The sequence below is a fragment of the Suncus etruscus genome, chromosome 9 (assembly GCF_024139225.1).
Source record: "Suncus etruscus isolate mSunEtr1 chromosome 9, mSunEtr1.pri.cur, whole genome shotgun sequence".
Lineage (NCBI taxonomy): Eukaryota > Metazoa > Chordata > Mammalia > Eulipotyphla > Soricidae > Suncus > Suncus etruscus.
In genome coordinates, this window is record NC_064856.1 from 103,194,062 (window position 1) to 103,266,150 (window position 72,089).

The window sequence follows — 72,089 nt, forward strand, 5'->3', positions numbered from 1 at the left end:
TAAAAGAGATGATTATAGAGAAATTGAGAAAAAGAAAAAACAAATTTATAATATAGAGAAAATAGAGATTTAGACACAGAAGCAAAGAGAAATGAACAAAAAGAAGACTTATTGCATAAATAGAAAAAGGAGACTTAAACTTAGACATACAAAGAAAAATTTAAATAGAGAATATTCACCCTTTAGATAGAAATAGAAAGTGAAGGGAAAGGAGTGATAGCACAGCCATAGGGTATTGTCTTGCTAGATGGACCCAGCTGGATGGACCCAGGTTCAATTTTCAGCATCCTATGTGGTTCTGTGAGCCTTCCAGGAGCGATTTCTCTTCATAGAGCCAGTAGTAACCCCTGAGTGCTGCTGGATATGCTCCCCTCCCCCAAATAAAAGTGAAAAATTCTGATAACCCCACAATTGTCTCCTATCAGCAGGAAGAAACTAGAAAGAATTCATCATCTCTGTACCCTAATTAGAATTGGAGTTTTTCACTTTCTTAGGCTGGGTATAATCTGGAGAAAAAAAGTTTCAAAGTTAATGTTTGTTCCTTAAACACTGTTTCATTGCTTTCCTATACCTGTCTCTCAACTTTGGAGCTTCTAAGTGAATTGTCATGAAGAGAAATGTAGCTGACAACCACCCACCATGGATTTTGCACATCATTACCTGAACCACTGAGGATAAATCTACATATAATTTTTTTAAACTATAAAACATAAAAGGGGAAAATCGATTGATGTATGGCAGTTGGACATGGACATGCCCCTTGGATAACCCCTCTGTAATGACAGTTGAATCTGGACATGCCCTTTTGGACATGCCTCTTGGACATACCTCTTGGTCATGCCCATGTCAAGTCCTCTGTCATGCCAAATATAAAAGGGAAAACTTGTCCTTTGAGGGGGCAGAATAGTGACTAGAGCACCACCTGCTGATCCACAGGGGACCAGAGATAAAGCATCAGCGAGGTGCTGCCTGCCTTTACATTTATACCTCTATCTTTATTGAACCCAGGCTTTCTCTCCTCTAGCCACCTCTGATCAGTGAATCTCTCACTTACTCTTTTCCTTTCTTTCTTTCTTTCTTTCTTTCTTTCTTTCTTTCTTTCTTTCTTTCTTTTCTTTTCTTTCTTTCTTTCTTTCTTTCTTTCTTTCTTTCTTTCTTTCTCTCTTTCTCTTCTTTCTTTCTTTCTTTTTCTTTCTTTCTTTCTTCTTTTCCTTCTTTTTCCTTTCCTTCCTTTCTTTCTTTCTTCTTTCTCTTTCTTTCTTTCTTTCCTTTTCTTTCTTTCTTTCTTTCTTTCTTTCTTTTCCTTTCTTTCTTTCTTTTTGTTTTTCTTTCTTTCTTTCTTTTTCTTTCTATCTTTGTTTCCTTCTTTTTGTTTATTTCTTTTTACTTCTCTTTCTTTGTTTCTTTCTTTGTTTCTTCCTTTCTTTCTTGCCTCTCCTTTATCTCTTTGGAGGATGGTTACTACAGCATACATCAAAAGACTGAATCATCAATGATGATGGTGACAAATGAAATTAATTTAAAAACATGATTTTAAATAATTTTGAAAATATAATGTAATACATTTTCTTTAAATAAATTAAATTTTAAAAAAGAAAATAACACAGGCAAAAAATATAATTTTGAAAATATACATCCCATGTTGGTTAATTCAAAAAAGTGCACACACTATGCACACTTACTTTTATTGCGGTATTAGATACAATAGTCAGGAAACAACCAAAATTCCACTGAGAAATTAATAGGTAAGTTGTGATATAGATACAAAATAAATACTATGAAGTTATCATAAAAATAAAATCTGGAATTTTTCTGCAACTTGGATAGAACTGAAAGGCATCATATTAATTGAAATAAGCCAGGGAGGGGAGTAAGTACCATTTTATCCCATTTATATGTGATATAAAAAGAAACAAAAGAAAATAAATATATGTGTGAGCATATATATTCTTAGTTTTTGTCAGGTGTCTGTTTTCTTTTCTCTCCACCCCCAAATCCACCAGCAATATAATGTAGCACCACTTCCTCCTGCAAAGACGTATTAAACAAAGGGGAAATTGTACGTGTAAAATAAGCTCTTATCTACTAGGGATAAGAACTCATACTTGTTTACAACACAGAGACATCTCCCACCCTGAATGTATATCAAGTGGAAACAACTTAGGCTCCAGGGAACTAGATACCGACCATCCAGCTTTGACTCCTGGATTCCAGAAGTAGAAATGACAGAGTTGTCCACAACAGCTCCAGGAGCCAAACCCCCTCCAGGGCATTCACAATGCTGCTTTGAAGCCACCACGTGCCAGTTCTAAATTGATAACCTGATAATGAGGAAATGGGAACAAATTGATCTAAGAGCAAGTTGTCCTTCCTCATCAGCTAACGATAAGACAAAATCAGAAAACATGTCACCCTTTGATCTGTGCAAAAGCCAAGATCGCTATATACAGACGACTGGTTGTTACAACCAGGACTGGACAGTACGCATCCAGAGACCAACAACAACAGCAACAAAAATCTTTAGCCTAGCTTTTGGTCTACAATTTGTTCAACAAACAAGATCTCCATTCAAGAGGTCTGACTGAGACAACCGCAACTGAACGGGTCTTCCAGAAACATAACGAAAGACCTTATCCCAGGTTCCATCCTAGAAGCAACATAATGACCAAGACCACCAACTATAGAAGATGGATTAAAACAACACTGAAGAAGCATAACTGCTAGAATCACAAAGAAAGACTTCATCATAAGCTCCACAGTCACCAAGATCTTTAGATACAGAGGTCTGATGTTACCATCCAAGACGAAGCAGAAGTCTTCCATACACCAGGAAAGCACCAAGGGGAGAGTAAATGATCATGCAAAGCGTCTATAGTTAATCCCATGATAGAATACTTCAGGCGGGGAGAAACCCTGTATCTCCTAGGCCAAGGGAATTCTCTCTAAAATATCCCCAACAGTTACTGTGCCTATGCAGGGGGGGGGAAGAAAAGGGGGGAGAAAGCACTAAACAATCATTTTCCCACATATTTATTGATCGATCGATCGATTTTTTTCTGACGTCTTTATTTTGGTGTAGAGATTGAAGTTGATGTCTCCAATATTATTTTATTTTATCTTATCTTTCTCTTTCTTTTTGCACTCCAGCATGATTTGATTTCAGAACGGAGACTATTGAGTGGTGCTTGTCTTTATTGCTGTAGTGCTCACTTGATATTTAATTTGATATTTTTTTCTGTATTGTTGTGGTTTTTCAATTACCTTTTTCATATCCTCTCTCAAACTGAGGTTGAAAGCCTCTAGAAGGACTCCGCCCATTTTCAGCGTATTTGACTTCTTTTTTTTCTTTTTTCTTATTTTGTACCCTAATCTATTGCTTTTCTTTCCTTCAAACAAAACCACATAACTGTTTATCTAGCTTCGCCTCTAAAATAGAGGGAAACAAGGGAGGGTAACAGGACCAAATAGATATATGAATCACTAATAGTAAGCTAGACAAACAGGGACCAGCTACTCTAGCAGCCCAGGGGAGTGATGGTGGGGGATATGGGTTGCAGAAAGGGAACTGGAATGGGGGGAGGACATATTTGGTGATGGGTGTTCCTTTGATTCAATATTAATATGTACCTAAAATACTACTGTGAAAGATATGTAAGCCATTATGATAAAAAATTGTGTTTTAATCAGAAATGTTCTTTGACTTACATGTATTATTGTATTATATTAATTATATGTTATGTTATGTTACTATATTATGTTATGCAAGTTCACCTCAATATGTTAATCAATTTTGTCTCTTGAAAAAAAGAAAATAAACATGGAATAGTGGCAAACCCTTGACTTGGCTATAAAAAATGAGACCAACTAGAATTCGGTGAGTATTACAATGCTCTGGGAAAATACAAAAATCCTATGAGGATAAATTTGTAATGTCATCTCTGTAATGTTTCCTGTTTCAATAATAATCTTAATGCTTGTGAAATCAGAAATGAGACAAGGTAATACATTACTGGCTCAGGTGACAAAATACTAGAGTTCTCACTTGTACTATCCCCATTTGCCCACTTTGAGTAAAGACTGTCCCAGTAGAAACATCTCAACTTTTAATTTTCACTTACTCTACTTCTTTCTTATGATTGAAAGTTCTTGAATACTCTAATCCATGGGACCCAGATTTAACTTGCTATATATTTTCCATCATAGTTATCATGATATTTTGCATGAAATTTTGTTTCTGAGAATCAAGCAAGGACCATGTCCCTAGCATGTTTATGCCCAGACACTGGTGACTTTGTTTCTGGCTTTTAGGAATTTCCTTGGTTTTGATTTTAAGAGAATCTTTTCTTCCCATTACTTTCACCACCTTTTTAAAAGAACACTATTCATAAGCCAGATCAGTGATAAAAGTGGAGGAATCAATTTGGATTGCCATTAATCATTCCAAATGACCTAAACAAATAAAAAGACAAAAATACAAATATCTTAATATCTTTTATTCTTCTCCTTATCTCTCCCCCCAGAATTCCACTCACTCTTTTTTCTCATACTTTCTCTGTTCCTCTAGAATTAGTCTTTTAAAAATTATTTCCATTTTTACATATTTAATTATGTAAATTAATTTAATTTTACTAAAATGTAAATAAATGTAAAAGAAATAAAAATAAATGAAAAAGAAAAGATTGTAAGAGTGGTGTGATATTCAATTAAATGTCATCATTTTCCCAATTTATCACTTCTCTACATGTTTAAGCCATCAGCACCTACATTCTCAAAACACTTTTATCCATTTAAGTTTAATGATAGAGATAGGTATTTAAATAGATGACAATGTCAATACACTGGCTGAAACAGATTAATTTTGGTGAGAATGAACCTAACAACAAAAATAAAGGGAACCAGATTTTCACATCATTTTTTGTATGGATATTATTGTATTTCCTAAAATGTTACAATCATTTTCAACTGTCTTCTTTACATTACTAAAAATAACTGCAAAGATATTATTACTGAGGTTAATGTCTTGCCCTCTTCATCACTCTTCTCAGGGCCTCTTTGATCTCCTTATTCCTCAGACTATAGATAAGAGGATTTAACATGGGAATAATGATAGTATAGAATACTGACATCACCTTGTCCTGCTTATCAGGGTGACTAGAAGTAGGACTCATGTACACGGAGAGGGCTGTGCCATAGAAGAGGGTCACAACAGCTAGATGAGAGGCACAGGTATTAAAGGCCTTGGCACTACCCTTCACTGAGGATATTTTTAAGATAGAAGCAGCAATGAAACTATAGGATAACAGGATACTGAGCAAAGAACCAAACCCAACAAACAGTGCTACCAGGAAAATGATCATTTGGGTCATGAAAGGATCTGAGCAAGACAAGGTAACAATCTGGGGTATATTACAGAAGAAATGTTGAATAACGTTTGGTCCACAGTAGTAGAGACTAAAGCATGAGGATATTTCAAGTAAGCTACAAACAAAACCAGTTCCAAGAGCCCCAGCAGCCATCTTCTGACAAAAATCAGGGGCCATGATTGTTGAGTACTGTAGAGGGTTACCAATTGCGACATATCGATCATAGGCCATGGTGGCCAAGAGGCAACATTCAGAGAGACCCATCCAACATATAAAAAAGTATTGGGTGGCGCAATCAATGAAAGAAATTGTTTTTTCATCTTTGAAGAAATCTGAAAGCATACGTGGGCTGATGGAAGAAGAATAGCAGATGTCTATAAATGACAAAACGCTGAGAAAAAAGTACATAGGTGTGTGCAGGTGGGAATCCATCCTGATCAAGATGATGATACCCAGGTTCCACAATAAGGTCCCGAGATAGATCCCTAGGAAGACTGGAAAGAGAAGCAGTTGCAAGTCTTTTTCATCTGTGAGTCCCAGGAAAATGAAAACAACAACTGAGGTATAGTTTCTATCCCCTTCCATAGAGTAGCTCGAGTCCAGCTGCAGAAAAAAAAAAAAAAGATGAAAAAATAAAATTGCTTCATTCTCAAGGTTCAAAAGTTTTCATCTTTTTTTTAGCCATGTCTCAGACTAAATCCATAATCTTGAACCAACATCAAGTTAAACTTTGTTTTACATATCTAATTTTAAACTTTAAACTTTTTGACTAAATAGTAGCTTTCTCTTCAGGGATAAAGATAGAAATTTGATATCTTTAGGACTTTGTTCCAGAAACTTTCTTATTTCATATTTTCCAATTTCATATTTATAGGATATAAGAATTTGGCAGAAATAAATTGGAAAAATACTGCCTGGTAAGTCAGTATGATTTTACACTGGCTTGCTTCTTATAAATAAATAAAGGTTTAACATGTCTAATAATGCTAGACCTCATATATAAAAGGAAATACTGAAATGGATGTTCTTAAAAATCTCCTGAAGGGCAGTATAGATATCATGGAGGTAGGGCATTTGCCTTACATGCAGAAGGACAGTGGTTCAAATCCTGTCATCCCATATGGTCCCCTGAGCCTGCCAGGAGCGATTTATGGATGTAGAGCCAGGAGTAACCCCTGAGCACTGCTGGGTGTGACCCAAAAACAAAAAAAATAAAGGAATATCCTGAATGAAAATATTTACTTAATCCATATTAGAAAAAATGGCAATTATTGTGCTGCCTTTTTGCTTTCAAATGCCTGAAGATATGCAGAAATAACACAATAGTATCAAGATAATGGTCACATAGATGAAATTTGGAAATAAATATGATCTAAACAATGTCATTGAAGTTAAAAATAGCCTATATGTTTAAGACAAAAATTGAAAGTCAACACTGGAATGCCTTCCCTTTCCTCTCCACAGCTGACCTCTCCCATAGCAGCAAGTCCTTCTTCTGGTATCTCCAGCATAAATGATTTCTCCTGCACTTTCCTCTGGCTCCTCAGAGGAGGAATGTACCCCCCCTTTTTTTGTGTGTGTCAGAAATTGTCTTAACAATTGCCTTTTCAAGACCAAATAAATAGCCTCCTGTGTCTGTTATAGAATAATGGCCCCAGGTGGGGAAAAACACTCTATAGTGGATAGCTGTTAAATCCATGGTAAGAAGCACATGGTCAAAATTGTCAGGTCTGAGGCAGTACCAAGTTGTTCGTTAAAGGTGTACACTGTCTTTGCCCCATTCTCTTTGATTGCACTGTTCAAAGGCAAGTTGGTGGCAAATCTCCAAAGTGTACTTTTATTTATTTTTTAAATAAATCCCTTTACTTTCAATTAAAAAAAAATTGAAAGTCAAGAGCCTGAGCAAGAGCACAGTGAGTAGGGCATTTGTCTTGCAAATAAAGGCTGATCTGGGTTCAATCCTGACATACTATATGATTCATTGAGCCTACCAGGAGTGAGCACAGAGCCAGAAGTAACCTTCTGATCACCTCTGGGTATGACCCAAAAACAAAACAACAGTTGAAAGTCATATCCACAGCCACAAATGCCACCTGGTAAACTCATCTACCCAATAGATTCATGACTAATATTAAGATATAGCCAAGTGACTAAAATACATTTGCCATCTGGGTGAAAACTCTGAGGCACCCTTAAAGGAAAGGGCAGACAGAGTCCACCTTACCAAAGCCCCAGAAGCCACCCACACCCCACAGTTACCATACCGCCAACAGCCCAACTTCACTACTCCACTACTTCACAACAAATCTCTGCAGAGATCAAACCAATAAAAATTCCCGGTACACCCACCATACTGTCCAAAGCTCCAGCAGCCTCAGTCACATCTCAAAGCTGCCACCATGTTGTCTCATCCACCTAGATTGATTCTAGGGTTCCTGGAGGCACAACCACTTGTGCAGCCACATACACTTCCAAATTCCTCAAAACTGACAGCCAGCAGGAACACACCAAATTAGATAGGCAAATAGCATGGAAACCAACTAAGTTTAATTAAAAAAGTATACACAATAGCATATGTTTTAAGTAGCAACAAAGAGCTTAGTAAACTCACAAGCAATGTTTTAATGAACCTATTAAATGACCTAACAATTTTCAAAAATTATATTTTTCTGAAGTACTTTTTTGTTTTGTTTTGTTTTGTTTTGGAGACACACCTGGTTAATGCTCAGAGGTTACTCCTGGCTATGTGCTCAGAAATCACTCCTGGCTTGGGGGACCATTGGGATACCGGGAGATCAAATTATGGTCCTAGGTTGGTATGTGCAGGGCAAATGCTCTGCTGCTTGTGCCACCACTCTGGCTCCTTCTGAAGTACTTTTAATGATTCCATTAGCCTTACTTGTAAAACAAACAATATAAAATAATTATTTTGTGCCTGTCAAAGATATTAGTTATCCTCATTGAAAACCATATCAATAAGTTATTCCAATTAAATATATGCAATGTTTAAACATAGAGAGGTCATAGTATTAGATACAATCCCATTAAAAATTCTCCTAGAATTTATTATTCCTCAAGTAATATGTAACAAAAATCCAAGAACTGTAATTGAACAAAGATAGTTATGCACAAGCCACTCTGGGAAAACTGATAACCACAAACAAAAAATATAAAACCAGGTCACTACTTACTATTCACCTACAGAAAAAAATATTCTTGATGTATTAAAGACTTAAGCATAGCAAGTTATGTCAACTAAAGACTAAAGAGTTCCTTTATCTTGGACTTGACAATGACATTTTGATATGACAACAAAATACAAAAATTATAAGCAAAATTTGTATAAGAAAATTTATCACTTACAAGCAAATATTTATTACTAATAATTTATAAGCAATTTTTATAAGCAAAATTTTGGGTGCTGTCTAGCACCCAATTTTACAAGCCATTTTTGTTTAATATTTGTGCATAGTGTGAGACAGAAATTGAGTTTTTGATGTTTTTTCCAACCATATGTTGAAGAAATTTTTTCTTTTTTTATTGTTAAATTATCTTTATTTAAACACGGTGATTACAAATATGATTGTAGTTGTATAACTACAGTCATGTAAAGAACACCCCCCTTCACCAGTGCAAGATTCCCGCCACCAATTTTCCAGATCTCCCTCCTACCCACCCCACCTACCCCTGTACTCGAGACAGGCTTTCTACTTCCCTCATTCATTCACATTGTTAGGATGGTTCTCAGTGTAGTTATTTCTCTAACTGCACTCATCACTCAGAAATGTTTTCTTTTAGTAACTATGAAAACCAGAATACATCAGAAAATGAAAAATTATCTGATTATCTAGCAAGTTCATGTGTGGAAATAAATCAGAGCAACTGAAAACATAATATTGAAGATATATATGCACTCCCACATTTGTTACAAAATGACTCACAGTAACAAAATTTAGAAAATTTAATGTCTACCTATAGAGTCTGGATTAAGAAATGATAGATACAATTGAAAGTATTTAGTCATGAAGTAGATAAAGAAACTATGGTACATGTACACATCTGAGTACTAGTAGCTATAAGAAAACTAAAGATCATTCAATTTGTCACTATCTGGATGGATCAAGTTGAATGAATTTAGCCAGAAAAAGAACAGACCCAAAATGATCTCTCTCCTTTGTGTAATATAAATAAACACACAGGGGATAACAAATGTATGAAAGAAAGAGAATCTGATTTCTAGTAGGAAAATAACCACAAAGGAGGATTTGTGGAGGGAATAGGGGAACATCAGGACAATAGTAAATGAAGCAAATACTGGCAGAAAATGTGGGGCTGGCAGTTTTATGTATGATGCTATCAATGGTAACTTTTTTTTAAATATGGTGCTTATAATTTTAGAAAATGAAGAAAAATTAGTTATGACACACAGGGAAATTTTGCTATTTGTCACAATGTGGATGGACTGGAGAGCATTATGCTGTGGTAGAAAAGATGGATATGTAGAAAGAAAAAATAAGTTAATTAAAAACAGAGTCCAACTCATTGGGTTGAAAAAAATATAACAGTGAATAGTACAGCAGGCAGGAGCACTTACCCCTCATACAGCCGACCTTTATTTGATCCTCTGAACCTGACAGGAGTGATTCCTGAGTCTAGAGCCAGGGGTAACCCCTGAGTACCACCAGGGATGGGATGGCACCCCAAACCAGCAGTAAACAAGCAAATAAATAAATAAATAAAATTACATATTTGGAACTATAGGATAAGTGTTAGAAATAAATTTTCAAGCTATAGGCACCATGACAAAAATGTAGTACACTGAAGACTTTAGGTTCCTAAGAGACTAGATCTTAATTTCCCATAAGAATAAATAATACAGATATTAAATAACACTTAATTGCACTACATGTTATAATGCATAATATATAAAAATTGACAGATAAAACATTCTGAATTGATTTATTATTTCTCATTTGTCAACCTTATCTCAATGTCAATAAAATTTACACCAAAATGATCACTTGAAGAGTTTTCTACCTTTCTCCTAAAGTGTTCTAGGAATGCACGTTTTTGCCTCATTTTATGGAAAGTTTTATCTTTTTCAGTTTTCAGCTGAGAGTATCGCCTCTGGAATATCAACACATAAAGGAATATTACCACACATTACTAAATGAAGAGTCATACTATAATGAAAGGTATAAGTGTGAGAAAGACATGTAGAATAGCACAAGGTTGAATGTGGATAAAATATAGAAATCAGAGAGGTGCCTTGAGTTTTATTTGCTAGAGTTTGTCACTATCTATAATGGTGACAACTATTTCAAAGACATTCTCATGCAAGGCAATAGTTCTATAATTGAGCAATCATTATACTATAATATCAACATGGTTTATTTTTTCTCTTTTTGTTTTTGTTTGAGGGCACACCCAGCTGTGCTCAGGGCTTGTTCCTGGCTCGGTACTAGAAATTTTTCTGCAGGGCTCAGGGGACCTTAGAGGATGTAAGGGATCAAACCCAAGTTGGCATATACAAGCACTCTAACTGTTGTACTATCGCTACAGTCCTTACCACACAATTTAATGTAGATTTATTGCAGGAAATAAACTGAGAAGCAGCACTGGTTGCTACTTTCTTAGCAAATGAGACAAGTTGCAGAAGAATGGACATTTTTTAGGAGGAAGGAATGAGGAAAATATATCTTCTCAGCATATTAGTGCTACTAAAGGATGGTAGTCATTGACAAGCATCTATCCACAAATAAACTAAAATATCAAATCAATACCAAACCCTACTGTAAAGAATTATTTTAAACTAGTGATAACATTTTAATCTTAGAGAGATTAAGTTTCAATAGATTAAGTTTCTTAATCATCAATAAGCTACTATAGCCTAATATCCTTCATTATTACTCATCTTCAAGAGAAAAGACAGGTATTTATTACTTTTTTACATTATTTATGAATCATTTGTACTTAACATTCCTTATAAGACCCTAGTCACTCACCTAAAATTTTTGATAAACTTTACTCATATGAGTTTCAGTTCCTCAGACTTTGAGGTGTAACCAGATATTCAGAAATGGTCAATGTGTTGTTCACTTTTGGCTTCTCCAAGTTCCCCACTTTGTCAGGTCTCTGAGATGAGCTCATAGTCTTTTGATAAGCAAAATTTGACCCTCATAACTTTTTTTAGAAGCTATCCAATTGGACAAGAGAAGGTCCTTAAATGTTTTTTGGTCTGCTCTAGCACATCTAAGAAATGATGTGGGAGTACAAAGAAAAAGTCACTAAAAGTATGTAAGCTGTAAACACTTGCCTCTTGGGCATAAAGAGAGATCAACTCTATAATTAGTCCCTTGCTTAGTCTATAAGAGCTTTCTATAGATTATAATCTTTTGAGACATTATTATATCAGAAAACCTTCCTTTTATCTTGAAAGTATCATGAGGCTAAAATCAGAGGTAAAGTTAAACTTTGTTGTTAATAAGTTCAATGATAGAAGACTAATAAATCATCAGAGACATCTCCCTGGGTAAAACAGCAGGTAATAGTACAACTTTAGTTGTACTAAATCAGACTTGCTTCAATTGAGAAAGTCTCAACTCTTTGCCTTCTTTCTTTGGACCAATGTTTTACTATTAGTTGGAATATTATTGATGAACCATTTTCAGAAACATTACAGAGACTTGCAGTAGGGAAGGCCAAATAAAGTCCTTTTTTTCTTTCCCATGAGTAAATGTATATGCTTTAAAGAATAAGAGACTAAGGATTAGAGAGAACTAAGTAACTATATAGAAAGGCAAAGATTAGGAAGAATTGAGTAATGTTCCTCTAAATTTAAAACAGATAAAAATCAATCTCCCCAGAAAGCCTACCAAGAGGAACTCTTTCATCTCCCTCAATCCACTTTTTTATTCTTTCTCATAATGTGCAAGAGACAAAATTATTGCTTCATAGTACAAGTCAAAAGGAGTTAAATCTTTGTTCTTTTGTCCTCTTTGACTTTTCTCCCTCTTGATTTGCATGTCTTCATTCTTAATTGGGGGTAATAAAGTTAAGCTCTGAAGAAGGCCAAATCTTTATCTAAAATTAATTAAAAAATAAGTGTCATTCAACATGAATTTGTAAAATAGAAAATGCTTTTAGAAGATAAAAATAGCAATACCTATGGTAAGGGCTAAAAAGTGAGTATCTAGTTGGTAAGTGGATGGAAAATGAACATTGATGAAAGAATGAGTATTAGAGCATTGTATGACTGAAACTTAACTATTAAATTTAACCCTGTATTTCATGGTAATTTAATTTAAAAGTAACTGAACAAACAAAAAATGGTGTGACCCAAAAATAGAGAAGGGGAGAGATTTCTAATAAGAGAGAATAAAAACATAGTAAATGGACATTAAATAGTAAAAATCATCAAAACTGAAAATTTTACTTTATTTTTTTAGAGGGTGTTGGGCCACAGCTGGTGGTGCTGAGTCAGGGGATTATATGCAATGCTGGGAGTCTAACCCAGGTTGGTCCTGGTTTGGCCACATGCAAGGCAAACACCCTACCTGCTGTGCTATTACTCCATCCCCCAGAACTGAATGAAGTTAGTATCTATATAATTGAACTTACAAAGGGGTCAGAGGGTGGAGAGCTACTTGGAACACAGGTGGGAAAAAATGGGCTTTCTAGTGGTGGGTGTGGTGGAATGATATACCCATGAAAATTATGATCTGGGTTTGATTTCTGGTACCGCATATGATCCTCAAAGCATCAAGAGGAATTATGCCTACATAGAACCAGTAGTAAGCCCTGAGCACCACCAGAAGTGGCCCCAAAATAAAACTCAATAAAAGTTGGAATTGGTATTTGCATAAGACCCATAATTCTTTTAGGGTAAAAGGAGGATTCCCTGGCATAATAATGTCTCCAGAGAATAAAGCCATGAGGGACCAATTAACAGACTTTAAGAGCCTCTGTACCCAGGAGAGGTTTGACAGTTTACAATGTTATTTGATTTTCTTTGCTGTGTTTTGCAGCCCATTTTCTTTTTTAGGTGTAGTGGAGCAGGTTCAGGAGCACTTAAGGTCACATTTAGACCATTTTCTAGATTTAAGCTTCTTACTTATATCATCCAAAAGATAGAGCTTTGCATTCTATAATTGCTTAGAAATAAGGTTGACAGCATTAATGCATTCTGGAGGGTATCAGTATAGACTTTCTTATTTAAGATGTGGCTCTGAAGTTATAGAATCTTTTTGGTTTTTTGGAGGGGTCACACATGGTGATGCTAAGGATTTACTCCTGACTATGCGCTCAGAAATTCTTCCTGGCTTGGGGGATCATATAGGATGCCAGAGGATCAAACCACGGTCCGTCCTAGGCTAGCGCTTGCAAGGCAGACGTCTTACCATTAGCACCACCGCTCTGGCCCCTGGTGTTATAGAATCTTAATGTAAATCTGTTTTTCTCTTAGGTTGTGTAACCTTGAGCAATTGACCCACTGACACAACATCTTCTATTTTGTAAATTAAGAATAGGAAGATTAGATATCTTACTGCTCTTATGTCTCATCTAAAAACACACAAACATTAGATCTCAGAGCCATTATATATAATATTATATATTATGACAAATTAAAATGACCTCTCAGTTTTCTGTGGTTTCCTACAAATTATGATTTTTTTAAAAAAATTTTTGAACCCATCAAGGAAAATTTTAGAATTTTGATTCACTGTACCCAATATTACATATTATAATAAAACATGTTTATTAATGGATAAGAAAAATTATTGATCTCTAATTCGCAATCATTCTAATTTCTAAATAAGTTACTTAACATGACCTCCAAGGGCAATACCATTAGTGGATATTGCATGTTTATGGAAGATAATTAACAGAACACGTGATTCAAACAAATAAATTGGAAAATATGCCAGCAAGAAGCACAAGGAACACAAATGACTGTGACTTTATAAAGAGAAGACGTAATAGATATTATGAGTTGTAATGTCATTTGTTCTGGAAGTGAACATGGAAAACCACAGGGCAGGGTGCATCTCTAATCTATTAAGATTATACTACTACCCATTTACTTGACCCTTTAATATCGTTTATGGAAAAAAAAAGGCAGAGGATATCCAGACTCAAAGAAAGTCTGCATAACTTCCTCCAAGGCATGGACATCATTAAATTGTGTGTGTGAATTTCTCTACTCACAATTAGTGAAACACTTGTTGACCATTTGGATTTCTTCTTTGGAAAACCACCTACTCAAAACCTAGCTGAAATGTTGAGTTATCTATATATTTTCTTCCCACCGAGTTGCATCATTTTCTAAAATATTTTAGCTCCTTATTAGACTTGTGATTTGAAAATTTTTTACCCCATTTTATAGATTATTATATTTTCCACATGTAACTGTGGAAAATATTATATATAACTATTTCATTGATTCATTGTGAGAATTCTAAGAAGAAACAAATTTAAGTAGTCTGGAATATAGAAAATGCTCATTATGTTAATCAATTTTGTCTCTTGAATAAATTCTTACAATAAAAAAAATAAAATAAAATTTAAAATAAAAGAAAGTGAGATCATAATTATTATTTTATCATAATAAATTATCACTAAAAGTAAGTTAGAAATAGAAAATTTAATTTTTATTTTATTTAAAAATAGAAAATTTTAGTAGAAAGTTGAGTTTATAATGACTTTGAAGCACCAAAATGTGTAAAGAATGGTTAAGTGACTGTCCTTACATCAATGGATCTGTCATTTTCAGTTGATTTCTGCCATTTTGGTGATATGCAATCTATATATGATACTTACAAGTTACCCTTTTCCTACATGTGTAAAATGAAGAAAATTTCAACTATTTCACACTATCAAATTTGATATAATAATTACTCAAATGTTTGATAAAGGCTTGGCTCTCAACATTCTGTATTTGGTAATTCTTAATCAATGGTAACTAAATTATTGTTCACTGCATCAGTACTACACTATTCATATTTGTGTAAGTTAATAAATGTATAGTTTAATGTGCCAAAAAAAAGACAATATTAAGCACTTTTGAAATGTTTATGGTCGGGGACAGTGAGGTGGCACTAGAGGTAAGGTGTCTCTGCCTTGCAAGCGCTAGCCAAGGAAGGACCGTGGTTCGATCCCCTGACGTCCCATATGGTCCCCCCAGGCCAGGGGCAATTTCTGAGCACTTAGTCAGGAGTAACCCCTGAGCATCAAATGGGTGTGTCCCCCAAGAAACAAAACAACAACAAAAAAAAACAAACAAAGAAATGTTTATGGTCACTTTGAAGGACATTATGGTCTAGTTAAATGCTGTTCATACCTTTTATCTCTGATATTTTGCATACAAAAAGCACTTCTTAAGGAAATAGGAAATCAAGTCTATAGTGGTCATCACTCACACAGAGTTACTGCTGCATCAACTCTACCAGCTACCTAGACCCTTGTTTTCCTTATAAAATTTTTCCTTCACCAAACCTCTACTTTTCTATTTACTTTTAAAATTTAATATTCCATTCTCATAATGTTAGAAAGTCATATGGGTATACCTATAATTTTTCACAGCTTGGTTTACATATCTTTTGAGGACAAAGATTTAGCTTCCTGAAGAAGATTATAGTTTGGTCATCATTGCATTATTAGTTCCAGGAACCTATGGTTACTTATGTCCATCAATAATCATATCTTGAGGAGTGAGAGGTACAGAGCAGAATTCACCTGAGAAGATCTCTTGAAAATGTTTTCAGCTTGTATGACTGCATGTTCACTTCCTACTCTACAGTCAGGCCCAGAACTGCTGTGGATGTGCTGCATCCCTAAGCAAGACCTTAGTGAGGTCCGTAAATCCTCACTGGGAGTAAGCGGAAACACGAAGAGAATGAATATGAAATATGAAATAATGATACCACACACAGTATGTATGGGGTCAACACATTTCTGGCAAGAGTGCGACAAATTTAATCTTCAGGCAAGGGAGTATATAAAGGGAAAAAGAGGCAGTCATAACATGAAAGGAATGCAATGTACATTGTTTGATTTTAGAATAAATACACATAGCTTAGGTGGTTTGTAATCTTAGAATAGAATAGGTTTCAGTTAGGAGTTAGAGGATAAAAGGAAGACTAAATTCTTACATATCAAAAAAGTTCCTGGCCCTAGGTTTTATTACTGATGTAAATTAAGGGATAGCAGGAATCCTGGTTTACTCCTGATAACAAATATTTGTAAACTGAGGGAAATAGTATTCTAGCTAGGGGCTAAAACCCACTTCCTACGATCTGGTAATAGAAATAGAATAACACTAAAGAAAGGGGTACAAAATTATACCTAGTAATATTGCCTAATATTATACTGATCAAACCTGTTTGTAAGCAGGTATTCAAAGTGACAGGGAAAGTCCCTGAGACAGAAATCATTCTGCTGTTTGCTCAAAGGCAGGGAGAGAAGATGCTATGTTTTGATTTGGCCTTTGGAAGTAAAAAAGGCTGACAGAAAGAGAGGTAGCTGGCTGGACTTTGAGTTGCAAATATACTAAGTCAGCAGGGAACTTCTAGCAGCTTGCTTTTTTGGTACTGAAATTCCTATAATGACTTCAGGATAGCTAAGGCCGTATTTCTGTAGTATAGCAGAAATGAATTAAAAGGAAAATGTTAAGTCACTACCATGTAAGAAGTATGACAGAAATATCGCCAGTGATCCACGCAAGGGGCAATGTTTGAGTTCTCCAAACGGGCCTTTTGGCAGATATTTCTTGGGAGGAAAATTAGGCACTGCAACAGGAAAGCCAAAAGCCATGTCTGGTGCGTGCTTCCTTTTGTGGGTAGTGACACAGAACAGACATAAATATTGAGAGATTCTTTGTCAAACACAAGGTAGTGTAATATAAAATATTAAAATTGTGATTTTTTTAACTTTAAAGTAATCTAAAAATAAATACTGAGTGAAAAAAATCTTCATATTAAAACAATTACCTCAAGAGGGAAAATGGCATATGCATAAGATTTATTTTAAAATACAACTGATTTATTTTCATATGTATTTTTATTCATGCAGATTCATAATATCTTTCACATTAGCCATTCATTATTTGTTTGATGGATTGATCAGCCATCATACTGATGTTAACTATTGATGGGTTTTTGTTTTTTTTTGGTTTGTTTGTTTGTTTGTTTGTTTGTCTACTAGTGATGCTCAGGGTTACTCCTGGATCTGCTCTCAGAAATTGCTCCTGGCCCAGGGACCATATGGGATGCTGGAGATGGAACCCAGATCAGTCCTGGGTCAGCCTCATGCAAGGCAAATGCCCTACCACTGTGTCCCAATGTTTTATTTTTTTGAGATGTAGGGTGCTTTTCATTTTGCCTATTTTCCAATATTGAATCTTTGGGTAAAAGTGAGAGATATGGGACTGAAGTGACAGTACAGTACAGTGGTAGAGTGCCTGTCTCACATGATCCCTGTTTAATCATTGACATCTCACATAGTTTCCAGAGTCCCGAGGCCAGGAATAAACCCTGAGCACCACCAACTGTGACCCCCAAATCACACCAACAATAATGTGAAACATGACCCAATTAATGAAAAATACTCATTTGGGGAGAGTCAACCCTTTTCTCTTCTATATGAGATACCAAAAGAGTTCATTTTATTTTTCATTAATATGATGAATTTGTGGAGATCTAGATCTTAAAATATTTTCTACTATGAGTGAAATACATATAAATAATAGACTAACACTACATGAGTCATAGCTAACACATAGCTTACTGCTTGAGACACTGGATAAATTTTCTCTGATTGGGGTTAGAAAGAGAGTCAATAAGAGAAAGTCAGTAAGTGATAGTAAGGTCAATTGCCTTGCTCAGGGTCAATCCAATTTCATTTCCTAGCACCACACATGATCCCCCAAGTGGCAGTAGAGTTCAAAGTCAGGAGAGAATTTTGAATATAGGCACGTGTGTGGTCCAAATCCACATCTTCACAAAAATGTGTTTTTCTGTCTGATTACTTCTATTTTATGAACTTATAGGTTCATGTAACTGGTTTTGATCAACTTCAGATATATTATTCCTGCATTAAAACAAAATATTCAAAAGTAGATTTGGAGCAATTTACTAATGTGAATTAATCTGGAATTAGTCCACTTATCCTAATTGAACTCTCTAAAAGATGCCTGATTCTGTTAGTGACCAAAAGAATTTCTCTCTGGAGTGTGGGTATATCAGACTCATAAAATTGTACTGGCATGTCAAATTTAAATGTGGATTTCTGTAAACTATATATTACCTTTGTATCATACAAGCTAACACTATCTTATATAATTACTGACTTTTCATGATCATCACTTTACTTTAGTAATTAGGCAACTATCAAAGCTACTTTCTATCTTATACAAAAATAAAATTCAAAACTGGGGCAAGAAAGAAAGTTCAAAGAAAGGGAGCACATGCTTTCCATGTGGAAGTCTTGATTTCAATTCTGATACAACATGATCCCTGAGACTCTTGGGCACTGAGTCAGCAGTAGCTCCTGAGTTTTTCTGCTTGTGTCTTCTCCCCTCCCTAAAACATAAAACATCTAAAATTTTCATTATGTGTGAACAAACAACATATAAAGAGATATCTCTATAAAGACATCTATAAACACTATATTCTCACTCTTTAGTCCCATGAAATTCAGCCTAAAGAAGCAATCAAATTAAATCAAATATAAGAAACTAGAAGAATGGTGTAGGCATAAAAAACTGTTCTTTCTTACCCTTGCTACAAAGCCTTAATGAGAAGGATATTTGGCCTCATTTTCTTCTTCCTGACAACTGCCACTATGATAAACCCCCCCCAATTAAAATCTGATGAGTATTGAAAAATCTCTTAACTACTCACACTTAGAACCACTTTTAAATGTAGTGAAGCCATTGCAAAGATCTTTTTCCACCAACCTAATAAAATATCTTTTATTTTTGTAGTCAGTGGTGATAAATTATCAAAGTAATAATGCAATAGTCTATAATGAAGATTTATCATGTACCATACATGATTATAATTGCTTGTATATAAATCACTTGATTAATTTTAAAGAGCCTCTCATACAGTTATTAATATTATTCTTATGTGTAGAATAATATTTTAATATATGGAATATGGAAACACAAACCACATATCTGATAAGCTAATATTCAAAACAGCTCAAGAATTCTACACTTAAAATAATAAAACATCCAATTAAAATGTTAGCAAGATTCTAAGTAGGCATTGTTCCAAAAAAAGGCCTTCAAATGGCCAGCAGTACTTGAAAAGGCACTTACTTTTACAAATCCTCAGAGAAATGTAATTAAAATTACAGTGTGGTATCAGCAAATTTCTGTTACCATAGCTAGCATCAAAATGGCAAGAAGTAGCATATGATAAGGATGCACAAAAATGAGACTCCATGTGTGCAGCAGCCCAAGGCTGCCAGGGCTGCAAGTTGCAGAGGCCCAGGGTTGCCAGGGACTAGTGCTACAAGGTTCACCTTGTGCCCACCAAAGTACACCAATAGATAGCGACTGCCCACCTGAGACTGAGATGAGAGAAAGAGAAACCAAATATAATACCCAGCTATCAACACCAAACAAAGATGTTTCCCTAACTTCTTCTTCCCAGTACCTCTTCCTTTCTATTTTTTTTTTTTTTTGGTTTTTGGGTCACACTCGGCAGCGTTCAGGGGTTACTCTTGGCTCTATGCTCAGAAATCGCTCCTGGCAGGCTCAGGGCACCTTATAGGATGCTGGGATTCGAACCACTGACCTTCTGCATGCAAGGCAAACAAACACCTTACCACCTTACCTCTATGCTATCTCTCTGGCCCTAGTACCTCTTCCTTTGATATGTAAAAGTCCACCTGATTACAAGACCTTCCCCCACCCTAGTGGATTTGACCCTGGATAATAAAGAGAGAGCAGTTCTGGCTTCGAGTGGGTGCAGAGAGGCAGCACGTGGCAGAGAGGCCATGAAGTGAAAAGCATACTGACTCTGATCCTAACTTATTGGTGTATTATTTCTCTGCTGCTACACTGCTTCATAAGACCCATCCATCTATGGGATTAGAAACATGGTGCCTGGGGCAGACTCATCACTCATGGATTTTTATTTTACAACTGGCGTCTGAACAGTTGAACAGAACCCAGAGATCCGAGAAGACCCCAACAATGGTGAGTGACCTGACCCTCTTGTGGATAATTACCATCACAGCTACCTTGAACTAGGTTAAGAGTGCACAGCCTATCACCAGAACATTGGTGCACATGACACCTGTTCTGAACATGCAGAAGCCCCTTTAGTTAAGACAGAAGCAGGCAGTGGAGGGGAGAGAGCTGAAGACTCTGAGTAGAGTCCCAGAAGCCAAGGTCCACGGTCTTTCTTGTACTAAAGGTTCTTTGTGTGAGGACCTCGGTCCTGAAGAAGCTTATGATGGGGTAGAAGCCAAAGAGAAAGCTCCATTGGAGGGGGACCAACAGCAGGAAGACGAGCAGGTCCCCCTAATTGAAGCTCAGTAATCAAAGGCCTTTCCTTTTTTTAATTTTAAATAATATCTTCATTTAAGTGTTGTATCAAATAATTAACGATGGGGCTGGATGGCAACGGATGGAGGTGGATTTCTCTCTGCCATCCCAGGCCACATGGCTCCGCAACCCCATCCAACTGGCGGGTCCCAGGCCCAGGTAAAATGCGGAATCACTCACTCACAGGCAGGCATCAGGAAGCATCAGCTTTATTCATGCCCTATCCACCACACATGTGTGTGGCCTATATCATAACCAATTAAGCATTCAGCCATTCTAGCTACCCTGTATCTTAACTCCTTTCAGCCATCTTCCTTTGACCTCCATCGTGGTCAAAGACCAGAACGCAGAGACCCAAAAGCCAGCGAGCTCAGCAGGGCAGTAAGGGCCCTAATCCCCTGGCTCAAAGGCTTATATACCTATTACAAGACCCCTCCCAGGAATGGGCGGGGTCTTGCAGGTAAGGTCACACATAATATCTGGTTCCCAAGACCCCTCCCAGAAATGGGTGGGTCTCAGGTAGCTACACCTAAATCCAGGGTCTCAGATAGGTACACCTACATTTCCCCCTTTTCTGAAATATAAAGACCCTTTTGTAATTCTGACTCCACCTTTAGCTAAAGGTGGGTTAATATTTTCATACAACAACGTAATAAAGTGAAAATTAATATACAAGCCCTTTTCAAAAACATAACATTTCTGCAAAATATACTATACACCTGTAACTTAATATTCTCTTAATGCTTTTTTACCAAGCACTATTCCGGAACTTTCATGTTCCTATACTTTTAAACTATATTGGGGGAACTTTCTGTTCCTATTAACCTTTCCTACATACAAGTACTACAGCATAAATGCATAACATACATTTTAAAAACAGGCTAAGTACATTAAAATACACACAGTAAAACATTTTGCAATTGAAAATATTAACTATGAAAAACAACAAAACACATTTAAATTATAAAGAAAATGACTTAATCAAGACAAAGATGCAGGCGGTTAGAAATCAGATCTTTAAATGGGCTAAACTGCTAATACTCCTATTTTTTTTTACACCACTAACTAACTAAAACTTATCCCATCACCAACTATGAGTAAAATATGACTACCCGCTTAGTCCCTACACCTAAAGTTCAGATGCTGGTTTGTCCCACACTGATTTCACCACGTGGCTTCCTTTCATAGTTCCAGGCCCCGCAGCTGGTTCGCTCGCCTGTTTCACCTTTGTGATCTGGAGGGTGGATTTCAGGCTTGCGGCTTTTCTGGAGCAGAGCAGAGCAGAGCTGAGCTGAGGCGTTCCGCTTCTGGGCTAATTAGAAGCTTTTCGCAGCTTTTCCCCTTCGGGCGGCACTTAGCAAGCAAGTTTTCGGCCACAGCTTTACAGGGAGCTTTTGGATGTTCAGAGTTCAAAGTTATTTAAACTAAAAGTTCAGTTCGAAATTTCCAAAGTCGAAATTCAAATTCAAGCCAAAGGTTGTTCTCAGAAAATCAGTCCACTTTAAATACAGTCTTTTTTCTCCTCTGTTTCCAATTTAGACTTTTAATCAGTCTTTGAGGAGGCCGAAATTTTTGTTTATTGTAACAAAGTTTCAGTTCTGGGCCTGGGCCTGGGCTGGAGGTGATGCAAGCTTCCACCTCCCTTGTTTCAGTTGCCCTTCTGCCCCCATAAGGGGTGTCGGCCATCTTTGAAAATTGTGGCACATGGCCCAGGGTTTTGGGCTCAGTGCACCCAAAAAGAGCCAAATGAAACTGAAAAGCAGAAATCTCACCGTCATCGCTGTTTTCTTGGGTCCAGGTTTCAGGTCAAAGTTCGGAGCGCTTTGACATCTGATCTGAGGTTCCAGCCTCTGTCAGAGAAAAGTAGAACACAACTTTTGTAGCTTTTCTCATTTTTTTGTTTGTTCTGCTTAAAACAGATAAGGTGGAAAAATAAGAATATCCAGCTATCAACCTAAACAAAGATTGAGGTTTCCTCAACTTCCTGTTCCCAGTAACCATTTTCGTTATGTAAAAGCCCAACTGGATTACAGGACTTTCCCCACCCTGGTGGATTTGGTTCTGGATAATAGAAGTTCTGGCTTTGGGCAGGTGCAGAGAGGCAGCACATGGCAGAGAGAGGCCATGAAATAAAAAGCACACTGACTCTGATCCTTCCTTCTTATTTTTTAAACTCTAATCTTTATTGTTTATTTTATTTTATTTTGGGTGGGGAATTTTTTGGGCCACACCAGTTGACGCTCAGGAATTATTCCTGGCTATGTGCTCAGAAATCACTCCTGGCTTGGGGAACCTTATGTGATGCCCAGGGATTGAACTGTGGACTGTCCTAGGTCAGCCACATGCAAGACCAATGCCCTACTGTTGTGCCACTGCTCGGCCCCATGTTCCTAACTTCTTGGTGTATTATTTCTCTGCCACTACCCTGCCCATCTAAGGGGTTAGAAACATGGTACATGGAGCAGACTCACCACTCATGGATTTTTATTTTACAATGTTACTTTTTTTTTCTTTTTCCTTTTTTTGTTTTTTTTTGGGTCATACCCTGCTGTGCTCAAGGGTTACTCCAGGCTGTACTGTTAGAAATCATTCCTGGCAGGCTCAGGGAATCATAAGAGATGCTGGATTTCGAACCACTGTCCTTCTGCATTCAAGGCATAACGCACTACCTCCATGCTATCTCTCTGGCCCCTACAATGTATACTTTTTATTCCTTCTGTATTCTCAGGCCTGCCACCACCCTGTGGTTTCTGAGAGAAAGGGAGAGATAAATGGAAAGTCACCAGCCAGAGGTGTCTAGGGAAGGCACTAGGTACAAAAAAGAAAGAAAAGAATAGATAACAAAGTAGGCAGAATCTTTCTGATGCTTTTTCTCTGGCCTCCCACAGACCAGCAGGTGCTAGTCTAGTCACTATCATGGACCCTTCAACAACTGTCCAAATTTTTTCTTTTATACAGGCATGATAAGGGACAGTGGTTAAGGAGTGTTTCCAGGTTCAATTGTCATTACAGTAGGGACTCCAAGGGGCATGCCCAAGTCCAACTGTCATACATCAACACATGTGTACTGGTTTGCGAGTGTCAGTTGGTACATGAGCAGTGTTTAATAGCTAATATGTCATCTCAAAGTTCAAGTAACAGAGCTAGAGACATAATTTAGCTAGTGAAAAAAGTGTCTAAATTTGATTTCCAGCACCACATGGTCCCCAGAGTGACTTTGATGGTCCCAAACAATTCCCATGGAGACTCTGGTCTCTGTGTTTGGTCCAACACCATCAGCTGAGAATTGAACTGCAGACCTGCACCACTGGGCAGACTATGCAGGAGTTATCCAGGCTCTCTTACTATTGCAACAGGTGGCAAACATAAATAAATAAAATCAATCTACATAGATTATATCAAATTCATTTGTTTATGTTGATGTTGTTGTGGGTTCACATCTGGCAGTGCTCCAGGCTCTGCATTCAGGAATTTTTCCTGGCAGGCTTGGGAGACCATATGAAATGCTGGTTTCAAACTTGAATATGTCAAGTGCAAGACAAGTAAACTACCCCCCAGTACTATCTCTTCAGCCCCTAGCAGTTTTAATTATGTATATCCAAAGGCTGACCAAAACCACTTCTGAAGCCCTTTGATTACTATAGGCAAACATTATCTTAACATGAGTCCAATACCATTTGGACACTTGGCATTTTAAGTGTCCAAATGATAGTTAAATGATCAAAATCATTCTATGTATATATTTATGTATGTATATATATAGAATCACATTATTATATAAATAGGTGCATACTTATAATATGACTTATTTTTTAATTTTATAATTATGTAATCAAATTATCTGATTAAATAATGAAATTCACATATATGTAAATATCTTTCAAGTATGAAACAAAACTAGTGATAACCAGAGAATTGTGCTAAATAAAATTAATTTGTGAAAAAGAGTATGGCATGATAGCACTCTAAGCAAAATCTAAATAGAAACAAATTCAAAAAGAAAAAGATTAGATTTATGGTTGCCAAAGGCAGTTGATGTGAATAGGAGTTGTTGAGGTAGCTAAAAGTTAAACTTTCAGTTACATGATCAATGAGTACTGGAAATAAAATATACAACATCATGACCACAGTTAATACTGTTCCCTATACCTGAAAATTGTTGAAAGAGAAACTTTCAGAAATTCTTATCACACGGAGTCAAATTGCAACTATGCAGTATGATGGATGTTATTATGGCAGTCATTTTTATTATACACATATATCAAATGATTATGTCACCTTCTAAACTTAATGCCATACTCAAATCTATCTCTGAATTTAACTAAACAACAAAGACTTTTAGTTCCCAATATTGTCTCATTCTATGAGATACAAGGTTATTAAAGAGCTATGGGGGAAATTCTTAAAAAGTTTTAGCATATAATCTGTATTGAGAATAGGTACTATAATAATTGATAATTCACATGTAAAAATAAGTTGTAGCTATATAATAATAATAATAATAATAATAATTGACTTTCAGCAATACTGAGGAATTACTGAGATATCACTGGACTTGTAGAGTCAGAATCATTACATATAATTTAGGGTAGATTCTGACACTATATTAAGGCAAATCAAATAACTTGAGGCCATGAGGATGAAAGCCATGTAAAGTATTTTGTTTATTTTGTTTTGTTTTGAAGTAACACCCAGCTGTGCTCAGGACTTACTCTATAATTAATTGGCTCTATAATTAGAGATTACATCTGGCTGTGCTGGAGAACAGAACCCAGGTAGGCTGAATGCAAGGCAAGCTCCCTACCTGCTCTAATAACTCTGACTCAGTCAAGTACTTTCTATTTGATTTGTTTAAAATGAAGTTGTAGTAAGTATAACTGTCTCAAACCAATCAGATTGGTATTATCCACCCCTGTCCAGCATGTGTTTGTCTCAAAGAGTGAGACAGACCTAACCAGACAAATAAACACACATGGACTGTCTGGGCAGCTATCAGTGAACCCACAAGCCAGCCATTCATTCAAAACAATATGAATCTGGGCCTGAGCAGTGGTGCGGCAGCAGTAGGGCATTTGCCTTGCACTTGGCTGACCTAGGACAGACAGCAGTTCAATCCCCTAACATCCCATATGGTCCTCCAAGCCAGGAGCGATTTCTGAGCATAGAGCCAGGAGTAACCCTTTAGCGTTACCTGGTGTGGCCCAAAACCAAAACAAAATAAACAAACAAACAAACAAAAATACATTATGAGTCAACCACCCACTCCAGGCTCCCAACAGGTAAGTCATTGCTTTTGTTTTGGTTTTTGGTTGTTGGGGTTTTGTTTGTTTGTTTGTTTCCTTGGTTGGTTGTCTTTTTGTTTTTGTTTTTGTTTTTTTGGTTTGGGGGTCACACCTGACAGTGCTCAGGAGTTACTCCTGGCTCTGCACTCAGAAATCATTCCTGGCAGGCTCCAGGAAAATATGGGATGCCCGGGATTGAACCCAGATTTGTCTGGGGTTGACCTCTTGCAAGACAATTGCTCTACCTCTTTGCTATTGCTCAGGCCCCAGGTGAGTCATTTTTGACTGAGTGTTTAAGGGCAGTTAGTGAACTCATCAACGTTGAATGAGTACTTGAAGATCAAAGGCTGGAGTATTTTATATAGCTACCAGAAGGTACCTTTAAAATATAACGTCATGAGTTGATAGTACAGCATGTTTGCATGCAACTGAACCAGAATCCGTCCCAGGCATCCCATGTGGGCCCCCTTAGCGTGCCAGGAGCATTTGCTGAATGCAGAGCCAGTAATAATCCCCAAGTACCACCAACAAGTCTGACCCCAAAATAAAATTTTAAAATATTTGTTTTTATGACCCTGAATAGCCTTGCTCTATGTTGCCTAGAGCATTTTTTGCAGCCAGATATATTCTACTCCTTCCTTGGAGCAATTTGTCAACCCTTTGCATTCCAACACTTAAGTTACTTGGCCCAGAGGGCAAACTTCCACACAACACAATGGAATACTGTGCAACCACATGAATAAATAAAATCATGCAGTTTGAAGCCGCTCAGAATTAAATGGGATCATACTGAGCAAAACAGGCAACCGGAGTAGGACAAGCATCAGATGATCTCATTCATCTGTGGTATAGAGAAAAACAAGACATGGGTATGGATTAGATGAGAACAAACCATGAGTACTATAATACAATTAAAAATACCAGATTTTCAGGAGAAAGGGTGGACAAAAGTGACAGAGCATGAATTTTGGTGAGTACTTGAGCATATTGTCACAAGGTGGATAGGTGAGTTAACTGTGCACATAAGCACCTATGTGTTAACAGTATTGCAAATAAATAGCCAAAATTATAATAAAAATGCATCAAAGTAAACTGGTCATCATCTTTAAGTTAACCTAAAACTAATGACTAGAATAAAGCTAATTATTCCAATACAGCTATACAAATATATACATATTTATACTGATGCAGGCAGTATGCAAAATAGGTAACATCAACTGATCAAACTACCCACTGAAGAAAAACAATATATGAATACTAAAGAACATAATTTTAAAAATATATGTATTTGAAATGGGGCTGAATAGTTAGAACTGCAGGTAGGGTGTTTGCATTGTAGGAGATCAACTCAAGTTCAATCCCTGGTTCAACATATAGTCCCCCAAGCCATTCCAGAAGTGATACCTGAGCAAAGAGGCAGGAATAGGCCTTGAAAACTGCTGTCTGTGCATAGCTCTCCAAAGCAAACAAACAAAAAGAATAAAAGATTAAAGGACTAAACTCAGGTATCGAAAATATATAGATATTAATTACTATTATTTGTGTAAAAATATATGCATGTTTAAGAAACAATCAAAACTAAAAATTCAATATACAGTGCAATTAATAATTCATTTCATATATAAAGGTAGAAAACATGGAAATGAGTTTATTTATATAATCTTATATGGAAAATTTTTTGAAATATAAAACCAAATTGGAAATTGCAGGAGAAAAATACAACATAACTACTGAAAACCTGATTATAGAAAACAATTTAATTTGGAAATAAAATTGATGAGCTAAAAGTTATAAGGAAACAGAGACACTTATGGCACAGGTTTGTCATAAGAGTTACTGTCTTTTTAAGCATGAAGCTGTCAGTTACCAGAAGTCCACCCTTTGTAATTTCTATAGAATGGCAGTTGGTATGGTAAGGGATATATAAATCTCTGAGTTGAAGTACTAGGGAGTGGGGGCAAGGAGATTGCCATGGTAATCCCTGGCAGATTGCTTCTGTTGGACGGTCACTGCCAAATTGCTGGAGAAACTGTTTGCTGGACCCCTAGCTCCTGCTGTCTTTTGCCTCCTTTCCTATTGCTCCAGGCCTAACAGGAAATGAGTCAAAAAAGACCAAAAGACAATGTCCTAATACATTTACTATAAAACAAAATAAGAAATGAACTCACATATATTGTTAATGATTGCACAGAGAAAAATATTCATAGAGGAAAATATTTTGCTATACAGAATCTGTCTCACATACATAAACTCTTAAAATTATTGTATAGGAGAAAAGGTGATTACTATGTGGAAATAGCAAGAAAACTCATTTTTAATCTACTAAATATGTGATTAGTTTAGAACATTTGGTGGATACAGACACAATTAAAAGAACCAGAAATTCTGATTAATGAGAATGGACAATGTAAATATTTTAAGAAATCAGGAATACAAACACACCACTAAGTAGACTGAGGTATTCTGACAACTGTGTCATTCATGCTAAGAGATTCATTTTTTTCAAATACAAACATTTATATAAACCAATTTTTATAAATGTTTGTAGAGACTAAGTTGTATTTGCTACTAAGAAATTTTAGAGTAGATTTTAATTTTAATGTAAACAAAACTATTAATTTAATCTAGATCCCATATAAAAATTAAAGGAGATGGTTATTGACATATTACCTGTACAAACATCATTTGTTGACTTTTTCTAACTTGATGTTTTGCCTTTTGATTTTTTTATTCAGAAAAAATATTAGCAAATATCATTTTCATGAAGGAATATGTGTGGTCCTTTTTAGCATCCTCTTGAGGGCCTCTTTGATGTCTTTGTTCCTCAGACTGTAGATAAGAGGGTTTAACATGGGGATAATAATAACATAAAACACTGACAGCACCTTGTCCTGTTTCTCAGAGTGTCTGGAATGAGGATGCATGTACACAGAGAGGGCTGTGCCATAAAAGAGGGTCACAACCAACAGGTGGGAGGCACAGGTATTGAAGGCCTTGAGGCTACCTTTGACTGAGGATATTTTCAGAATAGAAGCTGTAATAAAACCATAAGATAAAAGGATAAAAAGCATAGAACCAAACCCAACAAATAAAACAACCAAAAACAGAATCATTTGGGTGATGAAGGGACTAGAACAAGACAAAATAATCACCTCAGATATGTTACAGAAAAAGTGTTGAATGACATTTGGCCCACAGTAGTGGAGATTAAAGCAAGGGACTGTTTCAAGTAAGCTACAAATAAGGCCACTTCCAAGAGCCCCAGCAGCCATCTTCTGGCAGAGTCCAGGTGCCATGATGGTTGAGTACTGCAGAGGGTTCCCAATAGCCACGTATCTGTCATAGGCCATGGCAGCCAAGAGGCAGAACTCAGCCTGACCCATCCAAGATGCTACTAAGTACTGGGTAGCACAGCCAATGAAGGAAATAGTTTTTTCATCTCTGAAAAAGTCTGAGAGCATCCTTGGGCTGATGGAAGTAGTGTAACAGACATCTATAAATGAAAGGAAGCTGAGAAAAAAGTACATCGGTGTGTGCAACTGAGAGTCCATCCTGATTAAGATAATAAGACCCAAGTTCCACAATAAAGTCATCAGGTAGATTCCTAAAAAGACTGGAAAGAGAATAAACTGAAGCTCTTTTTCATCGGTAATTCCTAGGAGAATGAACATGATGATAGAGGTGTGATTTCTATCCTTGTCTGTGGAACTGCTTGGTCCCATCTGCAGAAGAAGAGATAGAAGATGGATTCATTCTCAAAACACATGAAAACTTTTATTTGCCAGTCATGACGCTCAGAAAATTTTCACGCATAAATATTTGATTTATGAATGAAATTTTTGAATTATATTCATAAATGTTGAGTTAACACTGACTTCCTATATAGTCAACAACTTCAACTGAAAAATTCTCTTGGTTAAATATTCTAATAAATGAAAAAGGAATACTTGCCAATAAATACAACCAAAATCATATTTTAGATTTCACTTTCAAATTTTAATAATATATGACTACTGAAATATAAAAATAAGGTTAAAACCAATTATATCTTATGTAAAATAATTTTTTGGAAATCTCTAATTTATAACTAATTTTTGTGAGTAACATTAATTTTAATAGTTAAATATTTTATGATTTATGACTGCAGTGTTTGTTATCTCACAAAGTAAAAATTAATATTTATCAACAGAAACAGGAAAAAATTGTTGTTTGTTGATTTGTTTCTACCTATGTTGCATTGTCATTGGGTCAGGAGAGATACAGAAATAGTCTAAGAGAATCACTGGAAAAATCACACACAAAGAAGCAGGCCTGGGAATAATGTGACTTAAACCAACTTACTGACTCTAGGAAGAGTCCTGAGAAGTTAGTGAAGAGAAAGGAAACAATATGCTTCCTCCATTCTGTTGCAGAATTCTGTTACTCAAATCAAAGATACCTGTGACTTAAATCAACTGGGACAGTGATGATTATTACACTTTATATGCAATGTTTAAATGCCATAATTATAAACACCAAAGCTATGTTAAACCCCTGAAACTTCACAATATAAAGCAATAATAAATTTATTTAAATCTATAAAAATGTGGAGGCCAAGAGATAGCATAGCAGTAAAGCATTTGCCTTGCATGCAGCTGACCCTGGAAGGACCCGGTTTTATTTCTGGTATCCCATATGGTCCCTGAGCTTGCCATGAACAATTTCTAGCACAGAGCCAGGAGTAACCCCTGAGCATCACCAGGTGTGGCCCCACCAAAAAAATCAATCAATAAATTGCTTAAAAATTAAATGAATAAAAATTTTAAAACTGAAAAATACATTTGATCTATAAAGAGAATGAGAGGCTCCTATAAACAATTCCATAAGGATGCTTAGCACATAACTCAGTACATAACAGTTGTTAAGTAGTTGGCTATTGCCTCCAGTGATTTCTCAATGATTATTACAAAGATAACATACTTATGTATAGGAGTAACAAAAGTGCTAGAGTGTTGCAGATTTATTTTAATAAATTCCTGAGACATCACCCTATAGATGAGCAGTCATCACTACTACATTTAGCAGTAGATTCAGACCTGGTGTCCAAGACAGTTCAAGACAGTTTGAGACCTAAGACCTTGAAGGCACAAAACACTTCTGTTCTATTCTAGTTCTTTTACTTGAGTTCCAAAATACTCTATCAGTTTCCTTGATGCTACCTGTCTCCTGCCAGCTGCCAGAAAACATAGCAAAAGTACAGGCTATTCAACAGGCTTGAATCCCTTGAATCTTTTAAAGTAAATGCTAATTTCTTTCTTTATTGTACTGGCTTAATTTTTAGTAGAAATGTGCATTGATTGACTAATACAAGCCCAAACATTTATCAATTAATTGCATCTTTTCTTATAATATTCTGGTAACAGAGGTAATCAAAACTAGAAATTTCCTATGTAACCCATTTCTACCAATTCAGAATGACTAAATATAAATGGCTTTTGTTTACTCATAGTGAAATTTAAATTAAATTTATTCATATTAAAATTTAAGAAGTCAGAAGAAAAGAAAAGAATCTAAACATTCTTACATTTTTTAATTTGTTTTTGCTTCTGTTCATCTTCCAAGAAAGTTAAAGAAAGAAAAGTGACTGATAAAAATATTTGTTGGAGATTTATGTTGTGACTCCTCAGTTCTATTTTGAAAGTAAAATATGGAACCAATGTTTCATACTAAGTTAAGAAGTATATGACAACTGCCAGGTGATCTAACTCATATGTGAGAAATATGAATACAAAACAAGGACTAGACAGAACCAAATGACAGAACCATTGGACTCTGAGAGCAAAATTAAACGTACCAAACAGAGAGGGGTTAAGTGGATGAGAAGTACAGGCTATGGTGGACCGTGGTGGTGAGATTTTGTTACTTTTGTGGTAAGTACGTAATAGTGACACACATTTTTATGAGTATAAAATTTTACTTCTAAAACTAATATTCTCTTTTAAGACAATGTTACTGCAATAAGAAAGGAGTTTAATATTTAAATTTTAACAAAATCGGATAGTTTTAAAGTAGTGTAATATAAATCATTTCCTTGAACAGTGATCTATATAAAGTTGGCATTATATTACTTGAGAAATATATGTGACAATTACTCTGAGAAAAAGTTATGCTCACTATTTTATTTTTAAGATTCTCTACTGAAATCTTGCTCCAGGAACATAGGCTAAGTGCTTGTGTTGATACTGAACTGTACCTATATAAAATATCTCTATGGAACTAACAGAAGATGCAATAAATGAATGACATGTTGTCAAATCCCAGTCAATAATTTAGAAATATTGATTTTCTATAATTATATCCCCTATAAAGAAAATAACTTCTCCAAAGTAGAAATTCTGGTTATTCCTTTTTCTAGGTAAGATCTGTTTTGAGAAATATAAAAGTATTGGAAAAATATTAAACTGTGACTTACAATATACCATCATGATAACCTAAGAAGGCTAGAGTTTAATAAGATTTAAATTTCAAGATACTCAATTTTTACAGCAAATGTAGAACATTAAATAGTCTTGAATTCAGATTAAGATCAATGAGTTTAAATATAACTTTAAGTAGAAGCCAGCTTGCATGTTGCTACTCAAAATCAATGTTAGATACATAAATGAAAACTAAATTATTAATTTAAAGTTGAATCCTCAAGAAAAGAGTAAAAAGGGAGCTGGAATAGGTATTCTAGAGAAATACAGATAAGCATATTTTATTCTATTTTAGAAAAAAACCCACAGAAATTCAATAAATTGTTGGTTTTGATTCAACATTCAATTATATATAAATGTTTAAAATAACGACTTTATAGACATTACCACATTTGATTCTAGGTTATAGTATTATTTCATAAATAGAAATACAACATGTAATAGATTTCAAGATAAGATCCTTAACAAATTTCCGAACTGGACCCATACTTGATATTTTAGGTTAGGAGTTAACCTTTTTCTATCAGTTACAGGAGTTTGTAAATGAAGAAAAGAATCATAGGAAGAAATGTCTTGACATAGAGAAATAAAGAATTGAAAGAGACACTTAAGAGAACCATAAATCTTGTTTCACTTTACTAATGAAAGAATTGCACAGATTTCAGAACAGCACAGAATTTTCTCCTCTATATCTTGCCCTCTTACCTTGACCAAGCTTGCCCAGGAAGTCACTGACAATGGTTGAAATTCTCTCTCTCTCTCTCTCTCTCTCTCTCTCTCTCTCTCTCTCTCTCTCTCTCTCTCTCTCTCTCTCTCTCTCTCTCTCTCTCTCTCTTGCACCCACATACAGAAAACACACACACATGCAACACTGATTCCAAAAATGAATTCACTTGATTTCAAATCAGAGAGCTATTGGCTATGAATCAGGCTGTTCACTCACAGAGTAATGTCCACAACTACGAAAGTCTCTTAAGTCTGTTCTTAAGGGCAGTGGTGTGAGGAGAAAGACAATTAGATACAGAAAATTCTCCAGACACTTGCTCTCTGAAGTGGTTATTGTCATGGAGCTCTGGTCACTACTAATCTCTCCCACTTGCCTCGTTCTTCTGGGTCCTTTCTTCACTTCCCTATAGTACAATCATGACCTTGTAATTAGAAATGACCTTTCTAAAACTTTATAATTATTGAGACCTGAAAATACATAATTGTCCAGTCCAACATAACTAATTTCCAAGTGAGGAACTTGAGCCATAGAACCTAAGGGAATTAAACAAGGTGGCAGAGTTACCTATCAAATAGCTTCATCATCATCATCATAATTTAATTATGATGATACTTTCCTGTGTATCATGTACTTTATTTTAAATACATGCATACATACATACATATATTTTCTCAAAAAGTATTTGAGACCTAAAGTAATAATAACAACTGCTTGTTGAGACAAACATTGATATTATTCTGTCTTCATAGTAAGGAAATCAAGGCAAGAAATTGATGACGGGAATGTTGCACTGGTGATGGGTGGTGTTCTTTACATGACTGAAACCTAAATACAATCATGTATTAATAAAGTTGGTTAAATAATGAAAAATAAAATAAAATAAAAAATATGATTAAAAATTAAAAAAATCAAATACTAACTATTATTCACAAAAAAAAAGAAAGAAAGAATATTATAAAATTAACTCTATAGCTGAAGTACTAGGATCTAAGTGCAAACCCCAAAACCAGATGATAAACCAGACCAGCTTTGGGTGTAACTTGGAGTTGCAAATGCAACTTCATTTGATGTGGTTCTGAAGGCCCATGAAATTGTCTACATCCCACTCTTTAGGCCTTCACTTTGAATCATTAGTTCAGCAATCCTGGAATGCTGAGAAGGTGCCTGGGTCTCTTAAACACCATTTAGAGCTCCTTCTCACTCACTTCCCTCACATGTATACAAACAACTTCAAAATGGTAACAATCATGGTAACAATCAACAAATTTGGGTTGAATTCCGGTCCTTCCAGATTGTGGGATTGTGTGACAGAACAAATTAGTCCTTAAGCCTCAGTATTATCCTCTTAAAATAGCAGTGAATGTTGAGGAGATATTAAAAAGGCTAATAGTAGGCCCTAAATTTGATCCCTCAGTAATTCACAGTCCCTTAAAATATGCTGTTTGTATTTCCAAAGACCCCCAATATAAATAAAAGGGACTGATAGTAGTAACTTCATAGATTATGGATAACAGAGTCCATTTGTTTTATATTTTTTATTGCTTTATTTAAGCCCCATCGCTCCAGAATAGTTCATAGTTTGGTTTTAGTCACAGCTTGTATATCACCTTTCACCAGTGCACCTTTCTTTCCCACCACTAATGTCCCCCCTCCATACCTTCTGACCCCAATCCCTGTATCTGGCATTTACTTCTCTCTCTCTGCCTCTCTCTTTCTCTTTCTCTCCCTCCCTCTCCCTCTCTCTCTCTCTCTCTCTCTCTCTCTCTCTCTCTCTCTCTCCCTGAGATTATTGTTTGCATTATTGTTATTGAAGAGGTGTCACATATGCATGTATGTAATTTTCTCCCCTTTGTCCAGAGAGTCAGTTCAAACTATCATTGTCATAGTTGACCCCTCTCTAACTGAACTCACTGCTCATTGTGGCAAGCTTCCTACCATGGACGGGTCCTCCTGGCTTCATCTCTATTGGCTCTGAATATTATTACCATTCTGTCTTTCATTTTTCTTATATCCCACAAATGAGTGAGAATATTCTACCTATTTCAGAGAGTGAAATTTTTATAAAGTTCTTATTAGAGCATATAATAACAAGTGTAATAGTAGGTGAAGTCATTTATAGTTTCTTCTAACATTATGGTAAATTATTATTAATTTTTTTAATTCAATATCTACTTTATACTACTACCCAAACTCCTAAAACTATTTTAAATACACACATCCAAGCTGCCCATGCTAGGAAATATGGGTTGACTTAGTCAAGGTCCCATCTTCTATTTTGATCTATTTCAACCAATCTTACTTATAGGTAAAAAATATTATTTGGATTAATAGATGAACTATAAAGTCAGGTGATAGTACAGTGGATAGCACTTGTGTTTCACTCACTCAGTCCTGACTTTATTCCCAACATTCTATATGGTCCTCTGATTTCAGCTAAATGTGATCCCTGAATAAAGAGCCAGGAGTAAGATCTGAGCACCACCTGGGGGGAGTGGTGGTGGTGGTGGTGTGTCTCTCCCAAAAGTGAGTTATGTATTATATTCTTTGTAATAGGTTAGTTTGTATTTTCCTCTGATAAATAAAACAATTTAATCTTTAATATTACATATTATTTATATTATTTCATAGATGTTCACAAAGATAAAATTTAGGGTACCCTTCTTGCATTAAGAGACTTGTTTCTAGTCAGTAAAAACTATTTTTATTGGGGCCAGAGTGATAGCTCAGCAGTAGGGAATTTTTCTTGCACACAGCTAACACAGAACAGACATGGGTTCTATCCTGGCATCCTGTATGTCTTCCAAAGCCAGGAGCTATTTCTGAGTGTAGAGCCAGGAGTAACTCCTGAGTGTCACTGGGTGTGGCCCAAAATCCAAAACAAAACAAAATAAAACAAAAAAAACCAAAACTATTTTTATTCCTTATGTTTTGTTATATTTATGGTTAATTAATGCTACTTTGGGAAAAATGGAACAGACTTAAGTATGTAAAAATTTCCTGTATTATCATATGAAAATGAATTTTCACCGACCTTATATGTTCTTAGAAAAATATATTTGCTTAAATATGATATAAAAGGGCTGAAGCAATAGCACAGCAGCAGAGCATTTGCCTTGCTTGCAGATGACCTGTTACAGTACCGGATTCAATCCCTGGCATCCTATATGGTCCCCCCAGGACCTGCCAGGAACAATTTCTGAGCACAGAGCCAGGAGTAACTCCTGAGCACCACTGGGTGTGACCCAAAAATAAAACATACAAAAAAGAAAAATGATATGAAAGGTAAAGTCTTATAAATTCCCATGTAGTATGTATGAAAAGCTTATAAACAATTACCAAAAATATACTCTTCTGTAAACATTTTATACATTCTCTTTTGTTATATGTTCCAGCTTCATGGTACACTTTAATTTAGATGTTCTCTATATGTTGGCCTAGCTCAAAGTCTTGGAGCCAGAAAAATAATATAGTTGATAAAATGTTGCTTTGCATATAGCTGGCCCTGGCTCAATCCCTAGCATCACATATGGCCCCCAGGGAACACTAGAAATCATCCCTGAATTCAGTGTTAGGAGTAAATCCTGAACATAATGTATCCAAAACTGCCTCCCCCAAAACAAACAAGCAAACAAGCAAATAAATTCAGCCGTGAAATAGCTAGGAGGCCCAGTTGTCTCAAATACACTCAAATAGTCATTATTAACATAATGTCCAAGGTATTACATAATCTCTGGAAGCTTTGTTGAAACATGTTTCATGCCTACCTATGTCCCTGAAACTGATAATTCTGATATCTTTCAAACAGCTGAGAATCTCAAGAACCTTAACTTTTTTTAAAATTTCTATTTGCTCTTTAGTTTTTTAATATATTTTTATTTTACCTTATTTTCTGGAGTATAAAACGACTGGGCGTATAAGACAACCCCCTAATTTTGCAGTTAAAACATAGGTTTAGGCCTCTATTCGCTGTATCAGACAGAACGTTCCTGTGCTGCAACTGTCTGTACCACAGTGAGCCAATCACAACAAGCAAAGGTTCAAAGGTTATACTGTCATAGACTTCCTCTCTGACTCTGGCCAAACTGAGCAGGCTTTTGACAGTGTAGATTCGGGTCCAGAATATTGTCTAATTTGCATGCATCAAAAGTCTGCTTGGATTGGCTGATTTAGAGAGGTGGTTGAAGCAGCCTTGTAGCGATTGGTGCAGGATCAAGTTGGAAAATTCATTTTGTGGCAATATTCAGACAATTTTCGTTTAGCGGCATATTGAAACATTTTTCGGGATATACTTGGCGTAGACTTTTTTTGTTTCAAAAGTCATCTTATACGCCGGAAAATACGGTATTTAAAGAACTGTGATTTACAAAGATCTTGATGGTTGAATTTTAGGCATTTAATATTTCATCATCCTTTCTGCTACCAATGTAACACCCACCACAGTACTCCCAAATTCCATCAACTGATCCGTACTTCCTTTCTTTCCCCCAACTGCCTGCAACCTTCACAGTCACATTACTAATTTCAGTGGTTGTAAATTAGATCTCGTAATTTCAATAACTCACCTTAACTTTTAAGCTTCTACCATCCCTTTTATTCTTTTATTGTTTCTAGGGTTTAATTTTTCAGTAAGACTCAAGAAATAAGGTTGAGGGAAGAGGTTATGTCTAAGTAAAGTAAATCCAGACAATAATCTAAAAATAAATTTTTATATGCAACAATCATAAAACATCAAATAATTGAGATAGTGAAAATAAGTCAATGTATTTATCCAATAAAATTAAAATTCTCGGGGCCCAAGAGATAACACAGTGGTGTTTGCCTTGCAAGCAGCTAACCCAGGACCTAAGGTGGTTGGTTTGAATCCTATATGGTCCTATATGGTCCTCCATCCATGGCTGCCAGGGGCTATTTCTGAGCAGATAGCCAGGAGTAACCCCTGAGCACCGCAGGGTGTGGCCAAAAAAATTAAAATTCTCTCCATTCACATAGTCTGGTAAGATGCTTTCATAATTTGAATTATTTTATGTAACTGAAATTCTATTTAACATTCCAGTAAAGAATGCAAACTCATGGCTTGTTTACTTATTTTTATCATATTTATCTTGTTAAAGATTGGTGAGAAGGGGCTGCTAGCAGTGTGTGGGGTTCATGGAGCAGACAGGGAGAACTCTTAAGTTTGCACAAGCTTAAGTACTAACCCCTGCTTTCTACCTCTTGGACACTACAGGCCCAAACAAGCTGGGCAGAGTGGACTGTCTTTTTGAACCTGGCATACTTACTTGCATCTGAAAGGATGAGTTTCTCTTTCTACTCCCTCACTCACTATCTTCCTTCTTTCATCTCTTCCTTCCTTCCTCTCTTTCTTCCTTCCTCTCTTCCTTTCTTCCTCTCTTCCTTCCTTCTCCAGAGTTGCAGTGGCATTTAGTCACATAGAGATCTTGCACTGAGGAAGACATCTTGCAGCTCAGGACCCTTCTTCACATATGCAGGCTACTGCATATAAAAGAGACTTTCTTTTGTCCAGCCATCTTTCTTGGGTAATCCTTTCATTTGCATGCTTTGCTCACTGATTAGTGTGGACTTGAGTTTCTTTTGGGAGACTTCAGCCTTAGACCACATCTTCTCTGTTGACATGCCATCAGGAGCTCCCATATGATCCAGCTATATCACTCCTAGGGATATACCCTAGGAAACCCAAAACACAACACAAAACTGTTTATGCATGCCTTTGTTCATTGTTGCTCTATTTACAGTAACAAGAATCTGGAAACAACCCAGATTTCCAACAACAGATGAGTGGCTAAAAAAAACTATGGTACATATACACAATGGAATACTATGCAGCCATCAGGAAAAATGAAGTCATGAAATTTTCCTAGGCGTGGATGGATATGGAAACTAGTAAGCTGAAGTGAAATGAGTCAAAAGGAGAGAGAAAGACATAGAATAGTCTTATTCATTTGTGGGATTTAAGAAAAATAAAAGACAGTATTATAATAATACTCAGAGACAATAAATATGAGATTTCAAAGGACCAGCCCATGATTTGAAGCTTACCACAAAGATTGGTGAGTGAAGTTAGAGAAATAACTATACCAATAACTATCATGGCAATAGCAGTGAATGAGAGAAATAGAATGCCTGTCTTAAAGTCGGGCAGGGGTGGGGGAAGGAGATGCGGGAGGTTCTGGTGGTGGAAAGATTGTACTGGTGAAGAGGGGTGTACATTTTTTTTTTTTTGGTTTTGGGCCACACTCATTTGATGCTCAGGGGTTACTCCTGGCTATGCGCTAAGAAATCGCCCCTGGCTTGGGGGGACCATATGGGACGCCGGGGGATTAAACCGCGGTCTGTCCTACACTAGCACTTGCAAGGCAGACACTTTACCTCTAGCGCCACCTTCCTGACCCCAAAGGGTGTACATTTTTATGTCTGAAACCCACTACAAACATAATGATGGTGCTTAAATGAAGATATTAATTTTAAAATAAACTCAAAACATCTATAAATTAAAAAAGACCGCATCTTCTCTGGCTGCTAATGGAAAATAAATTGATTACAGAAAATCTTTAAGGGAATATTTGCTGGACCACATATAGTTATTTCCTGTACCCAGACAAGAACATGACTCTGAAGCAAAAGATAGTTACAGAGGTCATGGGTTTCTCTCAGACTCAGTGGGGATCTTTTTAGCCGAGGTCAGTTCTTGTGTCCAGAACAAGACCATGGCCACTTGGCTTTGCTCCATGGCCATGCATTCATTCTAATAAATGAGCCCTACCATGGTACATAAAAAGCTGCACCACAGTGCAAAGGTCACAATAAGAAAGCAATGCCAAACTCCATCATAGTGACTACACTAACATCAGCCACCAATATAGACTCTATAAAAAGAACTTTATAGAGAAAAATGGTCAAGAAGTTCAAAAAACTCAAAGAAACCATGGAATGGACATCCAATAAGATGCAAGTGGATAATGAATATAGAAATAAAAAGATCTTTAAACAGAAATGAAAAAACTGGTAGGTTCTTTAGTTCACTTGGGAGGTACAATGAAAAACTCACTGGAGGGCCTCATTAACACAGTAATAGTTTCTGAGGACAGAATCAGTAAAATCTTACAGATCTGTAACATGAACTGCTTAACACTTCCATATAAGATACCTTGAAAAAGAGCCTTAAAATAAACGAACAAATATGGGGGGGGGGTATTCCTCAAAATAAGCAAAGGAGCTGGCCAGAGTGGTGGCACATGTGGTATGGCTTTTGCCTTGCATACGGTAATCTAGGAAGAACTGCAGTTCGATCCCCCAGTGCCCCATGGTTCCCCAAGCCAGGGGCGATTTCTGAGGGCATAGCCAGGAGTAACCTCTGAGCATCACCAGGTGTGGTCCATAAAAACAACAACAACAACAAAGCAAACAAGACAGTAGACCTTCGAGATAAATTCAACAGAAACAACGTAAGAATCATTTGGATATCAGAGAGATTGAAATAAAGGCCCAATAAAGAAACAACAGTAAAAGACATCATTACTGAGAAGTTCTCAGATTAAAAAGTTCCTGTACCCACAACCTGGACATGCAAGAGCACCAGCTAAAAGAGACCCAAATAAAAGCACCCTCAGGCACATCTTACTCACAGTGATAAAAAAGATAGGTAAATATAGAAAGCAGCAAGATCAAGAAAAGCAAATTATCTACAAAGAAACATTCTTAAAATTTATAGATTTATCACAAGCAACCCACAGACAAAGAGGCAGTGATGGAATACAATAAAAAAAACTCAATGAAATGTACATTTCACCAAGAATACTTCACCCTGGGGCTGGAGCAGTGTCTTAAGGCTCGCGCTAGCCTAGGACAGACCGTGGTTCGATCCCCCGGCGTCCCATATGGTCCCCAAAGCCAGGTGTGAATTCTAAGCACATAGCCAGGAGTAACCCCTTAGTGTTACCGGGTGTGGTGCAAAACCAAAAAACAATACTTCACCCAACCAGACTTTTATTCAGGTTTGAATGAAGAACTCAGTTTCATGTATAAACAACAGCTCAGTAACTTTACAGACTCAAAACTAACTTTAAAATAACTGAAGGATCACTTTAAGGCAAGACAAACCACACACAACAAAAAGAATCTACAAAAACATGGCACACAAATCCATGACAATCATCTCTATCAACACCAATTGTCTAAATGCACCAAGTGAGATACACTGAGTGACAAAATGAATCAGAAAATTCAATACAACATTCTGTTACCTGCAAGAAGTACATTTGAATAGTCAGAGCAAACACAAACTCAAAGTCATATGTTGGAAAATAATCCTTTACACAAACAAATTCCTTAAAAAGCCTGGGGTGGTCATACTAATATCAGACAACAGAGACTTCATGCTTATAAAGTTTATAAAAGACAGAGAGGGTCATTTTTCAATAATCAAGTGATAGGTATATCAGAAAGAAATTATACTCCTAAATATATATGACCTCCAAAGAGTGGCCAGCAAACTACTTAAAAAAGTGCTATCAGACTTGAAGAAAGTTGTCAATAACAACACAGTACTAGCTAGAGACTTCAACACCATTTTGTCACCTCTTGATATATCAATGAAACTAATGATATACTGATTTTGAAAGAATAAATGGAAGAGAAAGTATCAGTATACATAAAGATATATATGTTTGTAGATACACACACACACACACACACACACACACACACACACACATACACATAGGGTTTTTCATCCCCCAAAAGCTGAAAACACATTTTTCTCCAATGCAACTGGGACATTTTTCAGGATAGATCATATGCTGTATTTCAAAACACACGATAGAAATTGTATCAAATATCTTCTCAGACCATGATGCATGAAAAATAAAAGTGAATTACAGGTACTGAGAAAAAAACTTTAAAATAATTGGGAATTAAATAACTACTCAAAAACTAGTGGGTCAGAGAAAAAAATCAAAGAGGAAATCAAAAGATCACTGGAAACTAAAAGGAATGAGGACACAAATTATCAGAATGTGTGACACAGCAAAAGCAATACTAAGAAAAATAATGTATATCTTTGCAAGCATTTGTCAGAAAAGAAGAGAGGTCCTCCTCACAAATAAAAAAAAGGTTAAAAAATTGGTAAATGAGGCCGAGAGATAGCATGGAGGTAGGGCATTTGTCTTGCATGCAGAAAGACGGTGGTTCAAATCCCAGTATCCCATATGGTCCCCCAAGCCTGCCAGGAGTAATTTCTGAGAGTAGAGCCAGGAGTCACCCCTGAGCTCTGCAGGGTGTGACACCCCCCCCTTTAAAAAAAAACAAAATTGGTAAATGACCAACAAGATAGGCTGAAAGTAAGCAGGAAAAAAAGAACTAATAAAATTTAAAGTAGAAATTAATGAACTGTACACCCAATGAAAACAATCCAAAAGATCAATGAAAGCAAGAGTTGGTTCTTTGAAAAATAAACAATATTAATAAACCATTATCAAAATTCACAAAGAGAAAAACTTAAACTGAATCAGAAATGAAAGGGGAAATGTTACAACAGAAATTCAAAAGGAAATGAGAGATTACTTTGAGAATCTCTATGCCTCAAAACAAGAGAATTTGGAAGAAATGAATACATCCTTGGACTCCTATAACCTTCCAAGTCTGATCAAAGAGGATCTGGAATAGCAGAAAGCATCACTTTTGAGGAAATTGAAATGGTTATCAAAGTTCTTCCAAAAATAAAAGCTCAGGCTCAGATGGATATACTAGTGATTACTTCCAAAATTTAAAAAAATACCAACTTCCAATACTTTCAGTCTTTTCAAGAAATTAAAGAAACAGAAATACTCCCAGTTTTTTTGAAAACTGACAACCCTAGTACCAAAATCAGACAGACACCACCAAATAAGAGAATGACAGGGAAACATCCTCAAAGAAAACAGATTCAAAGACCTCAACAAAATACTAGCAAATATAACCAAACAATTAATCAAGAGGGGTATACACCATGATCAAGTAGAATAATTTCAGAGACATACAGATGTGTAACATAAGCAAGGTAATCAATATAATACACCATATCAATAAAAGAAAGAAGAAAAACATAGGATCATATCAATAATTGCAGAGAAACATTTAGCAAGATCTAGCAGCTAGTGGTGATAAACACTCTCAACAAAATAGGAATTGGAGGAATCCCCTCAATAAAGTCAAAGCAGTTCATTGTTGGGTTACTGATCCTACCTTAATCAATAATTGTATTCCACCCTAGGGTGTGATCTGGTGACAGTATATTGGATTATTTCTTTTCTTTTTTTTTTTTTGTTTTGTTTTTTTTTGTTTTGTTTTTTGTTTTTTTGGGCCACACCCGGCGATGCTCAGGGGTTACTCCTGGCTGTCTGCTCAGAAATAGCTCCTGGCAGGCATGGGGGACCATATGGGACACCGGGATTAGAACCAACCACCTTTGGTCCTGGATCGGCTGCTTGCAAGGCAAACACCACTGTGCTATCTCTCCGGGCCCAGATTATTTCTTAATTGGTATTCTTTTCTCACCCTAGGATGGGACCTGATTCTTGTCAATAAAAGCAGGGGTCTAAGAAAGCCAAGGGCTCATTCTTCGGTCTTGTTCCATTAAGCTGCACTCCATCTTAAGAGCAGAAAGCTTGGGTGGTTTGAATTCCTTGCTTGAGCGCTGGATTTCCTGAACCCAATTTTGAACCTTTCACTATGTGAATTATTTCCTGCTGATCTGTACAGCTGGAAATGTTTCCCATGTCCTAATTGGACAGGGGAATGGGAATAGTCTTTCTTGTCTGGGAGCTCAGTGGGAATCAAATCTCTACCAATATTCTAGAGAGCGTGACCCTTCCATTGATCACAAAGCCATGGCAAAAATTCTCAATGGAGAACAACTGCAGAAGGTCCCCAATACCCACATACTGTCATAGGCCATAACAGCCAAGAAGCAGGATTCAGGTGACCCATCCAAACTGCAACTAAATACTGGGTATCACAGACAATGAGGGAAATTATTTTTTCATCTTTGAAAAAGTCTGAAAGCATCCTTGGACTGAGGGAAGTAGTGTAATATATCTTTGAATGAGAGGATGCCAAGATAAGAGTACATCAGTGTGCAGCTGAGAGTCCATCCTGATTAGGGTAAGACCCAAGTTCCATAATAAAGTCATCAGGAATATTCTTAGGAAGATATAAATATGTATTTACTTATAATAAATTTTTCTATGTAACCTAGCAAAGCCTGTTTCCTTTTTGATTTATTGAGATGATGGTCAGTTTGTGAGATTGTACAGGATACAGATTCATTTAAGTAAACCAAAAATTAGTCAGAAGGAGAGGGAAATACAGACTATCATCTCTCATTTGGAAGCAGGAGATATAAACAGAAAAAAAAAAAACAATGGCCAACGGCTACAGTAACCTAACTAGTCTACAGAACTAAGTTTATAAAAGGTGGGACATGGGGACTGGACCAGATGGGATCCTAGAATAATGATAGAGGGAAGGGGATATTCTAGAGGTAGACATGCTATTGAAATGCTGTATGAATGAAACAGTAGCATAAAATGGCCAAAAGGCACATGAAAAAATGCTCCACATCACTAATCATCAGCAAGATACAAATAAAAATAAGTTTCATCTCATGCCACAGAGACTGGCATGCATAGCAAAGAACAAGAACAATCTGTGATGGTTGGGATGTGTAGAGAAAGGAACTCTCATTCATTGCTGGTGAGAATGCTGTCTAGTCTAGACTTTATGGATAACAATATGGAGATTCCTCAAAAAACTGGAAATTGGGCTACCATTTGATTCAGCTACACCACTCCTAGGGATATACCCTAGGAACAAAAAATACAACACAAAAGGCCTTCTTCACACCTATATACATTGCAATGCTATTCACAATAGTCAGAATCTGGAAACAACCCAGATGCCTGACAACAAATGGGTATGTATGTGTGTGTGTGTGTGTGTGTGTGTGTATATGTGTGTGTGTGTATGTGTGTATATATATACATATATACTCATAATGGAAAATACTATACAGACACCAAGAAAAATAGTCATGAAATTTTCCTATACCTGGTTGGACATGGAAACTATTATGTATAGTGAAATAAGTCAGAGATAGATAGATACAGAATCTTCGCACTCATCTATGGGTTTTAAGAAAAATAAAAGATTATTATAATAAGACACAGAGACAATAGAGATGAGGGCTGAAAAAAAAAAACTACCCACAATATGAAGCTTACCACAAAGAGGGGTGAGTGCAGTTAGAGAAATAACTACACTAACAATATCCTGACAATAGTAAATAGTGAGAGAAGTAGAATGCCTGTCTCAAATACAGACAGGAAGTGCTGGACAAGGGAGATAGGGGCATTGGTGGTAGGAAGGTTGCACTGATGAAGGGAGTTGTTCTCTCTCTCTCTTTTTTGTGTGTGTGGGGGTCACATCCAGTGACGCTCAAGGGTTACTCCTGGCTATGTGCTCAGAAATCTATCCTGGCTTGGGGAACCATATGGGACAATAGGGGATCCGTCCCAGGTCAGCCACATTCAAGGCAAACACCCTACCACTGCACCACTGCTCCGAGTTTTTTTTTTTTTTGGTGCCTCATAAATGTTAATAAATGAAGAACAATGTACTATAATATTTTTTTTTATTTTGGGGCCACACTCAAGTAAAGCTCAGGGGTTACTTCTGACTTTACATTCATAAATTCCTTCTGACAGGGCTTGGGTGACTATATGCGTAAAGAGGGATTGAATTTGGGTTGGTGACATGCAAGACACTCTACCCTCTGTAATATATCTTAAGTTGACACTTAACATCTGTGCTTAGTGCAAGGAATTACTGACACCTTTTTTCATACTTTTTCCATACCCTCAAGAAGGCAAAGAGAGACAGTTGACATATGTCAAGTATTTTAGGCAGTCAATGGAATTATAATGAACATGCTGTCATATTATTAGCATGTGGTGACTAGCTTATTTCTTGCTACTTGTAAATTATTAATCAAATTTTGTATTTAAATGAAAATAAAATGTAACTTCTTTAAAATAAGAAAATGCAAAGAAATTAGTATAATAAAAGGTGTCCTCTGGATAGATAAATTTGGAAAATACATATACAGGCATATGTTGATCTTAGAAAATCTTCCTTCTGTTCAGTAAATCAGTCCTTTTAATTCAAAACATAATAACTTTTACAATGCCAAGTATTATAAACCTTATGCCATTTATTTTATATAATATTGTTCTTCCTGTATTTTTCTTTTTGCTTTTTGGACCACACCTGGTGGTATTCAAAGTTTACTTCTAACTCTGTACTCAGGGATCACTCCCTGGAGATTCAAGGGACCATATGTATGTGGTGCAGAGACTGAGCATAGGTCAGCCTCCTATAATAAATCACATTACCTGCTGCACCATTTCTCCATTCCTGTTATCCCCCTTAAAAAATAGCAAACAAACACAAGATTTACACATGTCAAGATTATCTCCTAAATAATTTCATAAATAACTCACTTTTCACATTATTTTTAATTAAGGTATTTTCATATTATTTTCACGTATTTCCTTATTATTTTTCATTATTGAAATGCAACACAATAAAATAATTTGTCACCTCACATTTGTTAGGGTACAATTTTCAAGAAGAAAAGGCAAGTATGTAGAAAAGAAAAGCAATCTGTTTGTAGAAATGGCCACTCTTGTGGAAGTATAAAATTGGTACAATTATGAGGGAAAATAGTGAATATTCCTCAGTCATTATAAAAGGAATATTGAGCTGCAGAGGTAGTAAGATAACAGTCAAGGTGCATGCTTTGCATATAGTGTACCTACAGCAGTAATCCATAAGCATAAAGCCAGGAGTAAATTCTGAACACCACCAGGTAGAATCTAAAAGCAAACAAAAGTCAAGAAAAATATCACAGAAGCGGAACGTTCCATTTCTGCTTATTTGGGGGAAGAAAGTAAAAATTTTAATTCAAATACAGAATTTTCTTTATTGTGCTACTAAAATGTTAAATCTTGTCATTTGTGGTAGCATATTTTGAAAGTATTATTCTAGGTGACTGTCCAGTAGGCTCAAGTGACAAATGTGTTTTCACTTAAATATGAAATATAAGGAAATATGGCAAAGGAAAGAAAAATAAATTCTAAAGTAGAAAACAAATAGATTACCCAGAGGGGAAAGTGTCTGAGTGGTGAGGTAAAATTTATTCAATGAGCAATTGTGTAATGTTGGATAGAAACTAGACTTTTGATGGCAAACATGTTGCAGTGTATGCAAATATAAAATTATGATATATTCATTATGCCTCTTCCTCAAACAATATTATAAAATAAACTTACCTCAAACAAATGTATTTATTTTTATAAAAGAAAAATGAAAAACTAAAGCTCAGGTCCATTATTCAACTGAAAATAATACTGAAATTCTACCCACAATTAGTCTTTTTACTAAGATCAGAGAATTTAGATCAGGAGAAAGAGTAGCAAAGGAAGGATACTAAGTGAAGGGTGTGGAAGTAGGATCAAAGAGTTGAAGATGTGAAGATAATGATTGTATTTACCCTTGTTCCATGCATCACCTATAAAAAGAACCATAGGATTATTATGATAGCAAAAGAAGAGGAAAAATCAACAATTATTTCTAAATCTGTCCTGTGATCTTGATCCAGATCTCCAGAAAGACTGTCTTGGGCAAAAATAGTACTCTGCTCTATAGAGAAAATTTCAAGGTAGTCTTAAGAACTCCAATCTGGGGGTATAAACATTAAAAACAATATTTTTGTTGACAACCAAAAGCACATAACTGTAAATTCTCTGAAATGTGTCATTAAGAGAAGATAAAATTAGAAAAAGATGGTTAGAAAGAGTAAAACCTCCAGTATTTGCTGAAGCCTTACTTAGAGCTTTTGTTTTAGTGGGTATTTTAGACCTGCTAATTTTATGCCACACTTTGCCATGCAAAATGACCTGCTCCCACTTACCATCACTTATCATAAATGATTATGATTTTTGCTATTCTTTTTATGGATTCAGAGTCAATTGAGCTGGAAAGGACTTAGGGTCTTCTACTTTAAAGTCTTTGGTTTCTTTTTAAGAAAGCTGAAACCAGAGAAACTAGGGGATTCCCCCCCCCAAAAAAAATAACAGATATGAATTTTAAAGCACATGTAACAATAAATATACAGACACTTTCTGTTTAGAAAGCATTTTTATTACATATATATTTATGTACACATATTTACACTTTTACAACTTCCTGGCCTGAATTGTCACAGCTGCACTGTAAGGCAGACTGCCATTATTCTCTGTACATCATTGAGAATATTAAGGCAATAAGAAATACAGTATACGGGCTGGAGAGATAGCACAGTGGTAAGGCGTTTGCCTTGTATGCAGAAGGACGGTGGTTCGAATCTCAGCATCCCATATGGTCCCCTGAGCCTGCCAGGAGTGATTTCTGAGCATAGAGCCAGGAGTAACCCCTGAGCGCTGCAGGTGTGACCCAAAAACAAAACAGAACAGACAAACAAACAAACAAATACAGTATAGTGGTGGTGGGTTTTTTTTTAATGCATAATTTTTTTTTATTTAAACACCTTGATTACATACATGATTGTGTTTGGGTTTCAGTCATAAAAGGAACACCACCCATCACCAGTGCAACATTCCCATCACCCAAGTCCCAAATCTCCCTCCTCCCCACCCAACCCCCGCCTGTACCCTAAACAGGCTCTACATTTCCCTCATACATTCTCAATATTAGGACAGTTCAAAATGTAGTTATTTCTCTAACTAAACTCATCACTCTTTGTGGTGAGCTTCCTGAGGTGAGCTGGAACTTCCAGCTCTTTTCTCTTTTGTGTCTGAAAATTATTATTGCCAGGGTGTCTTTCATTTTTCTTAAAACCCATAGATGAGTGAGACCATTCTGCGTTTTTCTCTCTCTCTCTGACTTATTTCACTCAGCATAATAGATTCCATGTACATCCATGTATAGGAAAATTTCATGACTTCATCTCTCCTGACAGCTGCATAATATTCCATTGTGTATATGTACCACAGTTTCTTTAGCCATTCGTCTGTTGAAGGGCATCTTGGTTGTTTCCAGAGTCTTGCTATGGTAAATAGAGCTGCAATGAATATAGGTGTAAGGAAGGGGTTTTTGTATTGTATTTTTGTGTTCCTAGGGTATATTCCTAGGAGTGGTATAGCTGGATCGTATGGGAGCTCGATTTCCAGTTTTTGGAGGAATCTCCATATCGCTTTCCATAAAGGTTGAACTAGACAGCATTCCCACCAGCAGTGGATAAGAGTTCCTTTCTCTCCACATCCCCGCCAACACTGTTTATTCTCATTCTTTGTGATGTGTGCCATTCTCTGGGGTGTGAGGTGGTATCTCATCGTTGTTTTGATTTGCATCTCCCTGATGATTAGTGATGTGGAACATTTTTTCATGTGTCTTTTGGCCATGCGTATTTCTTCTTTGTCAAAGTGTCTGTTCATTTCTTCTCCCCATTTTTTGATGGGGTTAGATGTTTTTTTCTTGTAAAGTTCTGTCAGTGCCTTGTATATTTTGGAGATTAGCCCCTTATCTGATGGGTATTGGGTGAATAGTTTCTCCCACTCAGTGGGTGGCTCTTGTATCCTGGGCACTATTTCCTTTGAGGTGCAGAAGCTTCTCAGCTTAATATATTCCCATCTGTTAATCTCTGCTTTCACTTGCTTGGAGAGTGCAGTTTCCTCCTTAAAGATGCCTGTAATGTCCTGTAGTGTTTTGCCTATGTGCTGTTCTATATATCTTATGGTTTTGGGGCTGATATCGAGGTCTTTAATCCATTTGGATTTTACCTTTGTACATGATGTTAGCTGGGGGTCTAAGTTTAATTTTTTGCAAGTGGCTATCCAATTGTGCCAACACCACTTGTTGAAGAGGCTTTCCCTGCTCCATTTAGGATTTCCTGCTCCTTTATCAAAAATTAGATGGTTGTATCTCTGGGGAACATTTTCTGAGTATTCAAGCCTATTCCACTGATCTGAGGACCTATCCTTATTCCAATACCATGCTGTTTTGATAACTGTTGCTTTGTAGTACAGTTTAAAGTTGGGAAAAGTAATTCCTCCCATATTCTTTTTCCCAATGATTGCTTTAGCTATTCGAGGGTGTTTATTGTTCCAAATGAATTTCAAAAGTGTCTGATCCACTTCTTTGAAGAATGTCATGGGTATCTTTAGAGGGATGGCATTAAATCTGTATAATGCCTTGGGGAGTATTGACATTTTGATGATGTTAATCCTGCCAATCCATGAGCAGGGTATGTGTTTCCATTTCCGTGTGTCCTCTCTTATTTCTTGGAGCAGAGTTTTATAGTTTTCTTTGTATAGGTCCTTCACATATTTAGTCAAGTTGATTCCAAGATATTTGAGTTTGTGTGGTACTATTGTGAATGGGGTTGTTTTCTTAATGTCCATTTCATCCTTATTACTATTGGTATATAGAAAGGCCATTGATTTTTGTGTGTTAATTTTGTAGCCTGCACCTTGCTATATGAGTCTATTGTTTCTAGAAGCTTTTTGATAGAGTCTTTAGGGTTTTCTAAGTAGAGTATCATGTCATCTGCAAACAGTGAGAGCTTGATTCTTCCTTTCCTATCTGGATTCCCTTGATATCCTTTTCTTGCCTAATCGCTATAGCAAGTACTTCCAGTGCTATGTTGAATAGGAGTGGTGAGAGAGGACAGCCTTGTCTTGTGCCAGAATTTAGAGGGAAGGCTTTCAGTTTTTCTCCATTGAGGATAATATTTGCCACTGGCTTGTGGTAGATGGCCTTCACTATATTGAGAAAGGTTCCCTCCATTCCCATCTTGCTGAGAGTTTTGATCAAGAATGTGTGTTGGACCTTATCAAATGCTTTCTCTGCATCTATTGATATGATCATGTGGTTTTTATTTTTCTTGTTATTGATGTTGTGTATTATGTTGATAGATTTACGGATGTTAAACCAGCCTTATTCCTGGGATGAAACCTACTTGATCGTAGTGGATGATCTTCTTAACGAGGCATTGAATCCTATTTGCCAGGATTTTGTTGAGGATCTTTGCATCTGCATTCATCAGTGATATTGGTCTGTAATTTTCTTTTTTTGGTAGCGTCTCTGTCTGGTTTAGGTATCAAGGTGATGTTGGCTTCATAAAAGCTATTTGGAAGTGTTTCTGTTTGTTCAATTTCATGAAAGAGTCTTGCCAAGATTGGCAGTAGTTCCTCTTGGAAAGTTTGATAGAATTCATTAGTGAATCCATCTGGACCTGGGCTTTTGTTTTTCGGCAGACATTTGATTACTGTTTTAATTTCATCAATGGTGATGGGGGTGTTTAGATATGCTACATCCTCTTCCTTCAACCGTGGAAGATATAAGAGTCCAAGAATTTATCCATTTCTTCCAGGTTCTCATTTTTAGTGGCGTAGAGTTTTTCAAAGTAGTTTCTGATTACCCTTTGAATCTCTGTCATATCAGTAGTGATCTCTCCTTTTTCATTCCTGATACGAGTTATCAAGTTTCTCTCTCTCTCTTTCTTTGTTAGGTTTGCCAGTGGTCTATCAATCTTGTTTATTTTTTCAAAGAACCAACTTCTGCTTTCGTTGATCTTTCGGATTGTTTTTTGGGTTTCCACTTCATTGATTTCTGCTCTCAGCTTTGTTATTTCCTTCTGTCTCCCTATTTTTGGGTCCTTTTGTTGAGCACTTTCTAGTTCTATTAGCTGTGTCATTAAGCTACTCAGGTAAGCTCCTTCTTCCTTCCTGATGTGTGCTTGCAAAGCTATAAATTTTCCTCTCAGTACTGCTTTTGCTGTGTCCCATAAGTTCTGAGAGTTTGTGTCTTTATTGTCATTTGTTTCCTGGAACCTTTTGATTTCCTCCTTGATTTCATCTCGGACCCACTGGTTATTGAGCATGAGGCTGTTTAACTTCCAGGTGTTAAAGTGTTTCTTCTGAGTCCCTTTGGAGTTCACAAATAATTTCAGAGCCTTGTGGTCAGCGAAGGTAGTCTGCAAAATATCTATCCTCTTGATATTATGGAGGTATGTTTTATGTGCCAGCATGTAGTCTATCCTGGAGAATGTCCCATGTACATTGGAGAAGAATGTGTATCCAGGTTTCTGGGGATGGAGTGTCCTATATATATCCACTAGGCCTCTTTCTTCCATTTCTCTCCTCAGGTCTAGTATATTCTTGTTGGGTTTCAGTCTGGTTGACCTGGCCAGTGTTGACAAAGCCGTGTTAAGGTCCCCCACAATTATTGTGTTGTTGTTGATATTATTTTTCAGATTTGTCAACAGTTGTATTAAATATTTTGCTGGCCCCTCATTTGGTGCATATATGTTTAGGAGAGTGAATTCTTCCTGCTCTACGTACCCCTTGATTAATATAAAATGTCCGTCTTTGTCCCTTACAACCTTCCTGAGTATAAAGTTTGCATTATCTGATATTAGTATGGCCACTCCAACTTTTTTATGGGTGTTGTTTGCTTGGATAACTTTTCTCCAGCCTTTTATTTTGAGTCTATGTTTGTTCTGACTATTCAGGTGCGTTTCTTGTAGGCAGCAGAAGGTTGGATGAGTTTTTTGATCCATTTAGCCACTCTGTGTCTCTTAACTGGTGCATTTAGTCCATTGACGTTGAGAGAAAGAATTGTCCTGGGATTTAACGCCATCTTTATTTCAAAAATTTGGTGTGTCTTTTGGGTAGTCTTGTCTTAGATTAGGTCTTTCAGTTTTTCTCTTAAGACTGGTTTTGTGTCTGTGAAGTTTCTGAGCTGTTTTTTGTCTGTGAAACCATGTATTCTTCCATCAAACCGGAAAGTGAGTTTTGCTGGGTATAGTATTCTGGGTGAAGCATTCATTTCATTCAGTCTTGTCACAATATCCCACCACTGCTTTCTGGCATTGAGGTTTCTGGTGACAGGTCTGCTGTAAATCTCAGGGAAGCTTGCTTGAACATGATTTCCCCTTTTGATCTTGCTGTTTTCAGAATTCTGTCTCTATCTGTGGGATTTGTCATTGTGACTAGGATGTGTCTTGGGGTGGTTTTTCTGGGGTCTCTTTTTGGTTGGTACTCTTCGGGCATGCAGGATTTGATCACATATATTCTTTAGCTCTGGAAGTTTCTCTTTAATGATGTTCTTGACACTTGATTCTTCCTGGAAATTTTCTTCCTGGGTCTCTGGGACTCCAATGATTCTTAAGTTGTTTCTGTTGATCTTATCATAGACTTCTATTTTCGTCTGTTCCCATTCTTAGACTAATTTTTCCATTGTCTGCTCATTTGCTTTAAGTTTTTTGTCCAATCTCTCCTGCTGTATGGAATTGTTATGTATCTCATCTTCCACAGCACCAAGTCTATTCTCAGCTTCTGATACCCTGTCCCAGAGCTTATCCATTTTGTCATTCACTTCGTTTACTGACTTTTTCAGTCCTGTTAGTTGACATGTTATTTCAGTTTGGAGTTTTGTCATTTCTGCCTTCATATTTTCTTGGTTCTTATTAGTGTTCTGTTCAACTCGATCCATGGTTTCTTGGAGTCTGTTGAGCACCTTCCATATTGCTAGTCTAAAGTCCTTATCTGAGAGGTTGATTAGTTGTTCAGTCATTATCTGGTCCTCAGAATTGTCATCTTCATTCTCTATGTCTGATGCTGGCCTGTGTTGTTTCCCCATTGTCACACTTGTATTGTGGGTTTTTCTACGTGTTGTGGTGGTATTCATTGCCTATATGATATAGGCAGCACACTCCTCTGGCTCCTCCCTTTCTGGATGGGCTGACTTTCCTCTAAGGGAGGGGAGTCCTCCGTGGATGAAGCCTCACACTGGGTCAAATCTTAGGCCCGAGCATGCAACAGAGAAGACAGTCCAGAGAGAAATGTTTGCTTCTGTGATATAGCGCCGTTCTTAGTGTGATTTTTCCTTCTTGTTGCAATGGAGTTCTTTCCTTAGAAAGAGTGCACAGCCGCGTAGCGAAGCGGAGCGGCCGTGCTCCTCTGAGCCTCTTTTTGCCCCACTCGCAAGAGTTTCACGCAAGAGGACAGTAGACAGACATAGACAGGTCACACTCACAGTCTTTCACAGCCGAGCCCCACTGGGCCGGTGTACTTTCGCGAATTTTCCCCGCCTGGTGTCACACACAGGGAGCCAGCTTTTGCAAAGGTTAGCCGGTTTTTATGCTCTGAAGTCCCTCCCTGAAAATGGCGTCTGGGCGAGCGAGGTTTCTGGAGGCTCTTTTTGCCCCACTCGCAAGAGTTTCACGCAAGAGGACAGTAGACAGACATAGACAGGTCACACTCACAGTCTTTCACAGCTGAGCCCCACTGGGCCGGTGTACTTTCGCGGATTTTCCCCGCCTGGTGTCACACACAGGGAGCCAGCTTTTGCAAAGGTTAGCCGCGGGGTTTTTTTTGACACTATCATTTTTGTTTGTTTTGTTTTCTTTCTTGTTTGTTATTTTTTTCTAATTTTTTTTGTCTTTTTGTGATTTTTTTCTTCCTTATCCCCTCTCTTCTCTTAAATTGATATTTATAGTCCTCTAGGTGGACCCCTCCTGGATATTTTTGGTTTGTTTGTTTGTTTGTTTTTTCTTTTGTTTATTTTCTTATTTGTTTGTTTGTTTTTGTTTTCTGTTTTGTTTTGTTTTTATTTTTATTTTCCTTCAAACAGAACCACATAACTTGAATAATCTTGTTCAGCTTCATAAGCTGAGGGGAAAAATGGATAGTACAAAGACCAAACAGTTGTATGAACACTGAGTAGAAAGAAAAAAAAAAGATCAGTCTTAAACACCAAATCCAAAGCCAAATACAACAAAATTGATACCCATTCTACAACAAACTAGACACAAAGGGGCGCCGAGATTCGAGCTGATGACCTCCTGCATGAAAGGCAAACGCCTTACCTCCATGCTATCTCTCCGGCCCTTCTTTTCCCTCTTTATGTGCTCTGCCATGTTGCTTATCTCAAGACCACGGCGGGTTTTTTTTTGTTTGTTTGTTTGTTTGTTTTTGTTTTTGTTTTTGTAGTGCTTAGCGTTATTGTTGGAATCCTTAATAGATATTTGACACTTCTTTTCGTAGTGGTGGAGTATTTCACCTTCTTTTTCTCCTTCGTCTCTCAAACCAATGACGAGAGCCTCTAGAAGAATTCTGCTTATTTTCGGCGTATTAGACTTTTACCCCAGCTTATTACTTTTCTCCTCTTCAAACAAAACCACATAACTTGAACTACCTACTCCTGCCTCCCAATTAGAGGGGGAAATAAGGGAGGCATCAGGACCAAACAGGTGCAAGACTACGAAGTAATAGGATAGGTACAGAGGGGACCACATATTCTAGCAGCCCTGGGGGTGAGGGAAGAGGATATGGGAGGTAGGACAAAAACGGAGGAGTAGAGAGGACAAACCGGTGATGGGAATCCCCCCTAATTTTATGTAAATATGTACCTAAAATATTATTGTCAACAATATGTAAGCCACTATGATCAAAATAAAAATTATGTTAATATAAAAAATAATAATTCTGCATTAAAAGCTATTTAAAACTAACTAAAAATTATATCTCTAAAAATTTTTTTTACTCTTGCCTTTTAATATGGAACTTGTCTTCCATGACACTGTTAAAGATGCAAAGATGATTTACACAAGATCTCATATTGGTACTTTTATTTCAACAAGCCTTTTGGGTGTTTGTTTGGGGGCATACCCAGTCGTGCTTAGGATTTATTCCTGGCTCTATGCTTAGGGATGACTAAAATATGGGTAGACTGCATGCAAAGCTAGCATCTTACACAAGTCTTACATTTACAGAGAAAGAGTTAATGAGGCTGTGCCACCGAGTGTACACCCATTTTATGGCTGAAACCCAACTATGAACATGTTTGGAACCATGGGGCTTAAATAAAGATACTATTAATAATAATAAAAAAGAGTGTACACCTTATAAAATATTTGCCTTGCGTACAGCCAACCCAGTACCCTGCACCCCTATGGTCCCCAAGTCTTGCCAGGAGTGATCCCTTAGCACAGAGCCAGGAGTAATTTCTAAGCTCTCCCAGATGTGGCCCATAAAAAACAAGGATGGGACAATGAATTTGTTATCTTATTTAATATCTGCTAGGAAGTTAGTGCCTGAAAGTGACCCATAATAAGAAAGAATTTTGGTAGGTTAGACCTTGCAATAAAAGTTTCTTAATAAATTTTTAAAGATGCAGCATAGATATAAAAACTAACCATAGAAAATAGAAATTATAAAAAGCAAGAAGACATTTTATTGTTAGAGAGGCATTATTGTCAGTAAAAAGCTTTTGGCGTAAGTTCAGAAGGGAACATTGATATGGAAAGAACATGATGGGACTTAATGTACTAAAATTTCTCTATATATAATATGGAGAAAATTTCTTCCCTGAAATTTTCACTTTGTAATGGAAAAAGAATAAAATCTATGTAAAGTGTAGAGTGGTACAAACGTGTCAATTGTATATGTGGCATTAGTTTATGAATTTATTAAAGTATTTTTAATTTTTCTTTATATTGTTTGTTTGGGCTGTAAATCTTCAAGACCCCTTTTCTTTCTGATCTAACTTAAAATTCTGGCATTCCTTAAATATTCTGACAGACGGGTCCTGATTCTGTAAACACACAAAGACATCATATATAAGGTATTACTGATTTCTAAGAAGCTTACTCCAGGCACACCTATAGCCAGAAATTCATTACTTATATTTTTCTAAGCATCTCAAATCTCTTTAACCCACTCTTAGTCCTCTCTCCCTCTCTTTTTTTTTTTTGTTTTATTTTGTTTTGTTTTGTTTTGTTTTTGGGTCACACCTGGCAGTGCTCAGGGGTTACTCCTGGCTCTATGCTCAGAAATTGCTCCTGACAGGCTCGGATGACCACATGGGACTCTGAGATTCGAACCACCGACCTTCTGCATGCAAGGCAAATGCCTTACTTCCATGCTATCTCTCTGGCTCCCTCTCTCATTTTTTTTAAATCCATTCATGTCTTTCATTTCAACTTCATAATTAACAAGGAGATTCAAGATATGAGGTGGAGGACACAGGTTCCCTGGAAATAAACTATTTTCTTCCCCTGTCCTCTCATGCCCTCTCCTGTCCTCTTCACACTTCTTTACTTCCCTCTTTTATTAACTTCCATTTCTTATATCTTTCTTTCTATCTTTTCTCTTTTTTTCCTGCCAACTCTTTCTTTTGCACATGCAATTACAGTTTTGTTTTGCTTTTGCTTTTGGTCTGACCTGGCAGCGCTCAGGGGTTATTCCTGGCTCTATGTTCAGAAATCACCCCCAGCAAACTCAGGGGGCCATATGGGATGCTGGAATTACAACCACCATCCTTCTGCATGCAAGGCAAATGCCTTACCGCTGTGCTATCTCTCCGGCCCCGCAATTACAGTTTCAAATAAAATTTATAATGTTCATTTGTATTGCTTTATATTTTCTTAGAAGTGATTTTACTCAATATTTTTGTTGATGTATAAATAAATGCTTACCAATTTAATGTACAAATTAATTAGAACTATAAAGAAAAGAAAGTCTTTTATTTCTTTGTAGGAAACTCACATTTATCTACATCTAATGTATAAAAGTATCTGATCTCAAGCCATAAGATCTATCTATAAGAGTTCAATTATGGAAGCACACTTTTAAATCGACTTTATTGTTACTTATACTGCCTAACACACACTGTCCGATAGTGACAATTTATATAATGGCACCAAGAATCAAGAAAACTTGGTTTTCAATTCTTGCTCATCTATTCATGAAAGCTAGAAAGGTCAGTTAAGCATTATATCCCTGTGCTCTCTATGAAAATAATAAAATTTAATCAAATATTTTCTACTGAGATAAATGTCTTGTCCTTTTCATCACCTTCTTGAGAGCCTCTTTGATCTCCTTGTTCCTCAGACTATAGATAAGAGGGTTTAGCATGGGGATAATAATCACATAAAACACTGACAGTACTTTGTCCTGTTTCTTGGGATGGTTCGAGCTAGGCCGCATGTACACAGAGAGAGATGTGCCATAGAAAAGTGTCACAACGGCCAGGTGGGAAGCACAGGTGTTGAAGGCCTTGATACTACCTTTAATTGAGGATAATTTCAGAACCGCAGCTGTGATGAACCCATAGGATAACAGAGTTAGAAGTAAAGAACCAAATCCAACAAATGTAGCCACCAGAAAAATAATGATTTGGGTGATAAAGGGACTGGAACAAGACAAGGTAACAATCTGGGCTATGTCACAGAAGAAATGCGGAATGGTGTTTGGCCCACAGAAGTAGAGACTAAATGAAGGAGCTGTTTGAACTAGACTACTAAGAAAACCAGTTCCCAGGGCTGCAGCGACCATCTTCTGACAGAGCCCAGGTGCCATGATGACTGAGTACTGTAGAGGGTTTCCGATGGCGATATACCTGTCATAGGCCATGGTGGCTAAGAGGCAGCACTCAGAGAGACCCATCCAACACAGAACAAAAAACTGAGTGGCACAAGAAACAAAGGGGATCACTTTATCGTCTTTGAAGAAATCTGAAAGCATCCTTGGACTAATGGAAGTAGTATAGCAAATATCGATAAATGAGAGGAAACTGAGAAAAAAGTACATAGGTGTGTGTAGGTGAGAGTCAATTCTTATTAGGATGATGAGGCCCAGGTTCCAGATTAAGGTCACCAGGTAGATGACCAGGAATAAAGGAAAAAGAATAAGTTGCAAATCTTTATCATCTGTGAGTCCCAGGAGAACAAAGTTGACCACTAAAGTGTGGTTTTCAGCTCCTTCCAAAGGCCTGCTTTGTGCCATCTGCTGAGACAAAAAGAGAAGTAAATGTAGTAGATTCATTCTTAATACAATAAAATAAAATGAAGTATCTTTTCTAGTAACTGATAAAATATGACCTTGAGAATCTATGTTCGGTGCCTCTCTGCCTTCCATGGATTAGCTCCAACCTTTGCTGAAATATCCTAGGTTAAATAGTTTAATTTTCAGGAGCCTGATCAGTGGCATGGAGTGGTAAGGCATCTGCCTTGCTGGTGCTAGCTTAGGATGGACCGCGGTTTGATCCCTCGGTGTCCCATATGGTCCCCCAAACCAGGATTGATTTCTGAACACATAGCCAGGAGTAACCTCTGAGCGTCACCAGGTGTGGCCCCCAAAATAAAAAAAAATTAAAAAAAGAAGTGTAGCAAGTGTTTCCATTAATTTTTTATCATTGATAGCAAAAGTTGTTTTACACATAGCCAACAAAGGTTCAATCTCTGGCCTCCCATATGGTTCTCTAACCCACCAGGAGTAATACTTAAGCATAAACTCAAAATATAAGCCCTAAGCACCATCATGTCTGCCCAGAAACAAATGAAAAAGAAAACAAAGAAGAAATTATAGAGATGTTGAATACAATAAGTTTTAAAATTCAATAGTGAAATCTGCAATAAAATTGAGCAGCTTGAAGGCAAATAAGTTACCTAAAGAATAGAAGTTTACAAAAACCCATGGCAGAATTTATAAAAAATAATGAAAAGGAGGGTGGCAAGTTTGTGTGATCTATGGATTCTATCAAAACAACAGCAGGAACCCTCTTCTGGTATAATAATGCTTTACTGGAAATCCAACAATTTTCATGAATATACTTGCTAATGAACCTGAGTCGATTGCTTGCAAGGCAAATGTCCTACCCACTGTGCTATCATTCCAGACCTTGAAGCAAAATTTTAAAGAAAAAGTTTACATAACTCTTATAATAATCACAAACAAAGATTTAAAGCTGATTCACAAAACAATATAAGCTTAACAATAGAAAATAATCACTTAGAAAAATGAGCAAAAATAAGGGGGGGAACCCATGTGAACATGTGACTGCAAAGCAAAGCAAAATCAATTCATTAAAGTGACATTAGCAGTTCATTATATTTTAATAATCACTCTCAATGGAAATGGATTAAACTTGCCAAGCAAAGTGCAGAGTAATTTAATATGCATCTATATCTAAGTAGGGAGTTACTAATATATATTAGTTATGTTTATCTATATATCTTTCTATATACCTATACTGTTATATGTCTATATACCTCTCTCTATATAAGGGGTATATATATATATATATATATGTATATATATATGTATATATACCTCTACTTTCAAACAGGACTGCATTAAAGACATACAAAAGTTTAAAGTGATAAAGGGGAACTGCCATTCAAGGAAAAGCGAAGGAAATGGATTTATTTATACTTATAGCACTTCCTAAAATAATTTTGGTCAATATCAAATTGCACATTGTGATATTTAAATTTTCATTTTAAAGTGGCCCCAAGATGGGAGGGTCATGGACCCCTAGTGATGGCCTAGACAGCTGTCAGTGCTAATACAAACAGACTGCCCAGGAAACTGGCCCATAGGCCTTGGGTAATCAGCTGTGAGGGTCCTGATAGTGCCCTCTGCCTTCTTGGAACATTGGTTCCCACTATGTGAGCCCTCTCCTGAGTGGACCCCAAAAGCTGCATTTGGAACCTGCTCTTTCTCCCTCAGTTTGCCCTTGCTTCCTTCCAGTTGAACCCAAACAACATGCAGGTCTATAAAATAAATACCTAAACACACACACACACACACACACATACAGAAGTGGCCCCAAAATTTATCCTCAAGAAAAGTAGGAAAATAATCCAAAAAGTAGTCAGAGAGGTAAGATAGATAGATAGATAGATAGATAGATAGATAGATAGATAGATAGATAGATATCATTATATATATATATACCATTATATATATCCACCTCAGCAATGAGGTTTGAAAAGTAATAAATCAAGATATAATCTGAGAATAAGTTTTACTCTGTACCAGTCCAAAGGCAGAAAGATTAGATCCTTCTTGGAGAGATAATTCCATGAGAACTAAGGTCTCATGCAATTGGCTTTACATTTTTGCTTGTTTTTGTATGTTTGTATGCTTGTTTGTTTGTAGTTGTTTTGTTGTGAGCCTGGCTCTTTTGTTGTTGTTGTTGCCATGTCCAGTGAAGCTTGAGAACTGTTCCTGATAGTGCTCAGAAGACCATGCAATGGAACCTGGAAGGAATCTAGATTCCTAAAAGCAAAGCATGTGCTCCAGCCTTTTGAACTATTCTTCATAAGACTGAATGTGGGCAGTCCTGTTGGAGAATGTTGGAATCCCTTGGGAAATAAGATAGCCCCCAAAGAAAGCAGAAACAAAAGATTTTGATCAGAATATAGAAGACCATTAGATGTTCAAAATCAACGAACAATGCCCTTGACAATGTCCTAGCAATAGACTTGTCTGTACAGAAAATCCTAAAATGGAGCAGCTGGGATAAGGACTATGAAAACAGCTTTACAAAAGAATGAAGTGCATTACTGTCTCAGGAGTTACCCACACTCCTTTACTATGAGTGAGCAGCTGCTTCTTCCCTTTATTTTAGAATATATTTCATTTTTGGATCACCCACATTCCATCTTTTACCAAGCAGCACTCTCTCCTCTCTCTGTAGGTGTCCACATTCTTTCTTGAATGTGCTTCTTTTCCCTTCTTTATCTCGCCCTCTAATATTTCCAGAAAAAAAGTACTTGACTACCTATAATTTATGGATATACTTTTATGCAAAAATAGACAACTGAGAAATCTCAGTAACAGAGTTCAACGCTTAATAATGTCCATGCTTGGAACAACTTTGGCAGACTTTTTTTGAGTGCTGATCTCCCCAAGTTGAGGATTGTGAGGAACCAAGCAGGAGGTTAGTAGTAGTCTCAGTAGGTTAGAACTGGTTTCCTGCTCTGTGGTTGCCTGGACTCAACTTCAGGAACACTACTTTAAATGTAGTTCTTAAATAGTATTGCAACTTCAGTTGCCAACAGTCACATTCTTCTCGATTTACTGTGCTTCCTTGATAGCATCCTATTCTCTTTGCTTGTTTACACCTTGTGCTCTGTTTATCATGTCCCATAAGCATGCGAAATCCATTACTGATATTGCCAGTGTGAGTCATATTGAATAACTGATTTAGAAATTTAAGTGACAAAAGACCACAAAAATGTGAAATCAGTCATTTTTTTATCCATCATTGTCTTCTTCCAATATGTAAAGTTTTCTCTGAATACAAAGAATCAAAAGTTTAAAAATTCTAATGACTTCAAGTTTCAAAAAGAAGATTCCTAAATCTGTTGAAAACCACAGAAGACCCTGATTATTCAGAATATGTGACATTATATACAATGTTTTATGAGATATCTGTTTTATTATTTTCATTTTATAAAATAAGAGGTGATGGTTAGGTGACAGTCAATTGCTTACACCATTTAAGAGCAGCACTGGAATTTATATTCAGATTCTATAGCTACCAGAGCCCTATCTTAAATATGAAATTACTCAGCAGAATGTATTTAATGACTTCCTCAATCTTATTTTTACACAATTGAATACAAAGAACTCACTACTTTGGCATTCTGGACACTATTAGTAAGTTTAAGCCTAGGAAGAGGGGTGAGGGGTGATCCACAAAACATAAAACAAGGTAAAATATGACCATGTTCAGTAAAAGTAAAAGGCAGAATTAAAAAATCTCTTTCTCTTTTTTTTTTTTTTTTGGTTTTTGGTTTTTGGGCCATACCTGGCAGTGCTCAGGGGTTACTCCTGGCAGGCACAGGGGGACCATATGGGACGCTGGGATTCGAACCAACCACCTTAGGTCCTGGATTGGCTGCTTGCAAGGCTGCTTTGCTATCTCTCCAGCCCCAGAATTAAAATCTTAGCAGAAATTTCTCACAAAGGATTTTTAGAATAACAGTGAATTTTTATAATCAAACACAGTGTAATTTTGCCTGCTGTCATTGAAAGGATAAATGTGGACTGAGAGGTGATTTGTCTTTTTGTAATGCAAGTATCTGAACTAGCTTTGTACTTGAGACTTTTAAGAAGGCCAGTTTGAATGAACAAATACAATTAAATAAAAAGCTAGGAAGTTAGTTTTACAAAGTCTTTTGGATTAACTTCTAGGAGACAGCTTGTGTTTTTTGCCTTTTTACCTTTCTTCCTTGTGCTTTGTCTATCTGCATTTAGAGTTCCTAAGCTTATAATTTAATTCATTAATAAATAGTTCCAGAATCCTGAGCCTCTCTACTCTCAGTCCAAGAAATCAGAATATCCAGCGCATTTTTTTGTATCTACGACCTCAACAGGGTAGTCTACATAAATTCCACATTTTATTAGTAAAAATTTTGTTCTTAATCTCAGCACAGTTTAATGATCAATTCTATTTTCTAAATCACTGCATATGCTATTATTTGTCATTTTACTTGATATTCAGTGTCCTTTGTTTCCCCAAAGATTTCTAAGCTTTCATCTTTGGTTTTAGATAAAGTTGTTCTTGACTCTATTCCTTCATGTTTTCCCCTCAGATTATTCCTGACATAATTTATTCACCTCACCATACATAACTCCATTAAACGCTGCTTAGCAAATTAAAATGGAAAAGGGGTGGCAGAGTGTTGGCGCAAGTTGTAGGGCATTTGTCTTTCACACGTTAACCTAGGATGAACCACGGTTCAATCCCCTGTTGTCCCATATGGTCCCTCAAGCCAGGAGCAATTTCTGAGCACATACCCAGGACTAACCCCTGAGTGTCACAGAGTATGACCCAAACCGCCCCCCCCAAAAAAGAAAAGAAAAAAAAAGTAAAAGGGAAAAAATTAAAAAGAAGAAGAAAATAGAAAAAGACCCTGAAAAAGTGGCCTTTCTTTAAGCTATTTTACCAGTATCCCTTTCTAGTTGAATTTGGATATTTATTTTGGCCATAAAACAAAACCTGGAGAACTTTGAGCACATTATAAAAAAGATTAAGTGCTCCATTTATTCAGAAAACAAAAGTGTTCCATTTATTCTTGACTGGTAGTCTATTTCTTATTCTAGAGTCTGATATGTTAATTAAAGATGCATGGATTAACATTCTGGAATTAATTCTCCCATTGACTCATAAGGCTTACATGTAACTTCTGACCAGAAATAATGAAGTAGTATCTGACCACAAGAATAATCTACACTCTTCTTTGAAGTTAATTTTTTTGGATTTAAACACAAGTTTAAATTAGTTAGAGGTAGTGCAGGCCTACTTTATGCTATTATATTGTCTTTCGACAAATTTTACTCAGTTGAAATCTTACTCTGTTGAGAAAAGGACAGTATAAAACTTGAATTTATGTACAAAGGTATCAAGCTATTTTTTTTTTTTTTTTGGTTTTTGGGCCACACCCTGTGACGCTCAGGGGTTACTCCTGGCTATGCACTCAGAAGTTGCTCCTGGCTTCTTGGGGGACCATATGGGACGCCGGGGGATCGAACCGCGGTCCGTCCTAGGCTAGCGCAGGCAAGGCAGGCTCCTTACCTCCAGCGCCACCGCCCGGCCCCGGTATCAAGCTATTTTAAACATTTTAAATACTTCCTGGTTCCTAGATTCTTGACTCCACAAAGAACCTCTAATGACTCACCTAGAAATTCAGAAAAGCTCTGCTCTTACAGATCCAGTTTCTTTTACTTTACAGTAGGCTCAGGAATCAGAAATGGCCAACAGATGTGTGACTCTCTACTTTGAAGAATATCCTCATCCGTTGGCTAAGATGAGCAAGCACACAATCTTTTCTTAGCAATGTTTGACTCACTAAAACTTCAGAAATTATCTAAAAGTAGGAGAAAAGAACCTTAAATGCTTCTGAACTTGCTCCATCATACTAAAAAGAGAAAATAAAGGGGCAGGCTGCAATAAAGGAGGAGCAATTAATATCATAAACTGTAATCACCTCTCCTGGGTACAAAAACAGATGAAGTTTGCTAATTGGTCCCTACTTGATCTATTTTGATGGTGCTATTCTTTTGAGACATTATTATATTAAAAACCTTCCTTTCATCCTGGAAGAATTATGAGTCTGATATAAATATCACCTCAAATGTAGTTAACCATAAAAAATTATGTCAGGGCCACAGAGATATTATAGCAGATAGTATACTTAGCTAGTATGTGACTGATCCTGATTCATTTACAAATCCCCTAAGACCACAGGGAGTGGTTTCTGAGCACAAAGTCAACAATAAGCCCTAAACAATATTGGATATGACTTCAAAATCAATCCATAAATAAATGTCACCAAACTTGCTATGAATCTACATTAGTGAAAATTATTTCCTCAGTAGAGTAGCTCTCTATCTTCTTATTTCGGCCATTTCTTTAGCTTTTAGATGAAGCAACATAGATAACTTTTAGAAACATTTACAAAATTTACAGAAATTTTGAGTAATAAAATAAAAACAGATAATGTTTATTCTGTGACTTCAGCTGCTAGATTTAAAGATATGAAAGAGTAGGAGAGGAAAAATGAGGGAAGGAGAAATATTGTGTAAGTACAGAGACTAAAAGGACAAAAGTTAGATAACTGAGCACAATATTAGAGAATATTGAAAATATGAGTCTCCCAAAATATTCAAGATGAATTTCTTTACCTTGTTTAATAATCCTTCCAACCCTTTTATCTCTTCAAATATGCAATAGAAGTGAGCCTGAGTGGTGGCACTAGCAGAAAGGTTTCTGTCTTGGATGTGCTAGCCTAGGACAGACCACAATTTGATCCCCCGGCATCCCATATAGTCTCCCAAGCCAGGAGCAATTTCTGAGTGCATAGCCAAGAGGAACCCCTGAGCGTCACCAGATGTGGCCCACCCCCCCAAAAATTATTCATATTTATACATGTACATAATAGAAGTAATTCTTGTTTTGTAGCATTTTGGGTTCCTAAGGAACCAAAACCCTTCCTTCCTTTCTTCCTTCCTTCCTTCCTTCCTTCCTTTCTTCCTTCCTTTCTTCCTTCCTTTCTTCCTTCCTTTCTTCCTTTCTTTCTTTCTTTTTTTTTCTTCCTTTCTCTTTCAATTTTATCTTTTTGCTTAAAACAACTGAGAAGTTTCTGCACTTCAAAGGAAACAATAACTAGGATACAATAACTATCGAACAAATGGGAGAAAGTATTCATCCAACACCCATCAGATAAGAAGTTAATATCTAAGATATACAAGTCACTGATTGAACTTAGCAAGAAGAAAAAAAAACATCTAACCCCATCATAAAATGGGGAGGAGAAATAAAACGAAGTTTCCTTAAAGAAGACATTTACTTCAATACATTTACTTAAAGAAGAAAAACAGATGTCCAAAAGAAAACAGGAAAAATGTTCCATGCTTCATGTCAATAATCATCAGAAAGATACAAATCAAAACAACAATGAGGTATCATCTCACATCACAGAGACTGGCACATATCACAAAGAACAAGAACAACCAGTACTGGCATGGATGTGGAGAGAAAAGGACTTGCCTTCAATGCTGGTGAAAATAAAGACTGGTCCAGCCTTTTGGGAAAATTATATAGGTATTCCTCAAGCTTCAATATGATCCAACAATTCCATTCAATGGAATTCCTTAGGAACCCAAACTCACCATGTAGAAATGCACTTTACATTCTCATATTCATAGCAGCACTATTTACAATAGCCAAAATCTGGAAACAACCCAAGTGCCCAGAAGATGGGTGGGGAGGAAACAGTAGACATTGGTGGTGGGAAAGATGCACTGGTGAAGGGTGGTGTACATTTTATGACTGAAACTCAACTATAAACAATTTTGTAACTATGGTGCTTAAACAAAGTCATTAGATATAGAGATAGAGATATAAAGATAGATATAGATAGGCATAGACAGAGATAGATATAAAAAGATGGTTGCTCTATCCTTTGGGATTGGTTTCCTTAGTAACATAATTAAAATAGCTTCTATCTTTAATCTACTATTGTGGGTCAGATGTCTTCCATCATTTCTTATATCATTTACCACAAATTATTACCCTCTCTTGTTCAAATATTTTCATCACCCAAACAATTATTTTCCATTAACTCTGATTGTTGGGTTGCTGCTTTTCATCATGTCCTATTAACTTATGTTTTTTATTGTAGCTTCAATTATGAAAATATCTTCCATCAAAGGTACTTCCAGGGCCTTTCAATATCTGTGTCACCCACTTATCTATTGTGGCACTTTACTATGGTACATTGGCCTCTCTATGTATATGTGACCTATTCCTAACCACCCCAAGAAGACAAAGCACTGTCAGAAACTATGATAACCATGTTCCTATGTTAAACCTTCTTATCTATAGTCTGAAGAACAATGGGACTAATGAATGAGGCAGTACATTCATCTCATTAAGGTAATATTAAGGAAGTATGAAAAATATATTTTATAAGGAAATATTTCCTTACTTTACAAGGAAAAGAGTTTAATAATTTATGGGTGGGGATGGAGTGATAGCACAGTGGTAAGGCATTTGCCTTGCATGTGGCCAACACAAAGCAGATGGTGGTTTGAATCATGGCATCCCAAGTAGTCACCCCAAGTTGCCAGGAGCAATTTCTGAGAGCAGAGCCAGGAGTGACCCCTGAGCATCAACAGATGTGGCCTCAAAACAAGAAAAACACCAACCCCCGAAAAAAATTTAAAAAAAATTTACGAATGACATTTTAGTAGTATTGCATAAAATGTCTGAGTGATAGTACAGGGATTCAGGCAATTACCTTGCATGTAGCTGACCCTGGTTTGATCCTCTGTACTACAATTGGTCACCAGATTACCACTAGAAATGTACCTTATTCACAGAACCCAGGATGGCCTCTGACTGTTGAATTAACTATTATTTTTAATTTTCTGGGTTGGTCTATTAAGACCAACAAAAGATTGGGAAGTTTAAGTTTCTGGGACCAGATACTATATTTCTAGATATTCTCCAGTGCTTCAAAACAAGACAAAAAAATTAAAAAGCTGAGAAGTGGAAACTTGGCTTTCTTGACTTCTGTTGTTGTACTGTTCATTGCTATAAAAAGATTATCTGTTTCTGCCTGCGTCATTAATGTGGGTATCTCTTTAAAACTCCTGTTACCATGATTACACCTAGGTAAATAAAACTTTATGCTTTGAGAAGCATATCTAATAAAGTTAGAAAAGAATATTAGGTGCCACAAAAACTATTTTTGTATAGCTAAATAATTGAAATAAAATTAAATTTAATTAACATTCTAATCCCACATACAGGCAGAAAAAGTGAGGTGAGTGGGGAGAAGTAAGAAAAAAGAATAAAAGGTAGATACTGCATATCTTTCCAAATGTTGTTGTTATCTCCACTACACCTGTTAGAAAGATAAGGGAAAAAGTAATGAAGAAAGAATGAATTCTTTCTTCATAAAAACCCAGTGAATTCCCAGAAGCCAGAAGTTAGAGTCATCGATAGCTGTGCTTGTAGCTAGTTCAATGTGACTTCACAGACTATGTAAGATCTCATAATGATTGCACTGGAGAATATCTAGCAATATAGTATCTGGTCCCAGAAACTTAAACTTCCCAATCTTTTGTTGGTCTTAAGAGACCAACCCAGAAAATAAAAAATAATAGTTAATTAATAAAAATAATAATGTATATTGCTCTTCGACAAAGAGTTTATGGTCATTTCATATATACCACAATACCTAATTTGCATAATCAGATATTATATTTTTTGTTTCCATGTGAACATGGCAGCTAAGATAATTATCATATTACAGCCAATCTTAGGTGATCAGTCTACCATTTCCTTCCCAGTGTAACAACAATCCAGCATGATCTCACAAAGTGTGATTTGTGAAACACAACTAATTCTTAGTTGCCTATGTACTTGAGAATAAGCTGACCCGAGTACAAGCTGACCACCCCAATTTTACTCTAAAACTGGGAAAACTTAGTGACTTGAGTATAAGTGGTGGTGGAAAAATGCAGTAGCCACTGGTAAATTCCAAAAATAAAAATATGTACCCAAAACAATGACAATAATCGAGGAATCAGTAGGTTAAATGTTTTTCAATATTTATTCTAAAGAAAACCTGTAAACTAGCAACAATAACTTTAACACTTTAAATAAAGTGCAGAAAATGGTGGCTTAACAGGTAATTAAGGTAAATCACAAAGGTTCAAATCCTTCAAAACTGGATTCCTCCTCATCATCTGTATGTCCAACCAGAGCTTCAGCTGTATTTCATGTGAGGGTATCAGGTCATCATCTCTGAGTTCGCAGATATCATCACCACTGTTGTCGGTATCATACAAAGTGCAGAATATTGTGGGTTAAATAGTTCAGAGGCATACAGTTCAGTTCAGCCACCTACCTCTTCAGCTCAGCCACAACTAGTGGATTGAGCTGAAGCACAGCTCCCTCCAGCAGACAGCAGAAGACGACTGGAAACTGCATGCATTTGATTAGGTGAGCTCTTTCGGGTTTTTAGGAACAAATGTTGTGCCTGGAAAAACTCGGCTTATGCTCAAGTATATACGGTATTTATATTGTAGTCATATCTCAGCAATAGCTCCATTTCTGGGTTTGCTGCAACTTAGATGGAATTAGAGGGTGTTATACACAGTGAGATTAGCTAGAGGGAGAAAAGCAAGCACCAGAAGATCTCACACATCTGTGGTATAAAAGAGAATGAAACAAGAGAATAGAAGACTTTAATAATAACAAATTGTGTGGGGCCGGAGAGGTGGCGCGAGAGGTAAGGCCTTGCAAGTGCTAGCCTAGGACAGACTGTGGTTCTATCCCCTGGAGTCCCATGTGGTCCCCCAAGCCAGGAGCAATTTTGAGCGCATAGCCAGGAATAACCCCTGAGAGTCAAACGGGTGTGCCCCCCCCAAAAAAAATAATAACAAATTGTGGATACAATAATAAAAACAGAACACCAAATTTGAGGTAGTCAAGGAATAGTTGGGGATCTTGGGCTATGTGATGGCGGTAAAGAGAAATAATTGTGTGCAACAAGACAATAAATCTCAATGCCATTGTAAACACATTACCTTAACTATCATAATATTTTAATATTTTACAATAATAATTTCATGTCTCTTGCATAAATATATGCCCTGCTTCAATAAAATATTGCGTGGACTTACTTTTTAGATAGTTTATAAATATAAAGAGTATTAATAGAATAGTTTGAGAATTTTTTTTTAATTTTTAATACATATCTTTATTTAAGAACCATAATTACAAACATGTTTGTAGTTGGGTTTCAGTTATATAAACCCCCCTTTCACCAGTGCAACACTCCCACCACCAATGCCCTCCATCTTCCTCCTCCTCATCCCGTGCCTGCATTCAACAGGCATTCTATTTCTCTCACTACCATTGTCATTGTAGTTGTTGGTGTAGTCATTTCTCCAACTGAATTCACCACTCTTTGTGGCAAGCTTCATATCGTGGGCTGGACCTACCAGCCTTCATCTCTATTGTCTCTGTGAATTATTACAATAATGTTTTTTATTTTTCATAAAACCCATAGATGAGAGAAACTATTCTGTGTCTAGCTCTCTCCTTCTGACTTATTTTACTAAGCATAACAGTTTCCATGCCCGTCCATGTATAGGAAAATCTCATGACTTCATCTCTTCTTACGGCTGCATAGTATTCCATTGTTGTAGATGTACCACAGTTTCTTTAGCCACTTATCTGTTGTCGGGTATCTGGATTGTTTCCAGATTCTGGTTATTGTAAACAGTGCTCTGATGTTGGGTATCTGGATTGTTTCCAGATTCTGGTTATTGTAAATAGCGCTGGAATGAAAAGAGGTGTGCAGAAGGCATTTTTGTGTTGTGTTTTTTGTATTCCTAGGGTATATCCCTAGGAGTGGTATACCTGGATCCTATGGGAGTTCAATTTCCAGGGTGTTTTTTTTTTGCAGAAAAGGCATTTATTACCACGCTATAAATTAGGGGTGAGGGTGGGGGTGTGGGAGCAGGGGTGCAGGGCCAAGTCACGTCTTAGGCTCTTTTTTTTTTAATTTAAACACCTTGATTACATACATGATTGTGTTTGGGTTTCAGTCATGTAAAGAACGCCACCCATCACCAGTGCAACATTCCCATCACCAATGTCCCAAGTCTCCCTCCTCCCCACCTGACCCCTGCCTGTACTCTAAACAGGCTCTCCATTTCCCTCATACATTCTCATTATTAGGACAGTTCAAAATGTAGTTATTTCTCTAATTAAACTCATCACTCTTTGTGGTGAGCTTACTGTGGTGAGCTGGAACTTCCAGCTCTTTTCTCTTTTGTGTCTAAAAATTATTATTGCAAGAATGTCTTTCATTTTTCTTAAAACCCATAGATGAGTGAGACCATTTTGCATTTTTCTCTCTCTCTGGCTTATTTCACTCAGCATAATAGATTCCGTGTACATCCATGTATAGGAAAATTTCATGACTTCATCTCTCCTGACAGCTGCATAATATTCCATTGTGTATATGTACCACAGTTTCTTTAGCCATTCATCTGTTGAAGGGTATCTGGTTGTTTTCAGAGTCTTGCTATGGTAAATAGTGCTGCAATGAATATAGGTGTAAGGAAGGGGGTTTTGTACTGTATTTTTGTGTTATTAGGGTATATTCCTAGGAGTGGTATGCACTCGTCTTCGCTTCTGCCCTTTAATGGGAGAGATATCCGGCCAGCAGCTTTCTCTCAACCAGGACAGAAGGTAGAAGGCGAATACAAATAA

At 36.6% G+C, this 72,089-nt stretch overlaps 3 protein-coding genes across 3 annotated transcripts; all 3 read right to left on the bottom strand.

The window, feature by feature from the left end:
* Positions 1–5,012: 5,012 nt before the first annotated feature.
* On the bottom strand, positions 5,013–16,193 carry LOC126018741 (olfactory receptor 5A1-like). Its single transcript, XM_049780836.1, has 3 exons — positions 16,098–16,193; positions 10,401–10,490; positions 5,013–5,966 (listed from the first exon to the last, which is right to left on the bottom strand). Exons 1-3 carry the CDS (start codon positions 16,191–16,193, stop codon positions 5,013–5,015), a joined length of 1,140 nt encoding a protein of 379 aa, XP_049636793.1.
* A 12,767-nt stretch (positions 16,194–28,960) lies between these two features.
* LOC126018742 (olfactory receptor 5A1-like) lies at positions 28,961–29,923 on the bottom strand. Its single transcript, XM_049780838.1, has one exon. The coding sequence runs from the start codon at positions 29,921–29,923 to the stop codon at positions 28,961–28,963; it is 963 nt and encodes a 320-aa protein (XP_049636795.1).
* Positions 29,924–58,321: 28,398 nt separating this feature from the next.
* LOC126017698 (olfactory receptor 5A1-like) lies at positions 58,322–59,284 on the bottom strand. The gene has a single exon (XM_049779748.1). The coding sequence runs from the start codon at positions 59,282–59,284 to the stop codon at positions 58,322–58,324; it is 963 nt and encodes a 320-aa protein (XP_049635705.1).
* Between the last annotated feature and the right edge of the window lie 12,805 nt (positions 59,285–72,089).

Excerpts from the sequence above, each read along its gene's own strand:
- LOC126018742 (XM_049780838.1), bottom strand. The coding sequence starts at position 29,923 with ATGGGACCAAGCAGTTCCACAGACAAGGATAGAAATCACACCTCTATC.
- LOC126017698 (XM_049779748.1), bottom strand. The coding sequence starts at position 59,284 with ATGGCACAAAGCAGGCCTTTGGAAGGAGCTGAAAACCACACTTTAGTG.
- LOC126018741 (XM_049780836.1), bottom strand. The coding sequence starts at position 16,193 with ATGCAGCACATCCACAGCAGTTCTGGGCCTGACTGTAGAGTAGGAAGT. Across the intron at positions 10,491-16,097 it reads TTTTCAAGAGATCTTCTCAG|AGGCGATACTCTCAGCTGAA; the intron begins GTGAATTCTGCT and ends TTGATATTCCAG. Across the intron at positions 5,967-10,400 it reads TAGAACACTTTAGGAGAAAG|CTGGACTCGAGCTACTCTAT; the intron begins GTAGAAAACTCT and ends TTTTTTCTGCAG.